Genomic DNA, 72,089 nt, shown 5'->3' with positions numbered 1-72,089 from the left:
AAAGGGAAAAAACCATGCTCCCGGTTCGTTTTTCGCCCGGTTTTTTTCGTGAAATAAAAAATTTGTTAAAACCTATTAACATGGGATCTAGTTTTAAAGATCTCAACGCGAGAAATCCAATGGTAAAAACGGTTCGAGATTTGGACGCACGGTTTAAGAGATAAAACATTTTGAATAAACGAATCTACGAAAAAAAAGGAAAACTTCCACGTTGTGACAAGTGGCGCGCTGCATGTGCGCCATTTGTCGCGACCTAAGAAAGTGGAGTGTTCTTTGCAACGAGTACTCCTTAATGAGTAATTTCGTACTAGACAAGGAAAAAAAATAGCACGCCACAACAAAATAGTGCCGACATCAGAATATAGTATTAGCGTGCTATATCGCGCTATAGCATGCTATTAGCAAGACGATGTACATCGATATATATAGCGAGACAATTTTTAATACGCTATAGCGTGCTATTTATTTCAGTGCCTACTACACATATAAAGCAACAACTAGTAGAGATGCTCCTTTGCGGGGGGCTTTATCTCCCTTATTGCGAAAAATAGCCCTGCCACGCCTCTAGTGCTCGTTACTGTGTCTCTTTAATGGGCCAGCCCAGTCAAGCGGTTTTAGAAGTTCCGGGAATAGCTTGTTCAGGGAGCAACTAGTTAACAGCGTTCTTTTGGGAGCCTCGCAACGATAAGTGCCATTTGACGCGCTCTCAGCTATTCGTCACGTGCCGCGTTTTGAACGTTCCCTCCGGATTTTGTTTTTATTTTTATTTTTCTGCATGCGTTTTAGGCTTTTTAAACGGGTTTTTCCGGATTTTTTCGACGTTTTGGTTTTCTCCTGGTCTTCCTTAGCTTTTCGATAAAAAAATCAAAAAAAAATTTGCATGAAAAAAACATGTTTTCTTTTTTTTTCCTTTCGCAAAAGTCACGTTTTTTTTTCGCAAGAGACACGGTTGTGCTTTAGCGAGAGTCACGGCCGTGCCTTTTGAAAACGAAAAAAACACGTTTTCTATTTTTTTTCTTTCGCGAGAGTCACGGTTTTGCTTCCGCTAGAGGCACGGTTGTGCTTTCGCGAGAGTCACGGCCGTGCCTCTCGGAAAGGGAAAAACGAAATGCGTTTTCTGTTTTTTTTCGCGAGAGTCACGGTTTTGATTCCACGAGAGGCACGATTGTGATTTCGTGAGAGTCACAGCCGTGCCTCTTAGAAAGGGACAAAATACGTGTTTTCTGTTTTTTTTCTTTCGTGAGAGTCACGGTTTTGCTTCCGTGAGAGGCACGGTTGTGCTTTCGCGAGAGTCACGGCCGTGCCTTTCGAAAACGAAAAAATTTCTGTTTTTTTTTCTTCCACGAGAGTCACGATTTTGCTTCCACAAGAGGCACGGGTGTGATTTCGCGAGAGGCACGGGCGTGCCTCTTTCGGAAAGGAAAAAAACCATGCTCCCGGTTCGGTTTTTTGGTTCGGTTTTTAATGGAAAAAAAAAGTTCGTCAAAACCTATCAACATGGGATCTAATTTTGAAGATCTCGACGCGAGGAATCCAATGATGAAAACGGCTCGAGATTTGGACGCACGGTCTAAAAGATAAAATGTTTTGAATAAAAAGATCTACGAAAAAAAGGAAAAGTCCCAGGTTGCGACAAGTGGCGTGCTACATGTGCGCCACTTGTCGCAACCTGGAAAAGTGGAGTGTTCTTTGCAACGAGTACTCCTTAATTAATGATTTCGGCTTGTTCATGGAACCTTTCGCCGGTTTTGGGGGGTTCCATGGTAGTTCTTTATTCTTTCCTTTTTGTCTGTTTTTAAGGTTTCCATCATTCTTTTATAATTTCTTCTTCTTCTTCTTCTGTTTTGTTCATTTTTCTCAACACATATAGAATTTGTCTAATACATGTTGTAATTTTTTTATACAGATGGATCATTTCTTGATTCATGTTGAACATTTTTTTGGGTATATGATGAATATTTTACCTAATACAAGTTTGAACTTTTTTTCATGCTAAATTGTTTTCAAATACATGATTAATATATTTTTAATTGCACCGAAAATTTATTAAAATTACATCTTAAAAACTATTTTTCAGAAAGTCATGAAGATACCAACATTTTTCTTAGTCGTAAGAAGCATTAAAAAATACGTGAACATGTTTTACATCGTATAAACATGTTAAAATTTATCACAATAATTTTTATTGAATGCTTTCAACATTGTGTAAAATTTATTCAAAGTTTTAACTTTACATTATATAAGCATTTTTTAATGTGTGGTCAATATTTTTAAATTTTATTAAGTAAATCTTTGAAATATGTATATTTTAAGAATTTTGTAAATATAAATGAAAGTGAAAAATAAAAATTAAACGAATCAGGACTTACTTAACGAATAAATCTACTCATAACTATTTACTTGGCCGACCCATTTAATGGCTCCCTTGAGGGCACACTTTGTTTGTTCTAACTACAGGCGAGACAAAGCCGTATGCTGCTCCTATTGGACACTCGTTACGTCCAATGGCGCGACGCACTGTGAAAATCCTCTACTGACCTGTCCAAATTTCTGGCGCTGCAGAACCACGCGAATACTGCAGAAACATGGTCGCTGTACCACAATGATTTCTGTAGCAGCACCCATTATTGTATCATTTCTGACTTTGTGACCAAATTTAAACATTTTTTTATTTGTGAACACATTTTGAAATGTGGGAACATTTTCTGAAATGCTGATTATTTTGAAATCGCAAACATTTTTTTGCAATTCCCAATCATTGTTTGAATTTGTGGACACATATTTAAAATGGGGGCATTTTTTGAAATTCTAAATATTTTTTGAAACGAGAACAATTTGAGAATTTGTGAAAAAAATCGTAAACTGACAAAGTTTTCTAAAATCATTACAATATCTAAAAATTTCGAACTTTTTTGAAAAATAAAAATAAACTTGAAAAAGAAAAAGAAGAAATAAAACGAAAAAAAGAGAGAAAGAAACAGAAGCAAAATCAAAAAACTATTAAAGAATGAAAAACTGTCCAGGAACCTTTTAAAAGGTTCCCAAAACCGATCAGAACAAGGTTCGCTAAACGGGGTACTGTGCAGGTTCTCTATTTTTCAAATATGGGCCGGCTCGTGTCGTTCGGTCGGTCGTTGGCCCCTCAGCGTAGCAACAACAGTTTGCCGCTGGGCCAAAGATGTACAAGATCACCTGGGCGATGCAGTATATCTCCCTGGAACTCTTTTCCCTCTCGTTAGGGTTCTTGTTCTCCCGGGGTGACTAGGTTGCCGCCGTTGAGATAGTATTCCCCTACCGCCGCGACGCCTATCCTTCTCCTGCGATCCCGTGCTGGAGGGGCTGGCGTGAGGGTGGGCTAGGGTTCCACCTGGAGAGTCCGATCGTTTTTTTTGCCGGGCTAGGGTTCAAGATGTCATCGGTCAGGGCTTCGGGATCTGCTGCGGCGGAGACCGAGGATGTGGAGAAGCTGATGAAGGAGTTGGGACTGCCGGAGAAAGATCTGGACAATGTGGTCTTTGATGAGAAAGAGGCGCCGCCGGAGGCAGCCCGGTGGGTTGCCCTAGTCAGGTTCAAACAAACAAATCTTATAGTCAATTCTGGTTCTTCAAGAACTTGCGAGCGGCGTGGGATCTTGCGCAAGAAGTAAGATTCAAACCCTTGGAGGACAATCTATACACTGCCCAATTCTCATGCTTAGTGGACTGGGAGAGAATCACTCAAGATGGCCCTTGGCACTTTAGAGGGGATGCGGTGATCATCAAGCCATATGATGGATTAGTGAAGCCTTCAACTATTTGGCTTGACACTATAGAGATCTGGATCCAAATCCACGACGTTCCAGATTTGTATGCACATCTAGTGCCAGCCCTTGCGGCGAAGGTTGGGGAGGTCCTCTTTGCTGAACCCCAGTCACATGATTTTACCGGTAACTTTTACCGTGTTTGGATAAGAATCAATGTCACGAAGCCTGTGAAGAATGCAGTTTCAATGATTCACGATGGTAAACGCCAGATCTACCGTATCAAGTACGAGAAGCTTCCTGATTGGTGTGTTGTGTGCGGTATGCTGGGTCATCTTTTCAAGGAGCATGGGACTGGAATTCACCCACCGTCAGCGCTGATATTCAAGGATCCGCGAGCAAACTGGGCAATGAGGACCGGGCGAGGACCTGGCAACGGTCGAGGCTGGGGAGGTGGATGCAGAGGAGGACGCAGTGGGGGACAAGGAAGGGATGCACAACATAGAGCACGTTCAGGTGATGAGGGAGAGGAATGGGAGAAAGGAGCAGACTCTGACGCAAACATGCAAGACGCTGATAACAACAGAAAGAGAGCGCCCGAGCCGGCGGCAAGGCAGCATGCATTACTATCAATAGAGGCAGCTATTGAGCGGGCCAACATGCTACCCCCGCCAGTCGTTCCTCTCAGCCCTAGCGGCAAGCAGGACCCAAAGAGGGCAAAGGTGATAGTGGAACAGGAGAAGAATAGCTCGGCGAAGAATAATGTGCAAGCTAAGGGAGATCCAAAGATGGCGAGCTCGGTTGACGGGCGCTGCCGACCCAAATGAGTGCCTTCTGCTAGAACTGTCGCGGCACGGGCAAAGCCGCGACAGTCCGAGAGCTTCGCGAGTTCGCGAGGATATTTGCCCCTACCCTACTATGCATCGTTGAAACACAGATAGAGGGATCTAGGGTAGAAGCATTAGCTGGTACTTTGGGTTTTGATAATTTGTATGCTGTTAGTAGCCAAGGGCGGAGCGGTGGTATTGGACTTTTTTGGAATAATGCAATAAAAGTAAAGATTCTTGGTTACTCTGTTTATCATTTTGATGTTGAGGTTGAGGAACAAACCAATGAAAAATGGAGGCTGACTTGTGTATATGGCGAGGCACAAACACACTTGCGGCATCAAACAAGGACAATACTAAAAAACATTAGCACTTTGAACTCGTTGCCATGGCTTTGTATGGGTGACTTCAACGAAGTGCTACGTCCGGATGAGCATGAGGGAGTTGGACAGCGTAGTAACGCCCAAATACAGGCGTTTCGGGACACGATTGACATTTGCATGCTGCTAGATTTGGGGTTTAAGGGCAACTTCTAGATTTTTGAAAAGAAGGTATTCGGCGATACTTACACAAGATACAGACTAGATAGAGCCTTGGTCAATGCCGGGTGGATGTCCAAGTTTCCAACATCATCTGTTACACATCTTACTGGTTCGACCTCGGACCACTCGCCGCTGTTAGTGGAGTTTGGATGCTCAGAGGAGGTGCAGCCGTCAGAACTTGCAAATATGAATTGATGTGGGAATCGCATGAAGGCTTCAGAGATTTACTTATGAATGGTTGGGATATGGTACCACCATGCTCTTTAGTGGAGGAGATGCGCCAAAAATTGAAAACCCTGTCAAGGGGGCTGAATAGCTGGAGTAGAGATACGTTTGGCAGTGTCCGCAAGGAGATAAAGCAACCGAAGAGCATTCTGGAGGAATTAAGGAATGACCCGGCCAGAACAGGACCCTCTCACTTGGAATTAAAAGTAAATCAATGGCTGGTTGAGATGTATCATAGAGAGGAAATTATGCGGCGACAAAGGGCTCGAATAGAATGACTTTCTGCAGGAGACAGGAACACCAAGTTTTTTAATCTTCGGGCAATTCTAAGAAGAAAGAAAAACATGATAAAGGCTCTACAAAACTCCCTTGGAGCGGTTGTAGTAGACCCGGCAGAGCTGAAAGCTATGGCAAATGAGTTATATCAAAATTTGTATGCTTCAGAGGGGGTGCATAACATGGAGGCTGTTTTACAGCATGTTCCCAAGAAGGTAACAAATGATATGAACGTAGCATTTTGTGCCCCATACACTAATGAGGAGGTGAAAGTTGCACTGTTTCAGATGTTCCCAACAAAGGCGCCAAGCCCAGATGGTTATCCTGCACATTTTTATCAGCGTCACTTGGACATTTGTGGAGACGAAGTCACAAGGATTGTCCTGAGGATGGTACGGGGAGAAGAGAGTCCGGATTGTATCAATGACACAGTGTTAGTACTTATCCCCAAGGTAACAAATCCTACGGTTTTGGCCCCGTTCCGACCCATCAGTCTTTGTAACGCATTATACAAGATAGCATCAAAGGTAATATCAAACAGATTAAAACTTATATTGCCTGACATAATTTCTGCGGATCAGTCGACATTTGTTCCAGGGAGGTTGATAACGGATAATATCATATGTGCATATGAGTGCCTACACTTTATGAAAAGGTCCAGGTCAAAGGCCACCTCATTTTGTGCGCTGAATCTAGACATGATGAAGGCCTATGATCGATTGAAGTGGCCATATTTGAGAGCTATCATGGCAAAACTTGGGTTTGCAGAACATTGGATAAATATTGTGATGGGCATGGTGTCATCAGTATCTTTTTCGGTGCTCTTCAATGGTGAGAAACTTGATCCATTTAGACCAACTAGAGGTATTCGGTAGGGAGACCCAATCTCCCCCTACTTATTCTTAATTGCAGCAGAAGGCCTTTCGTGCCTCCTCAAATCCAGTACCCAGTCATCGTTTGCGGGTATCCAGGTGGCCCCGACGGCGCCAGTCGTTAACCACCTTCTGTTTGTAGATGACAACCTGTTGCTTTTCAAGGCGAATGTAGAGGGATCCGGTGTGGTGTCAAATTAAACCTACTTGATACTTATTGTGGTGCATCTGGGCAGCGGATAAATAATGAAAGTCATCAATATTTTTCAGTAAGGGGTGTCCGGAGGCTGTGAGAGAGGCGGTCAAAAACACTCTTCAGGTACACAATGAATCACTGAATGAACGATATCTAGGTATGCCTACAGATGTGGGTCACTCGAAGAATGGCACGTTTAGATATTTGCGCGATCATGTTTGGGAGAAGATAAAACGCTGGATGGAGAAGCTCTTGTCATCGGCAGGTAAAGAAGTGTTGATCAAATTAGCGGCCCGACCAATTCCGGTCTTTTCTATGTCATGTTTCAGGTTGCCAAGAGGACTTTGTGAAAGTATCACTTTCATCATACGACAATTTTGGTGGGGAAGTAAGCAGGGGAAGCGGAAGCCGAGCTGGGTGGCATGGGATATATTGACTCGACCAAAACAGCTTGGTGGTCTATGTTTTCGTGATTTGGAAATTTTCAACCTCGCGCTGCTTGCTCGCCGGGGTTGGAGACTGTTGACGGATGAGTCATCATTGAGTGGAAGGATTCTGAAAGCGGTCTACTACCCAAATTGCTCATTATTAGAGGCGGAGCTGAGGGCACATCCTTCTCAGATTTGGCGGGCGATCCTTGATGGGCGCGACATCCTTGCGCAAGGAATAATCAAGAGAATCGGGGACGGTGAAACCACAAATATTTGGAGCCAAAACTGGATTCCCCGGGACAGTTTTAAGAGACCCATTACCTCTCTGGTTTCCAAATCCGCCTCAGATGATGGCCCAACTAATTGATGCTACAAGCTCATCTTGGAACGTGGATCTTGTAAGGGCGACTTTCACTCAGTTTGATGCAGCAGAAATTTTGAAGATACCCATATGTACGCGGAGGATAGATGACTTTTGGGCATGGCATGAGGAAACTAGAGGTGGATTCAGTGTATGTTCTACTTATCGTATGTGCGTACAAAACATGGCCGGGAAGCTTGGCTTAATGAACAGGGGGATCATCAAGTGCGCAGGCTGAGAGCGATCACTGGAGTAAAATTTGGCACATTGAGGTTCCCTCGAAGCTAAAGATGTTTTTATGGCGACTCGCCAGACGATCCATGCCAACGGGAGAGTTGTTAAAACACCGCAACATGTCGACTGAGGACAGTTGTCACTTGTATGGAGCGACGGATATGTGGAAACATGCCTTGTTTATCTGCCAGATGTCGTCTAGCGTATGGTCTCTTGCGCCTGATGATCCAATTTATCATTTGATGGAAAGACAGGAGGAAGGATCGAGGGAGTGGCTTTTTGCTCTTCATGACCGTCTTGATAAGGAGTCTTTTGTATGGCTGATTGTAACCATGTGCGTGATTTGGGCAGTGAGGAGAAAAGCGATTTATGAAGATATATATCAATCACGCATGCCACAAATGATTTCATCACAAGCTATCTGGCTGAAGTTAGTGCAATCAATGCAAAATTGCCAAAAACGAGTCCTGCGGCCATCCCAAGACCGAACCAATGGCAAGCACCAGTAGCGGGATGTGTTAAGATTAATGTTGATGCTGCGGATGGGACATTCTTGGGAGCTTCTGTAATGGTCCTTAATTTTATCGCTGAACCACAAGCTTTCGAGGCAATTGCACTCATAGAAGCACTAGCTCTCTCAGATGATCTCTATGAAAGGAGGATACATGTGGCCTCGGACTGCAAGGTAGTGGTGGAAGACTTGAAGAAGGGGAACTCATCCGTTTATGGAGCGATTATACAGGAGATAATATGACACTCCTCGGAGTTTGATTTTTGTAAATTTAGCCATGAATTTAGGAGCTCGAACTTCAAGCTCATAACTTAGCGAAGTATGCTTTATCTCTCCAGGGTGGCTGCCATGTTTGATTAGGACTGCCTGAAGACCTTATTTTCGTCCCTGTAAATATTGCGACGAATTAATAAAAACTTCGTGAGGTTGTCTAAAAAAACAGTTTGCCGCATAACGCGGAAAATAGGATTGCCATGTCTATCCTCAAAAAGAAGAAGAAGAAGAAGAAATTGGCATGTTCAATCTAACCGCCCTATGATTTACTTTTTGTTTTTGTCGCCTGTAATCCTGAACTGAATTTTTAGATGAAAAGGGCATTCCCCTGTTTCTGGCCTAGTGTGGACTTGGTTAACCAAGAGGGACATTCACTCTAAGCAAATTCGAAACTTTTAAGCTGAATTTGTATTTGCCCCCTGTATCGCGCCTTGGAGGGCTCGTTCTCTTCGCTGGCTGCTCCCACCGTCGGCATGGTGACCGAGAGGGTATACAGCTACAACGCAAATACGGTGAACCTTGCGGACGGGTCGGCAGCGGGGGCGTACGCGCTCTCGAGAGGGCTGTTGACCATGATGATCGTTCCGTTTGGTCTGTGCTGCCTATTCTACACCCCGCTGTACTTTGTGTTCAAGCGCGACCGCAAGAGCGCGAGGTTGGCGGCCAGCGCCAAGGATCTGGAGCTAATGTGATGCTCCACGGGTTTTCTAACAGTTTGTGGTTTCAGTTGCAGTGTTCGTTAATGTGGTTAGTTGATTTAGTTTGGGGTTTAAATGGTGCAGTTGACATAATACAGGTTTCACCTTCTTCAGATAGATGAAAAGTACACAAGTATACCTTTAGATGAAAAGAAATGTTCAGACAGATGAAAAATAAATACGCGAGTACAGACAATGATTTTTTGGGTACAATTAGAGAGGATATGTTGTACTAATACCAATACATTGTGTAGGTAAATAAGTGGCAGCGGTCATGTTCAATCTCACCGCGCCTAGGATTTTTTCTTTTCTTTTGTCGTTTGTAATCCTAAACTGAACTTTTAGATGAAAATGGCATAGCCCCTAATCCTGTGAACTTGGTCAAGCAAGAGGAACCTGAGTTTCACTCTCACCAAAGCTGACACTTTCAAACTGAATTTCATTAGGTTTGCCTCTTGTATGGAGCCTCCAGGCATTATGTGTGTGTGTGTGTGTGTGTGTGTGTGTGTGTGTGTGTAGAGAACTGTGCATCTTTTGAGTTTAGACAACCAAAACACGCATCCACCACAGCTTTGCAGTCTGCTTTCTCTTGATAGAAGAAATCCTTTTATCAAACAAAACTGCATCTTCATTAGGCATTCAGTTACCAGTGCACTTGCTCAAATCGACATTGCTTCCAGTGGTGTACCAAAGTAGAAAACCGTCCAAAATGCTACTTCAAATCACCCTCTGACGCTAAAATCATAACATATCGACGACAACCAAAACATCACATAACAAAATCAATTGTTCATGTTTACATTTCCAGCAAAAAAGATGATTCAGACTTGTAAACAATGCACGCAGTTAGCAAAGATCTGGAGCACTGATACTTGCAAGAGGCGGCACACACCCTTTAGTACCACCTCTTTCTCTGAGCATCATATGTTGCATCCTTGTTAGGATATATTACAACTAGCTTGTGTGTATGATAATGCAGCACGCCACAGCTAACGTGGTAGGTGATTTATGCAGATAATGCGACACAGGAAAGGAATGGACTTTTTTGCGATGAAAAAAGGATGGAAGTTTAATGTACAACTGTTTACGCCTAAAACAAATGCAAGATGCTCATGCCTTCAAATGGAGAATATCTGGCCATGAACTAAATCTTGAAGACTGCTTGGCACGGGTGGTAAAAAGAACTAAATCTTGGAGGCACGCATGACCAAAATATTATTTTTAAGAATATAAACTAGACAACTTTTAAACATGTTTTACTGCATTCTTAACTTTCTTCCCAACAAACAATGCCAAATTCAGTTTAGATTTCCATCTAGTTGAGAAATATGGGCCGCCACGTGTGGTGTCTGGTTCGGTTGGTCGGTCATTGGCTCCTGAGCAAAGCAACACCACTTTGCCGCATAATGCGGCAAATAGGATTGACATGTTCAATCTCACCACCCCTACGATTTACCTTTTCTTTTGTCGCCTGTAACCCTGAACTAAATTTTTAGATGAAAATGGCATTCCCTTGTTCCTGAACTAGTGTGAGCTTGGTTAACCAAGAGGAACATTCACTCTGAGCAAATTTGACACTTATAAGCTGAATTTGTATTTGCCTCCTGTATTGCGCATTGGAGGGCTCCTTCTCCTCGCTGGCTGCTCCCGCCGTCAGCATGGTGACCGAGAAGGTTTACGGCTACAACTCAAGATGGTGAATCCGGCGGACGAGTCGGTGGCAGGGGCGTTTGCGCTCTCGAGAGGGCTGCTGACCATGATGATCGTTCCGTTTGGTCTGTGCTGCCTGTTCTACACCCCGCTGTACTTTGTGCACAAGCGTGACCGCGAGAATGCAAGGTTGGCGGCCAGCGCCAAGGATCTGGAGCTCATGTGAGTGTTGCGCAGGTTTTTATCAGTTTCTTGTTTCAGTTGCAGTGTTCGTCAATCAGTTAGTTGGTTTAGTTTGGGTTTGAAATGGTGCAGCTGACAGAATACAAGTTTCACCTTCTTCAGACAGATGAGAAGTACACGAGTATACCTTGGAGGAAGGATTAAATGAAATTGGTCCAATATGACGAATTTAAAGGATTGGTAGTCTTCTTTTTGTCTCTTGAGTCAGATCTTGTAAACGGCATGAAATTAGTGAGACAAATGTAAAAATACACAAGGGTTCAGTTAGGCACATATTCAAGACATGCACATCACAGAATCGACACATGATGCAATATGATACCACCAAGAAGCCGTTTTTCTATCAAAAACAAAGCTGCAGTAGATTGTTTAGGAGAGAATTTCTTATTTGGCCCTTTCTTAAAATCTCCTTCCCTTTTTGGGCCTAAATTTTTTGTTCTTCCTTTTTTGACACTCAAACTTCATTTTGTGCCTTATGTGACACTTTCGTAAGTTTTGTCTAGTAACGATGTTAAGTCTGACCTAAGAAGACCGTTTTACCCCTAGTATGGTATGTGGCCATATTATTTACGTGCAAACACAGAGATAATGCGATATATTTTGTCGTGGTTAAATAAAAAACAGTGCTATACGATGAATCTTGTTTTTTTGCGGGGGATAAATAAATAATATGATGAGTGAAGCAATGACAACCCATTCGTACTCTACTGTACCATATAAATTTGTAGAGATTAATATTACAGGTGATAGGTTAGACCGTGACATATCAACGGGATAACAGGTGATGTGGCTGAGCTGTGTTCGCGCCTCAATTGTTGCACACGCTCATGCCATTGTGTTAATTGCAATTTGCAAGAAGCCAAGAGCACATTGACTCGTTCTGAAAAATGTGTCCATCGAGTCCAAATAATTATGTATAAACTACTTACATGAATCGAGTCACTACCCATATATACATGATTAAATTGCTGCACACGCTCATGCCATTGTCCACCTAGCAACCCGTCGACTTTGCCCTTACGAGCTGCCCTGACGTGCGTGTCATTGGCTAGTGCCAAGCTAGCTAGCTTTACGTGTGCTCCAGAATCAATCAAGGTGCATGCCTGCCTCTGCTTAGGAAGTTAGCTTTCGTACATCTACCTATGTGCACGCTTCATACGGCCAGCAAACACTCGGCTTAGCACCCGAGTCGTCGTGAGGAGGAAAAGAGGCAGGAGTGTAGATTCCGCCTCATATATTTTTTTGGTCGCTCACACCCCTTCTTTTCTTCTTTTCTGTTCATACTATCATCAGGGGAAAAATTGTCTTTCTACATACTATTTAACACCCTTGGATGGAAAAATGGATGGAAGTGTCACATAGGGAACAAAATAAACTTTGAGTGTCAAAAAAGGAAGAAAAAGGTTTTTTGGGTCAAAAAAGGAAGCATAATTTAACAAAGGGCCAAATAAGAAATTCTATCATTGTTTAGTTAGTTGCTAGCAAAAGCTCTAGCATTTCATTCATCAACCATAGGTAGAAAAATGTGTAAGAGTAGCTCACAAGACCCAGAGGGGGTTGGCAGTCAGTTGTTAGTATCAATGCAACCCAAATATAAATAAAGGGAAATGCGTTGCATTCCCTAAAGGGGTTATCTTTTCCTAATTACTCCCTCCGTAAACTAATATAAGAGTGTTTAGAATACTAAAGTAGTGATCTAAACGCTCTTATATTAGTTTACAGAGGGAGTACTTGCTTTTATGTTTTAAAACAAAAAACACACAGTGAACATTACAAAAAAAATAGATGGCCATGGTGGTCCCTCCTCTTTTTATCCGGGCTTGGGACCGGCTATGCATAGCATAGGCAGAGTTACCCACCCACCCTCCAAAGTGAGCAAAACAATCCTTAATTTTGAGAAAGAGCAAATTTGCTCTCCCCTACTAGTAAGGATTGCCTCGCACTTTTTTAAAAAAGGAGGTCAAACCCCCGGCCTCTGCATCAATCGATGCATGCAACCATCTTTTTGAAAATGATTGCCTCACCCTTGAGTAGCATTAAGCAACAAGGATTTCCCCTTGCATAGGCTTTTTGTATCAAATGAGCAAGGCAATCCTTGCTTTTGATGGAGAGCAAAATTTGCTTTCCACGACTAGCAAGAATTGCCTTGCCCCTTGAGTAGTCTCAAGTGAGCAAGATTTTCCTTGGTTTTGAGGGAGGGCCAAATGGCTCTCCTCCACTAGCAAGGATCACCTTACCCCTTGCTTACCTTTACATTTCTATTAAATGAGCAAAGATAGTCTTCAATTTTAGGAGCAACATGCTCTTATAGCTAGCAAAAATTGCTTTGCCAATTGCATAGCCTTATCTTTGTGCCAAGTGAACAACCCAATCATTGTTTTTGATGGAGAGCAAAATTTGCACTCCTCCACTAACAAGGATTGCCTAGTAGCCTTAAGTGATCAAAGATTTCCTTGATTATAAGAAAAATAAGCAAAATACCATCGCTTTTGTGGAGGGGTCAATTCTCCACAAGCGAGGATCATGCCTAGCCATGCCAGAGCAAAGTTAGAAAAAATCCATTACTTTTGGGGAGTTAATCCTCCAGAAGCAAAGATTGTCATTTGCCTAGGAAAATTTTTGTGCAATGTGCACAAGACATTTCTTGCATTCGTGGGAGGTCAACTCTTCACGAGCAAGATTGCGTTGCCCCAGTATCCTCAAGTGATCAAGGATTTTTCCTTGATTATAAGAAAATTGAGCAAAATCCTCTCGCTTTTGTGGAGGGGTCAATTCTCCACAAGCGAGGATAATGCATATCCATACTTTTGAGCAAAGTGAGAAAAACTCACTTACTTTTGGGGAGTCAATCCTCAAAGAGCAAGGATTGCCATTTGCCTAGCCAATCTTTTGTGCAATGTACAGAAGACTTTTGTTGCATATGTGGGAAGTCAACCCTCCACGAACAAGATAATTTTTCCACTTGTCTTATAGGCACCATACTTTTGGGGATAATGCCCAAGTATAATGCATCGCTGTATGAAGCATCGGTTCAACTATTGCAACATGTACACTAGTACCTGTTATCATGAAACAGTTATCGTGATAAGAATTGACATCATAGTTCATAATAAACAAAGAAAAGTGCAATTAAGTTAACTAATAAGTATGAACTATGTAAACCCTGCTATTTCACTAAAGCATGATCACCAAAACAACGTATAGATTCATTGGGGGTTATCCAGTATACATAGCAAGCAGAAATTACAAACATACAATAGAACTTCGCACTCTGAAAGATTAAAGGATCAACGCTATCAAAAAGAAGAGAGGGCTCTCTCATAAAGTAGCCAAACTACATAAACAAAGTAACACTCCTAGACATAGAAAAAAGAATGAAATGATTGCTTAATCATGACTCAGATTAATCATAACACTTATTTGTCGTAGGAAAATGGCCCAATAGTGGAGATCATAAATAAGTATAATAATTTGTGAGATCAAACGTGTATCTGTTAGCACCAACAATAAAGAAAGATGCTATTTCAGAAAGCATGTGCATAAATATTTGAAGACCACATTTGAAATGAAAAGGTTTTCATAAATGGATAGTTGCAGGTACAATCTTATGGATTCGATGATAAAACAAGGGAAAATTATGACTCGCTAAGCTCACAAAATTGACTACATATTTTGTAAATAAAGAAAGTTCAACAATGTTATATTGGTAATAATGAACTACTGTATGTAGACCCAGCTTCATTACGGCCCAGCTTAACTCTAACACTTATTTGTGGTAGGCAACCGACCCGATTAATAGTGGGGATAAACAAGTTGGATAATTTCTGTGATCAAACCTGTATCTATTATCATCAATAGTACAGAAAATTGCTATTTCAGAAAGCATGTACAGATAGGTGCAGTACAAATTAAACCTATTCAGATGGAGGGACTCCTCCCCCGGATCATTGGCTTGCTGAGGATCACCGGGGTCAAATTGTTTAGGTTTTTGATTTGATTTCCTTATTAATCGGATCACTCTCTGGTATAATGGCCACTTTGAGTAATATATTCAGATGAAGGGACTCCTCCTCTGGTGATTCTCAACAAAAAAAAAACCCTATAGACTCGACGAGCAATGATGGGAAAGAAAATCATTGGCTTGCTGAGCTCGCATATGATTCGACATTTGAGAACGAAATGAGTTCATCAGGCACTTACCACGGCTCACTGTCTGTGAAGAGAGATAGGACGAAAGCTCGCGCGCCCGGAGCGCAATGCCGGCGTCCGGATCTAGAGCCTCCCCGCGGGCAAATTAATACAGCCAAGTACCAACACCATGAGGAGTGTGGGCGAGGCGAGGTGGGGAGAGAAGCATGGAAGCTGGAGTCTGTGGAAGAGCGCGCGAGGTGAGGGACGATGAAGCAGGGGACTGGACGGCGAGGACCAGCCCGCCAATCGGCAGCACCGCCGCCGGCCGGTTTGATGCGACGAACGGTCGGCGCGGATCAGAGTTAGGTGGGTGTGATGCTTGTTCCTCTGTCTCAACTCTCAAGTACTAACCAACCCAAGTATCTTAAGTAATTTATTAGTCACAATCCAAGTCATGCTTAAGAGCCACTCTTATCTTCACAATCCTTTGCAGTGCCGCCGTTAGGATATTCAGTAAAGTGGCCCAAAAATCAAACTACTACATGCTCATATCTTCGCCAACATTCTGGATGCTTTTTTTTTCTTATTGGCGTTTCTGGATGTTTTCTGCAGAAAAGAAAACGTGATACCCACCTCGCACGCACACACGCAAAAATAATAATGAATTTTTGTATATGATATTATGATATTTCTAAGTCCCCCAAAATCGACTTGCGCAAAATCTTTGCATGGCCTGATTACTCGTTTCAGGGAGGGTTGAGATGGCTTCTATATTTCAATCTAACATTTTAGAACTTTATAATTCTTCCTTTTTCAGGTAGATAATTATTATTTTTAGATGGATAGTTCTTCGTTCTCACTAGGCGAAATTTTAACCGGCCTGAGCTTTATATAACGAGCTAAAACCATCAAGCCATGGTATTTCCATAAAAGAACCTTTCTAGTTTTAACTCTGCATTTTTTGAACATTATGATAATTTGTCAGCGCCCTTTAGCAATAGAGGAATATAGCTACGGAAAGTGTCAAATATGACGGTAGATGGTCACCGAACAATACTAGTGAGGATAGTCGATTGTGATGCCGGTGCGATGGAGATTAAGATGAAGGTCGCTCAATATCTATAATTCTCTTTAATTTACGTACGTGGTACCCTTTGTCGGCGAGCATGTTGGAGTTGGAGTAACCAGGCGGGCATCGTAAGCCAGGTCTCAGAATCTTAGAGCATCTATATCCATACATCTAGCCGGGTACATCAAATCCGACCCCTTAAACATCATGTCCACGGTCAGACACCAAACTAACATTTTCACAACCAGATATGACAATTACGATTCCTCAAATCCATACAATTACATGCAAAGTGAAACCTAATTTTAGGTAAAGACCGTCCAGCGGCTAGCTACACCCGCCCAAGTGTTGGTGCGTTGCCGGCGAGGTAGAGTAGGACATGAGACACACCGGCTCACAAGACTCAAGGCGCCACCATCTTCCATGCCCTATTCTTTCTTGTCAGAGCCCGTCGTCATCATATCGTCGGTCAAAATGAGATCGATGATGGATCCGTCGTGGTCGGAGGCCGACACATCCACCACGACGCAGTTGCGGCGCCCGAGGTTCCCGGCCATCCGTATCGCTCCACGACGGCTTTCGTCCCCTCGCTGCCGCCATCCACAACTGGTGCCAGAACATACATACAGATACAGATACAGTACGCGCGTTAGACGCAATTCAATTACAATGAAGCTTTTATCTATATATCTACTCTCTCCATCACGATGTATCTAGACAAATATAACACAACTAATTCGGGACGGAGGTAATATTTGTTTTGTTTACCGTTGCGCATGCTGTGACAGACGATGGACGAGCACCTCAGCGTGCAGCTCTCGACCTCAACGGCTGGCAAAAAGGGAAAACAAGAGAGTTGGTATTACTTGTAACTTGAAAACATGGCTGAACGTAAGTACGTAACGAGAAAAATTAACATGCATGGAGCTCGATTGGTGGTAGCTTGCTTACCGTTGCTCGTGAGAAGGTCGGAGGCGGAGCTATCCGCAAGAAAAAGTCTGGGGTCGGCCGGGGTAGGGCATTGCCTCGGGCATCTGCCGCTCGTAAGCTGCACACAGCAGCACATCTCCGCGCAGAACGGGATGGGGCCGTACTGCGTGGTGCAGGCGGCGTAGCAGTGGCTCCCTATCTTGTCCTTGCAGCAGAACTTGGCGTCCGCAGCTCCGGTGGCGGCGGCCGTCGGATCTGCCTGGGCCAGCGGCACCATGCTCCCTATGACGAGGACCGCGCCCAGGAGGAGGATCACAGCCCGGAGACCACCCTTGCCTTCCATGGCGTACGTACGTGCAGCTCAAACTTGGATGATCGGTATGTGTTGTGTGGTGATGGTGGTGAAACAAGAATCGTGTGGATCGGTCCTATTTATAGAAGATGATCGGTGGCGCATCCACCGTTCGTACATCTGATTGATTGATGAGTGTGCATGGTACTTTTTTTTTTCTCGAATACGCTAAGGAAGCGTATCATTGCATTGATAGACGGAGAGAAAAAAAAAAGGTATAGGGGTGGGAATCATAGCCTCGTGCGCAGGGCCGGGCCGGCAAAATTCGGGACCCTGTGCTAAACACTAAACTGAGGCCTACTTTCTTATAAAAATAAAACTATTGTATATTCAAGTTACCGATAAGTCCTTTATGATGTCGAATCAAATCCTCTAAATTTTTCTAAAAAATCTTATATTTCTTGTTACCAGATTCATATATTTTAGATAGATTTTTCAAGGAAATAATTTGGATCTTGAAACACATGACTTCTACACCATTTAATATAAAAGAGTATAAATGATAGGAAAACAAGACTAAAGGGATATACATCCAATCGTTACCAGCAAACTATTTGTAAAAAATTGGGACCGATGAACTCACGGTCGTCAAACTTGACCTGGTCAAACTATCCCTCGTCTCTCCTTCAGTCCATCTCGCTTCATCCAGCAGAAGAGGGAAAGTAACAACAAGCGAGATAACACCTGTTCTGAAGGATGCAGTGATGTTGATTAGTTAATTTGATTAAGTGGATTTAGCGCATCGCCGGAATACAGCCATGTGCCTGCCCTATTTACCTGCTGGTTGTTGCTGCCAGCGTTGCGGTCGCTGCCGATGCCGGCGGCCGCCGTTCCTCTGTTGCGTCGTCAGGTTGCATCTGTCGAGCAGCCACGGCGTCGTTAGGGTTAGTGCGAACGATGGGTATTCTCATATGCCATGGATTAGAGACATACGCGTGCGACGCTATCAGGGCCTTTCGGCCTGCTGGTTCGACTAGGCCTAGCTGCTGATGTGCTTCTAATTTGGGGGGCCCTGCCACTTGGAGGCCCTGTGCGGCTGCACCGGCCGCACACCCCTGGGCTCGGGCCTGCTCGCGCGCACGGATGGTGAGCCTATGAACCCGGGGGAGCAGAGGTAGGGGGTGCTCAGCCCCAACAATTACAATGTCAGGTTACAAAACGGTTCGAGGCTAGCCCTCGAGCTCCAGCAGCAGCCCAAGAACGAGCTTCGTCCTTGATGGTGGCGATCAGGGAAGAGGAAGAAGGGGTAACCTTGTCGAAGATGATCGCGTTCCGGTGTCGCCACAGGGACCAGGCAACGAGGGAGGCGATAGTGGCCAGGCCACGCCTGCGCGCAGCCGGGAGGGGAATCATGGCTGCGGAGAGCCAGGCAAAGTAGCCGGTGATGCCATCGGGCGCAACCGTTGTTGGGGAACACCACGAGAGGATCTCGTGCCATGTGATGCGCGCGAACGCGCACCCCACCAAGATGTGATGGAGTGTTTCGGGCTCCTGACAGCAAAAGACACACACGGGCTCGTGTGGTAGACCTCGCCGAGCCAGGCGATCAGCAGACCAACACCGGTTAAGGGATGCGAGCCAGATGAAGAATTTGACCGAGGTGGGGGCACTAGTTTCCCAGGTGAGGCGCCAAAACTCGGAGGCCGTGGATCCATGAAATAGGGCGATGTAGCAAGAGGAAGCAGAGTAGACGCCATTGGCAGTCCAGCGCCAGCGAAGCAGGTCCGGGCGCGGGACAAGCTCGACAGTCTGGAGGCGGCGCCAGAGCTCCACATATTCAACCGCGGCCGCCGGACCGAGGGGGCCTCGGATGTCAGAGATCCAGCAACGTCGAAAAGCGCCTGGGCCACCGTACGCGAGCGCCGGACACGGCGAGGAACCAGCGCCACCAAGGAAGGGGCGCTGTCGAGGGGGGAAAGACCGTCCAGCCACGGGTCCAACCAGAAGCGGCAGGTGTTGCCATCACCAAGGATCCACGACGTGGATGCCCGGAAAAACTGAGTCACCTCAGGGTCGCGCGGGAGCTGTAAGTGCGCCCACGGCCGAGAGTGGTCAGTAGCCTGGAGCCAAAGCCAACGCGTCCGAAGCGAGATGCCAGTACGGTGAAAGTCGCGGATGCCCAGACCCCCTAGCTCGATCGGGCGGCAAACCCGTGCCCAGCTAACTAGGCAAGAACCAGCGCGCGCGTCCTTCCTCCCATGCCAGAGGAAATCACAGAGGATACGATTGGCCTGCTTCAGGATGGCAGGGGAGAGGGCCATGGCGAGGAGCATGTGGACAGGCATAGCGCTCGGAACTTGACGAACCAAGTTGAGCCGCTCGCCGCGGTTGAGCAGAGCAGCTTTCCATGTAGCAAGCTTACGACCAAGCTTCTCGATCAGGGGAAGCAGGTGGGCGATAGGAACTTTCCTGAGCGAGAGAGGGAGGCCTAGGTAGGGAATGGGGAGGGCACCACCGGGCAGGCGAGGACGGTGGTGACGTTGCTCGCAAAGTCGTCCGGGCACTGGATGAGGGCGGCCTGGCACTTCACGAAGTTAGTGCGCAAGCCCGAGGCAGCGCCGAAGCGCTCAAGCAGAGAGTTGATAGCAGAGAGCTCAGATTCGTCGGGGTGGCAAAAGATGATCACATCGTCAGCAAAGAGAGAGACGCTAGACGGGGCATGCCTGCGCGTCAGCCGCTTGATGATGCCGGACTGAACGGCGAACTGGAGCAGCGTGTTGAGCGTGTCGATGACCAGCACGAACAGCATCGGGGAGACCGGATCCCCTTGGCGAAGGCCCTGGCCGTGCGGAATCGAGGGGCCCGGCATGCCATTGATCAGGACGCGCGTCGAGGCTGTTGAGATCAGAATGGAAATCCACTCACACCACCGCGGACCAAATCCCATGTGTTGGAGCACCTGAAGCAGGAAGGGCCAGGAGACAGAGTCGAACGCTCACGCGATATCCAGCTTGAGTAGCACACGGGGTTGCTTCAGTTGGTGCAGCTGCCTCGCGGTCTGCTGGACGAGGAGGAAGTTATCATGAACGCTCCGTCCCGAGATGAAGGCACTTTGGTTGGTGGAGATGAGTTCGCCGAGGCGTGGCGCCAAGCGGAGCGAAAGAACCTTAGCAAAGAGCTTCGCGATCAGATGGATGAGGCTGATCGGTCGATAATCAAAGAGGGAGGCGGTGTCGGGTCGCTTAGGAAGCAGAGTGATGTACGCCTCATTGAGCCGCTGGAAGGCCTGGCCATTTAGCGCATAGAGCTTGTCGAAGACGTCGCAAAGGTCGTCTTTGATTATGTGCCAACACGAGCGTAGAAACTCGGCAGTGAATCCGTCGGGGTCGGGTGCCTTTCCAGAAGGGAGCCGCTTGATAGCCTCCCAGATTTCCGCCGACGAGAACGGGCGATCCAAGGCAGAGAGGTCGAAGGAGCGCTGGCCAATGGTCGCCAGGTCGAGGGTGAACCCGCGCGCGGCAGGGGCGCTGAGAACAGAGGAGAAGTGCGTGAACGCGGCCTGGGCTAGGTCCGCCTCACCTGACACGTGCACCCCATCCACAAGGAAGCTGAGGATGCGGTTCTTATTGCTACGGTGAGACGCCTGAATCTTGGAGATGGCGGCAGCAGCTTCGCCAGCCCGAAGCCAGCGCAACCGGGCACGCTGGCGGGCGATCGACCGCTCGAGGGAGGCCAACCCGAGGTATTTATGCTTGAGCTGCCGGCGGAGCCAGGTCTCGGGGGGGGGGGGGGGAGGCGGCGAGTGTCTTGAGCCTCGGCAAGCTTGGCGATGAGCTCGCGGGCAACCCCAAGCTGAGCAGTAAGATTGGAGGCGAAGCAAGAGCTCCATCTTTGGAGGCTGCGCGTGGTGGCCCTGAGGCGAGCAAAGATGCGCCTGAACGGGTCGAGCTCCGGGGCCGTGGAATGGCCACTCTCCCCCACAACTTCACCCCCCGTCGGAGCACGCGCATTGCCAAGGCTGACCGGGGTCTTGATTCGGAATCCAAGGCCAAGCGTGTACTCCTCCTTTGCTTGGGTCTCACCAAGGACGACGAGCCACTCTCTGACGAGGTCATGGTCAAGTACAACAAGCTATTCGAGCATCCCCTAGCTGTGGATGTGGTTCGCGTGTTCGCCGAATTCTATGGATGGCAGGTGCCCCAGTCCGTCCTCGATGGCATCCTTTCGCCTCACCCCCTGCCATGCCCTTCTGCGGCATGAGTGCGACGCCCATTGTCGCCTTCCAGCCCCCCCCCCCCCCCATCTTTTCTTATGGAAGACAACCTTAGAGTTATTTTCTGGAACGTGCGCGGGCTCAATAATGCGGCCAAGCGCGCGGCTGTCCGGCCTGTTATTGCCTCGGCCTCCCCCTGTATTGTTTGTCTCCAGGAATCTAAACTCGCTTTGGTCTCGTCGGTGCTTGTTTGCGAGACCCTCGGCCCTGCCTTTGACAAATTCTTCTGGTTGCCCGCGGAGGGCACGCGCGGCGGCATCATCTTAGCGTGGAATAGTGATCGGGTCGCCCTGTCGAACCCGTCCATTGGAGATCACCACGTCTCTGCCGTAGTTACCGCCACCGCTGGTGGCGCCCACTGATGGATCACTGGCGTTTATGGCCCCCAAGGGGATGATGCTAAGCTGGCTTTCCTTACCGAGCTTCAACAGCTCCGATCTACTATGGCCGGGCCTTGGCTTTTGGATGGTGATTTTAACATGATTGCCTCGGCCAGTGACAAAAGCAATGACCGCACTAATAGGCGCACGATGAACAGATTCCGACGTTTTATCTCGGATCATGGTCTCCACGACATCTACCTCCATGGACGGCGCTACACTTGGTCCAATGAGCAGGACAACCCGACCCTGGTCCATAATGACCGTGTGCTATGTACCCCGTCATGGGATCTCGACCACGCTCACTGCCTCCTGTGTTGTCTGGCGTGCATGGGTACACAGATCTAGTCATGCCATGTCTTCATCAACATAAATGTACGTACGTGTAGGTGAACTCCTACCTACTCAGTGCACTCCGATATGTCATGTCAATGCCTCATCCGATTTGGTTGGTGCAGAATTTTTTGTCGTTAATCATCTTCATTGTCAGTTTATTGAATATCTGGGCCGTTTCAATATTAACACGCAGATCCGCTTTGCAAAAACTAATGTCTATATATTAAACGCATATTATTGCAAAATAATGTTTATGCACATAAAAATGGTCATGTTTTTTTTAAATTGCAGAATATATTTTTTGGTTTTATAAATATTCTCCAATTTTGTAAAATGTTCATGAATTTTTAGAAATGTGGATGCATTAAAAATTTCATGTGGAAGGAAGAATAAACCATGAAAAAATATGAAAACGTAAAAAACCTAAGGAAAACCGGTACACAAACAGAAAAAGAAAAACTGGTATGGGCCCATTTCGACCAAGGCGGTTTCGCTCGTTGCTGGGCCCTAGTCATTGGCCCATATCTTCACTTGGTCTGGATTGGTTAGCCACCCCGGGTCATGGCCCCGTCACTTCTCTCGACCCAAGTTGAGTCTGAACATCTAAGGCCCTGCGAAATGTGAATAAGCAATGTTAGGAATGTTCCATACCTATGCGAAAGATTGGGCATTGAGCCGCCGTCGGTATGTGTCTCCCTGCTAATGTTTCAATTAAAGCATGGTAATACGGACGAGACTTGCCTGCTCTTCCGGCGTACGCCCATCCATGCTCCCGCATACATGGCATGATTTGATTGGAACAAAATAAGGCTTGACCTCACTCCCTTAAAATTAGAGGGGAGATGATTAGATTAAAAAAAAAGAGAAAAAAAACAGCCGTAGGATGAAGTGGGAGCTTGGATGGAAGCATGAGAAGGGAGCAGGCAAGCCGGATCTTGATAACACACCCCTGAGAATCTTACATATAAGGGGATGTTTGGATTGTCGTTTCGCACAGCAGTTACACTTGTAAACAATACACGCCTCCGGCCGTCGTTTCATTTGCAGGCGGAAATGGCTACTAGCACTGTAAATTGCACCTGTAGATAAAATACCAGTGTATTTAAATACACCGATTCCAAGCGCGGCATAAAGTGTTTAACCTTACCAGGCATCCGCAACCCCCAACATGTTTCCATACATCATAAGTTGTCAGCATAAAGCGGCAAATAGGAGGGGTGCTCCAGTTATACGCTTATAACGACAAGTTGTCAGCATAACGCACAAGGATCGCAGCAATGGGCTGGCCAACTAGTGTGTGCTTGTGTGCTATTGGGAAAAAACAACATTGTTCGTTCTGAGTAAAAAAAGGGTAAATCCTTGCTCTGGAAAAAGGCTAATGTTTTAAATTTTAAAAATATCGCAAGAGAATGTTTATAAAAATTGTCATATTTTTTGTAAAAAAACAGAGAGTTTATTTTTTGGATTTTACAAATAGTTACCAATATTTATGAATTTTAGAAACGTGCATGCATCAAAAAAATTTCATGTATAGATAATATATAATTGTAAGGAGGAAGAATAAACCAGAAAAACAAAAAAGGCGAACTAAGCCTAGCTCAGATGGTTAGTTTATTTGTGGTGGAACCAGCACATCAGGGTTCAAGTCCGACACTTGACGTTGGTGCTCGTATTTTCCTAGTTTTATTTCAGAGTTTTTGGTGATGTTCGTTCATTGGGAGTGACGTTCCCGTTGAATAAGGAGACTCATGTGTTGACTTTGTCAATTTCAAGATGATGTGCTGACTCAATCTCACGAATGTGCTCGTAGGGATAATGTGTGCGTTTATAGGGATGCATGCATGAGCGTATGCGTCTATCATGTGTTTAAAAGAAAAGCAAAGATGTTACATTACACAAATGGAAAAAGAAAAACTGGTAAAACAGATTATTATTTTTAGCAAACCGGTAAAAGAGCTACACTCGCGCGCCATTCAAGAAGTGCACTACTTGGGCGGCCCATCAAGCAAGACAGCAAGGCATGTAGCCTGGTCCGTGAAAGACTGAAAGTCCGCGAAAAATGTCAATGACGGCCGAGCATCAGGTAGGCCTTTATCCTGATTGTTGGCGTTCTATGGGGATTCGAGCTTTCCCGGTATTCTAGCGCGTTATCCCCTCGTATCGCTGCACTGCAGCGTGTATTGATGCAGAAAGGAGGCTGCTTTAGCTAGGGAATCTAGCACTTGGACCAGCCCTGACAATGTTCCATTGTATTGTATACACTTGCATGTGCTGCCAGCAACCTCTCTCTCTCTCTCTCTGTCAAGCGCACTGGCCCTTCAAAAAAAACAGTTGAAGGAATCCTGTCAGGTGCTACACTTCACCATTAGTTTTGACGCCCACGTGGATGAACTCTATACACTAGCACCTAATTTTGTTACTTGGGATCCAACCATCATTAGCACCCAATTTTGTTACTTGGGATCCAACCATCATGCTCAGACAGTGTAACATCCAACAATCAACATATTTTGTGAATGTTAATGAACAAGTGGTGACATTTTATTCCTCAGCACCACCACGGACAAATTCCAGGATAGGTAATTTGTGCCAAGATTATGTTAAAGCACTATGGTCTCTTTAATCAACACCCTTTTTACATCAGACATGCCTAGTGCTCACTTACGAAACCACATGGCATCTCACTCACGCAAGCATATTGCCACTGCCGCTCATCCTTGCTAATTCCTCCTCCTCCCAAAGCTGCTCAAGAACACAAAGAACAGATTGCATCTTCATGTACGGATGCGGTTAACCAGCCAGATGGGTTAATCACTGAGTCATCTCTCTTGTCGACGTATGTTGTAGGGATTAAGCTCCATCTCCTTTTGGAGTTCCTATTAGCAATCTGAGAATAATCACATAAACACATTTGCGTGAGAAACAACCCCAGTGTTTCCAGAGAATGAAGAAAAACGCATTGACAATCTGACTAGGATATGCCATAACTATACTGCAGAAGCAAAAACTAAAACACATTTGTTATAGCATCATGCTAGATATAACACATCAATCAAAAGGTAATCAGCTAATTGTCCAAATCCAAACCAATGAAGGCACACCTGCCGACAGTTCTGCTAATTATAGCTAATTTAATTTACAAGGACTTGGCAATGGGGAAATTTATTTCTTCAGCCAGCTTAGTTATCCACCGAAATAAACATATTAATCACGGGAAACTAGCTAAACTTTTCTTTTTGTTTAATTGCACAGAAAGGCACTAACACCCTTCATGAGGTGTTCTTCAGAAAAATGTCAACAGAGTTACATGAATCAAAATAGTACAACATTCTTTCCCACTCAGATCTTTGCAATCAGTGGTACGAATTCAAACTTTACCCTACTCAAATGAAGTAATTATTAGCCTTAGATTGGCACATCAAGAACAAACCATCAAAACCATTACTAAGTTCCAGCAGGATGAAGCATCGATTATCAAAGTTAAATGGATTCCTCAAGACATCACAAAATCTCACTGGTTTATGAACATTTTTCTGTAACTGGAGTGAAGATCAAAAGGGGACACCTCAACAAAAATCAAAGACCAGCAAAAGTACTCATTGATGATCACAACTGACATTGATTTTCTCAAGAAAATTGGACATCACAGAAATAAAGAAAAAAATCATGGCCATGAAAAGCTAACCACATACTAGTGTATCCAGAGCCATACAAGATCGGAGTATTAAAGAAACAAGAATCGAAATCACAGCACCATGCTTAAAAATCCAAGAAACGAAATCACAGCACCCACGCTTAAAAAAACACTAAGAATCGCAAGGTTAGAGCTCGAGCCATAGATGACGTTGTCCCCGCTGACGAATCCGGCACCTTCCCCCTCCGCCCCACCTGCATCTTCATGCTACCGGCGCCCCCCTCCAGATCTGGCCGCACACATACCTGTGCCGGATCTGTCCCGCTCCTTCCCCGCCGGCGTTCCCTTCGTTGGAGCCTTGGAGGTGAGGGTGGGTACCTGGGTGGGGGCGATAGGAACGAGGACGACAGAGAGCGAGGGTGACGATGGCAATAATGGATGAGAGAGTAGCGCAGCATGTGCCGAACATGTATGCGTAGGTGTATCCCAGACCGCGCTCGACGTCGGCGCCGAGCTCGGCGTGCCCACCTACTTCTTCTTCACCACCTGCATCGGCAGCGTCGCGTTCGGGCTCTACCACCCGGTCATCGACGAGCGGACCACCCTCGGCTTCGGGGACATGGGCGGCGACCCCGTGCACGCCCCGGGACTGCCGCCCATACCGGCGGATCACCTCGCCGGGGCCATCCAAGATCGCGAGAGCTTGAGCAACAGGCACTTCGTGGACTTGGGCCTAAGGATGTGCGACTCCATGGGCGTCCTCGTCAACGGCTGCCGGTCCCTAGAGCCGGCCGCCGCCGACGCCATCGTGGCAGGCCTCTGCAATCCGCAGTGCCGGCCGACGCCGCCGCTGTACTGCGTGGGGCCGCTGATGAAGCACGGCGAGGAGACCGGGGCGTCAAAGCGCCACGAGTGCCTCGCGTGGCTCGACGGCCAGCCCGACGCCAGCGTGGTGTTCCTCTGCTTCGGCAGCATGGGCCGCTTCAGCGCGGAGCAGGTCAAGGAGATAGCGGCGGGCCTGGAAACAAGCGGGCAGCGGTTCCTGTGGGTCGTGCGGCGCCCGCCCCCGCCCGGCGCCGAGCGCCGGCCGCCGGCCGACGGAGACGACGACGGCGACATCGACGAGCTGTTCCCGGAAGGCTTCCTGCAGCGGACCAAGGACAGGGGGCTGGTGGTCATGTCGTGTGTAAGACAATAAGTTTTGGGGGAACCAGCACAACCCTCTAGGGGTGGCTTATCTCATTATATATAATGGATGTGTTATAATACGTACATAAGTACAGAAGCTATACATAGTCTAACACCCTCCCTCAATCTTAGCCACTTTCTAAAGAACTGAGAAGGGTAAGATTGCGCCTACAAGCCTCAAACTGTGGCAGAGGTAAAGGCTTAGTGAAGATGTCTGCAAGTTGATCCTTAGATGAGATAAACTTGATCTGGAGTTGCTTCTGTGAAACACGTTCCCGTACAAAGTGATAGTCAACTTCAATGTGTTTCGTTCGGGCATGAAATACTGGATTTGCAGAAAGGTATGTAGCACCGATGTTATCACACCAAAGAATATGAGGCTGTGGTTGAGACAAACCCAACTCCTGAAGCAAAGACTGCACCCAAATAATCTCTGCAGTAGCATTAGCCACAGCCTTGTACTCAGCTTCAGTACTGCTACGTGACACAGTAGCCTGTTTCCGAGCACTCCAGGCGATCAAATTAGGGCCAAAGAATACTGCATAACCCCCCGTGGATCGCCTGTCATCTGGGCTACCAGCCCAATCTGCATCAGAGAAGGCCGAAAGGACCCGAGAGGAAGTCGGCCGAATATGCATACCAAATGTTAGGGTGAACTGAACATAACGAAGAATGCGTTTAACAGCAGCCCAATGAGTATCTCTGGGAGCCTGAAGATACTGACAAACCCTGTTAACAGCATAAAAGATATCTGGTCTCGTGATCGTCAAGTACTGAAGTCCACCAACAATGCTCCTGTACTCTGTGGCATCCGCAGGAGACAAAAGCTCACCATCAACAGCTGTTATCTTGTCGGTAGACGACATGGGTGTGGTGGTCGGTTTGCACTTCAGCATGCCCGCTCTTTGTAACAACTCCAAGGAGTACTTCTTCTGCGTAAGGACAAGACCAGTAGCACGAGAAGTGACCTCAACTCCAAGAAAGTAGTGAAGCTTCCCAAGATCTTTGACCGCAAAATCAGCACCAAGAGAGCAGACAAGAGCATCAGCAGCATACTGAGAAGAGCTGACAAGGATAATATCATCGACATATACCAAAAGATACATAGTGACTTCTGGCTTCTGTAGAAGAAATAATGAAGTGTCAGCAGTGGACGGCACAAACCCATGAGCACGAAGGGCAGAGGCAAGGCGGGCATGCCAGGCACGAGGAGCTTGCTTCAAACCATATAGTGCTTTGGAGAGACGACAAATATAGTCAGGACGATCAGGATCAGAGAAACCAGGCGGCTGTTTCATATAAACCTCTTCCTCAAAAAATCCATGTAGAAAAGCATTCTGCACATCAAGTTGATGAAGTGACCAACCACGAGAAACAGCAATGGAGAGAAGAAGCCGAATAGTGGTAGGCTTGACGACAGGACTGAAGGTGTCCTCATAGTCAAGACCATGGCGCTGCCGAAAACCGCGAGCAACAAGTCGCGCTTTGTAACGCTCAATAGATCCATCCGAATGCTTCTTCACTTTGAATACCCATTTTGAGTCAATAACATTTACCCGTGGTGATGGAGGAACGAGAGTCCATGTCTTGTTACGAAGGAGAGCATGAAACTCTTGCTCCATAGCCTCGCGCCAATGTGGAATGCGCAGGGCAGCCTGATATGAGCGAGGCTCAGAAGATGGATCCGCAACAGCAGCAGCCAAACAAGCAGCCAACCAAGCAACCGTACCATCCTTACGTTCCTTAGGTTTGAAAATGCCACTGCGACTGCGTGTATGTGGTCGGGACACAGGAACCACCGAGGTCGACGGAGCAGCCTGCAACGGGCTGGAGGACGGTGACGTTGACGAGTCAGCCGGTGACGAGGATCCAGACACAGTAGCCTCGGGCTCGGTCGGCGAAGAAGGCCGGCCCACCGGCGAAACCGGCAGAGCAGACGAAGCAGCTGGCGACGCCGGCGTCACAGACCGGGCCGATGGCGAGCCCGGCATAGTGGGCCATGGCGCGGCCGGTGTCGCGGGCCGATCCGCGGATGAAGGCGACTTGAGGACGGCGTCGCGGACCCGAGCTGCAGGCGAAGACGGCGTGATGGGCCGAGCCGCGGGCGAAGACGGCGTGACAGGCCGAGCCGCTAAAGACTCGGCGGCCGCTGGCGAAGAGGGCCGAGCCGCTGGAGACTCGGCGGTCGCTGGCGTAGCGGACCGAGCAGTGGAGATGCTCGGCGCGACGGGCTCTTCGGGTGACCATGCATGGGCACGCGAATCGATGCCATGCAACATAGGGCGATCGACGTGCCCATCAGAAGGCGGCGATGATGATGGTGAATCCTCCAACAGCTCCAAACGAACCCACGTCCGGTTCCTGCACCATGGTTAGGTAACAGCAAAGGAGAGTATGCAACATCATCAAATTGGTCAGAAGCAACAGAGGATGAATGCAGAGATGGTGGTTCGACAGTGGACACAGGAAGTTTGGCAAGGGAAAACATCTCATCAACACGACGTCCGAGATATATAGACACGATTAGGGGACATGAGATTTGTAACCTTTATGAAGAGAGCTATAGCCAAGAAAAACACACTTCTTAGAACGAAACTCAAGCTTGCGCTTATTATATGGACGAAGATGCGGCCAGCAAGCACACCCAAATACCTTGAAAAATGTATAATCAGGTTGTTCATTAAGGAGAACCTCAATGGGAGTCTTCATGTTTAAAACACGAGTGGGAGTACGGTTGATGAGAAAGCATGCAGTGGTGAAAGCATCACTCCAAAACCGAAACGGAACAGATGCATGGGCCAAAAGAGTAAGACCAGCTTCAACAACATGACGATGCTTACGTTCGACTGAACCATTCTGCTGATGTGTATGTGGACATGCTAAACGATGAGCTATCCCAAGCGACTGAAAGAAGGAGTTGAGGTTGCGATACTCGCCCCCCCCAGTCCGACTGGACATGAACAATTTTGAGCTTGAGAAGACGTTCAACATGTTTTTGAAACTGAACAAAAATATCAAACACACCAGATTTGCGTTTAATAAGGTAAAGCCAGGTAAAGCGACTATAAGCATCAACGAAACTAATATAGTAATTATGACCACTGACAGAAGTCTGAGCAGGACCCCATACATCTGAAAACACAAGTTCTAAAGGATGTTTCACCTCACGACTGGACTCCGAAAAAGGAAGTTGATGACTCTTCCCCTGCTGACAAGCATCACACACTGCTACATCTTTATTACTAGACAAACTAGGAAGCTCATGACGACGCAAAATATGACGGACAATAGGTGTGGCCGGGTGACCAAGACGAGCATGCCACTGTGACGGAGAGACCCGAACTCCACTGAAAACACGGGCGACGCCAGGATGCTCCAGACGGTAGAGGCCCTGGCACAACCGCCCACTAAGAAGAATGTCCCTCGTGCCCCGATCCTTAATAAAAAGATCAAAAGGGTGAAATTCACAAAGCACATTATTATCACGTGTGAGTTTAGGAACTGATAGAAGATTACGGGTCACAGATGGAACTCGAAGAACATTGCGAAGCTGAAGACTCCTATTGGCATGTCTAGTGAGAAGAGATGCTAGACCAATATGAGAGATGTGCATACCTGCTCCATTGGCGGTGTGGATCTTGTCGGAGCCATGATAGGGTTCACGAGTGTGAAGCTTCCCCATCTCGCTGGTCAGATGCTCTGTCGCCCCAGAGTCCATGTACCAGTGTGGATCGATGGAGTAGGACTGAGTGTGTCCCTGTTGCTTCTGCGGCGCGGGACGATCAGCCATGGCGACCTGACGGGCATTGTTGCATGTATCTTTGCCGTCATTGCCAAGACCAAGGAAGCTTCGCTGGAAGCGCTTATGACACTTGGAGGCCCAATCCCCATCGCGGCCACAAAGCTGGCACACACGTGGACCGCCAGCCCCCGGTAAGGTCGCAGTAGGTGGGGGGCCGAGGCGGGCGACGGTGGCAGCCCCAAGGGAGACCGGGGTGATGAAGAAGAGCGGCCACCCTTGGTGGCGGCGTTGGCCGAGAGGGAGCCAGTGCCCCTGGAGCAGCGTGTCTCGACCCGTTGCTCAGTGAGAAGGAGCCGAGAGAAAACTGTTGGGGAACGTAGCAGAAATTCAAAATTTTCCTACGTGTCACCAAGATCTATCTATGGAGAGACTAGCAACGAGGGGAAGGAGAGTGCATCTACATACCCTTGTAGATCTCTAAGCGGAAGCGTTCAAGTGAACGGGGTTGATGGAGTCGTACTCGTCGTGATTCAAATCACCGATGATCTAGTGCCGAACGGACAGCACCTCCGCGTTCAACACACGTACAGCTCGACGATGTCTCCCACGCCTTGATCCAGCAAGGAGAGAGGGAGAGGTTAAGGAAGACTCCATCCAGCAGCAGCACAACGGCGTGGTGGTGATGGAGGAGCGTGGCAATCCTGCAGGGCTTCGCCAAGCACCTACGGGAGAGGAGGAGGTGTCACGGGAGGGAGGGAGGCGCCAAGGGCTCTGGTATGGATGCCCTCCCTCCCCTCCACTATATATAGGGGCAGGGGAGAGGGGGGAGGCGCAGCCTTGCCCCCTCCTCCAAGGAAGGGGTGCGGCTAAGAGGGGGGGAGGAGTCCATCCTCCCCAAGGCACCTCGGAGGTGCCTTCCCCCTTGAGGACTCTTCCCTTCTAGGGTTCCCTAGGCGCATGGGCCTCTTGGGGCTGGTGCCCTTGGCCCATGTAGGCCAAGGCGCACCCCCTACAGCCCATGTGGCCCCCGGGGCAGGTGGCCCCACCCGGTGGGCCCCCGGGACCCTTCCGGTGGTCCCGGTACAATACCGATGACCCCGAAACTTGTCCCGATGGCCGAAACAGGACTTCCTATATATAAATCTTTACCTCCGGACCATTCCGGAACTCCTCGTGACGTCCGGGATCTCATCCGGGACTCCGAACAACATTCGGTAACCACATACAAGCTTCCTTTATAACCCTAGCGTCATCGAACCTTAAGTGTGTAGACCCTACGGGTTCGGGAGACATGCAGACATGACCGAGACGTTCTCCGGTCAATAACCAACAGCGGGATCTGGATACCCATGTTGGCTCCCACATGTTCCACGATGATCTCATCGGATGAACCACGATGTCAAGGACTCAATCAATCCCGTATACAATTCCCTTTGTCTAGCGGTATGGTACTTGCCCGAGATTCGATCGTCGGTATACCGATACCTTGTTCAATCTCGTTACCGGCAAGTCTCTTTACTCGTTCCGTAACACATCATCCCGTGATCAACCCCTTGGTCACATTGTGCACATTATGATGATGTCCTACCGAGTGGGCCCAGAGATACCTCTCCGTTTACACGGAGTGACAAAATCCCAATCTCGATTCGTGCCAACCCAACAGACACTTTCAGAGATACCCGTAGTGTACCTTTATAGCCACCCAGTTACGTTGTGACGTTTGGCACACCCAAAGCACTCCTACGGTATCCGGGAGTTGCACAATCTCATGGTCTAAGGAAATGATACTTGACATTAGAAAAGCTTTAGCATACGAACTACATGATCTTGTGCTAGGCTTAGGATTGGGTCTTGTCCATCACATCATTCTCCTAATGATGTGATCCCGTTATCAACGACATCCAATGTCCATGGTCAGGAAACCGTAACCATCTATTGATTAACGAGCTAGTCAACTAGAGGCTTACTAGGGACATGGTGTTGTCTATGTATCCACACATGTATCTGAGTTTCCTATCAATACAATTCTAGCATGGATAATAAACGATTATCATGAACAAGGAAATATAATAATAATCAATTTATTATTGCCTCTAGGGCATATTTCCAACAGTCTCCCACTTGCACTAGAGTCAATAATCTAGTTCACATCGATATGTGATTAACACTCAAGGTCACATCCCCATGTGACTAACACCCAAAGAGTTTACTAGAGTCAATAATCTAGTTCACATTTACCATGTGATTAACACTCGATGAGTTCTGGGTTTGATCATGTTATGCTTGTGAGAGAGGTTATAGTCAACGGGTCTGAACCTTTCAGATCCGTGTGTGCTTTACAAATCTCTATGTCATCTCCTAGATGCAGCTACCACGTTCTATTTGGAGCTATTCCAAATAACTGTTCTACTTGGAGCTATTCTAAATTGTTGCTCCATTATACGTATCCGGTATCTCTACTCAGAGCTATCCGGATAGGTGTTAAGCTTGCATCGACGTAACCCTTTACGACGAACTCTTTTACCACCTCCATAATTGAGAAAATTCCTTAGTCCACTAGTTACTAAGGATAACTTTGACCGCTGTCCTGTGATCCATTCTTGGATCACTCTTGTACCCCTTGACTGACTCATGGTAAAGCACACTTCAGGTGCGGTACACAGCATAGCATACTGTAGAGCCTATGTCTTAAGCATAGGGGACGACCTTCGTTCCTTTCTCTCTATTCTGCCATGGTCGAGCTTTAAGTCTTAACTTCATACCTTACAACTCAGGCAAGAACTCCTTCTTTGACTGATCCATCTTGAACACCTTCAAGATCACGTCAAGGCATGTGCTCATTTGAAAGTACTATTAAGCGTTTTGATCTATCCTTATAGATCTTGATGCTCAATGTTCAAGTAGCTTAATCCAGGTTTTCCATTGAAAACACTTTCCAAATAACCCTATATGCTTTCCAGAAATTCTACGTCATTTCTGATCATTAATATGTCAACAACATATACTCATCAGAAATTCTATAGTGCTCCCACTCACTTCTTTGGAAATACAAGTTTCTCATAAACTTTGTATACACCCAAAATCTTTGATCATCATCAAAGCATACATTCCAACTCCGAGATGCTCACTCCAGTCCTCAGAAGGATTGCTGGAGCTTTGCATACTTATTAGCATATTTCAGGATAGACAAAACCTTCCGGTTGTATCACATACAACCTTTCCTCAAGAATCGTCGAGGAAACAATGTTTTGACATCCTATCTGCAAGATTTCATAAATAATGCAGTAATTGCTAATATAATTCCAACAGACTCTTAGCATCGCTACGAGTGAGAAAGTCTCATCGTAGTCAACTCCTTGAACTTGTCGAAAAACATCTTAACGACAAGTCGAGCTTTCTCAATGGTGACACTTACCATCATTGTCTGTCTTCCTTTCAAAATCCATCTACACTCAACAGCCTTACGACCATCGAGTTGTTCTGCCAAAGTCTACACTTTGTTTTCATACATGGATCCTATCTCGGATTTTATGGCTTCTAACCATTTGTCGGAATTTGGGCCCACCATCGCTTCTCCATAGCTCGTAGGTTCATTGTTGTCTAGCAACATGACTTCCAAGACAGGATTACGTACCACTCTGAAGTAGTACGTATCCTTGTCATCCCACGAGGTTTGGTAGTGACTTGATCCGAAGTTTCATGATCAATATCATAAGCTTCCACTTCAATTGGTGTAGGTGCCACAGGAACAACTTCCTGTGCCCTGCTACACACTAGTTGAAGAGATGGTTCAATAACCTCATCAAGTCTCCACCATCCTCCCACTCAATTCTTTCGAGAGAAACTTTTCCTCGAGAAAGGACCCGATTCTAGAAACAATCCTTATTGCTTTCGGATCTGAGACAGGAGGTATACCCAATTGTTTTGGGTGTCCTATGAAGATGCATTTATCCGCTTTGGGTTCGAGCTTATCAGCCTGAAACTTTTTCACATAAGCGTCGCAGCCCCAAACTTCTAAGAAATGACAGCTTAGGTTTCTCTAAACCATAGTTCATACGGTGTCATCTCATCGGAATTACGTGGTGCCCTATTTAAAGTGAATGCGGTTGTCTCTAATGCCTAACCCATAAACTATCGTGGTAATTCGATAAGAGACATCATGGTATGCATCATATCCAATAGGGTGCAGTTATGATGTTCGGACACACCATCACACTATGGTGTTCCAGGCTGTATTAGTTGTGAAACAATTTCCACAATGTCTTAATTCTGTGCCAAACTCGTAATTCAGATATTCATCTCTATGATCATATCATAGATATTTTATCCTCTTGTCACGACGATCTTTCAACTTCACCCTGAAATTACTTGAACCTTTCAATAATTCAGACTCATGATTCATCAAGTAAATGTACTCAACATCCACTCAAATTATCTGTGAAGTAAGAACATAACAATATCCACTACATGCCTCAGCACTCATTGGACTGTACACATCAAAATGTATTACTTCCAACAAGTTGCTATCTTGTTCCATCTTACTGAAAACGAGGCTTTTCAGTCATCTTGCCCATGTGGTATGATTTGCATGTCCCAAGTGATTCAAAATCAAGTGAGTCAAAACGGTCCATTTGCATGGAGTTTCTTCATGCATATACACCAATAGACATGGTTCGCATGTCTCAAACTTTTCAAAAACGAGTGAGCCCAAAGATCCATCAATATGGAGCTTCTTCATGCGTTTTATACCGATATGACTTACGTGGCAGTGCCACAAGTAGGTGGTACTATCATTACTATCTTTTGGCATGAACATGTGTATCACTACGATCGAGATTTAATAAACCATTCATTTTAGGTGTAAGACCATTGAAGGTATTATTCAAATAAACAGAGTAACCATTATTCTCCTTAAATGAATAACCGTATTGCGATAGACGTAATCCAATCATGTCTATGCTCAACGCAAACACCAAATAACAATTATTTAGGTTTAACACCAATCTCTTTGGTAGAGGGAGCGTGCGATGCTTGATCATATCAAGCTTGGAAAAACTTCCAACACATATCGCCAGCTCACCTTTAGCTAGTCTCCGTTTATTCCGTAGCCTTTTGTTTCGAGTTACTAACACTTAGCAACCGAACCGGTATCTAATACCCTGGTGCTACTAGGAGTACTAGTAAAGTACACATTAACACAATGTATATCCAATATACTTCTATCGACCTTGCCAGCCTTCTCATCTACCAAGTATCTAGGGTAATTCTGCTCTAGTGGTTGTTCCCCTTATTACAGAAGCACTTAGTCTCGGGTTTGGGTTTTACCTTGGGTTTCTTCACTAGAGCAGCAGCTGATTTGCCGTTTCATGAAGTATCCCTTCTTGCCCTTGCCCTTCTTGAAACTAGTGGTTTCACCAACCATCAACAATTGATGCTCCTTCTTGATTTCTACTTTCGCGGTGTCAAACATCGCGAGTATCTCAAGGATCATCATATATGTCCCTGATATATTATAGTTCATCACGAAGCTCTAGCAGCTTGGTGGTAATGACTTCGGAGAACCATCACTGTCTTATCTGGAAGATCAACTCCCACTCGATTCAAGCGATTGTTGTACTCAGACAATCTGAGCACAAGCACAACAATTGAGCTTTTCTCCTTAGTTTGCAGGTTAAGAAAGTCATCGGAGGTCTTATACCTCTTGACATGGGCACGAGCCTGAAATCCCAATTTCAGCCCTCAAAACATCTCATATGTTTCGCGATGTTTCAAAAATGTCTTTGGTGCCTCAATTATAAACCATTTAACTGAACTATCACGTAGTTATCAAAACGTGTATGTTCGATGTTCGAAACATCCACAAACGACGTTTGGGGTTCAGCACACTGAGAAGTGCATTAAGGACATAAGCTTTCTACTGTCCGCATAATTGCTACTATCAACTTTCAACTAAACTTTCTCGAGGAACATATCTAAACAGTAGAACTATAGCGTGAGCTACGACATAATTTGCAAAAACCTTTTGACTATGTTCAGGATAATTAAGTTCATCTTATGAACTCCCACTCAGATAGACATCCCTCTAGTCATCTAAGTGATTACATGATCCGAGTCAAACTAGGCCGCGTCCGATCATCATGTGAGATGGACTAGTCATCATCGGTGAACATCTTCATGTTGATCGTATCTTCTATACAACTCATGCTCGACCTTTCGGTCTCCGTGTTCCGAGGCCATGTCTGTACATGCTAGGCTCGTCAAGTTAACCCTAAGTGTTTCGCGTGTGTAAATCTGTCTTACACCCGTTGTATGTGAACGTTAGAATCTAACACCCGATCATCACGTGGTGCTTCGAAACACGAACTGTCGCAACGGTGCATAGTTAGGGGAGAACACTTCTTGAAATTGTTGTAAGGGATCATCTTATTTACTACCGTCGTTCTAAGCAAATAAGATGTATAAACATGATAAACATCACATGCAATCAAATAGTGACATGATATGGCCATCATCACTTTGCTCCTTTTGATCTCCATCTTCGGGGCTCCATGATCATCATCGTCACCGGCATGACACCATGATCTCCATCATCATGATCTCCATCATCGTGTCTTCATGAAGTTGCCTCGCCAACTATTACTTCTACTACTATGGCTAACGGTTAGCAATAAAGTAAAGTAATTACATGACGTTTAAGTTGACACGCAGGTCACAAATAAATAAAGACAACTCCTATGGCTCCTGCCGGTTGTCATACTCATCGACATGCAAGTCGTGATTCCTATTACAAGAACATGATCAATCTCATACATCACATATATCATTCATCACATCCTTTTGGCCATATCACATCACATAGCATACCCTGCAAAAACAAGTTAGACGTCCTCTAATTGTTGTTTGCATGTTTTACGTGGCTGCTATGGGTTTCTAGCAAGAACGTTTCTTACCTACGCATGAACCACAACGTGATATGCCAATTGCTATTTACCCTTCATAAGGACCCTTTTCATCGAATCCGATCCGACTAAAGTGGGAGAGACAGACACCCGCCAGCCACCTTATGCAACTAGTGCATGTTTGTCGGTGGAACCGGTCTCACGTAAGCGTACGTGTAAGGTTGGTCCGGGCCGCTTCATCCCACGATGCCGCCGAATCAAGATAAGACTAGTAACGGCAAGCATATTGAACAATATCGACGCCCACAACTACTTTGTGTTCTACTCGTGCAAAGAATCTACGCAATAGACCTAGCTCATGATGCCACTGTTGGGGAACGTAGCAGAAATTCAAAATTTTCCTACGTGTCACCAAGATCTATCTATGGAGAGACTAGCAACGAGGGGAAGGAGAGTGCATCTACATACCCTTGTAGATCGCTAAGCGGAAGCGTTCAAGTGAACGGGGTTGATGGAGTCGTACTCGTCGTGATTCAAATCACCGATGATCTAGTGCCGAACGGACGGCACCTCCGCGTTCAACACACGTACAGCTCGACGATGTCTCCCACGCCTTGATCCAGCAAGGAGAGAGGGAGAGGTTGAGGAAGACTCCATCCAGCAGCAGCACAACGGCGTGGTGGTGATGGAGGAGCGTGGCAATCCTGCAGGGCTTCGCCAAGCACCTACGGGAGAGGAGGAGGTGTCACGGGAGGGAGGGAGGCGCCAAGGGCTCAGGTATGGATGCCCTCCCTCCCCTCCACTATATATAGGGGCAGGGGAGAGGGGGGAGGCGCAGCCTTGCCCCTCCTCCAAGGAAGGGGTGCGGCTAAGAGGGGGGGAGGAGTCCATCCTCCCCAAGGCACCTCGGAGGTGCCTTCCCCCTTGAGGACTCTTCCCTCTAGGGTTCCCTAGGCGCATGGGCCTCTTGGGGCTGGTGCCCTTGGCCCATGTAGGCCAAGGCGCACCCCCTACAGCCCATGTGGCCCCCGGGGCAGGTGGCCCCACCCGGTGGGCCCCCGGGACCCTTCCGGTGGTCCCGGTACAATACCGATGACCCCGAAACTTGTCCCGATGGCCGAAACAGGACTTCCTATATATAAATCTTTACCTCCGGACCATTCCGGAACTCCTCGTGACGTCCGGGATCTCATCCGGGACTCCGAACAACATTCGGTAACCACATACAAGCTTCCTTTATAACCCTAGCGTCATCGAACCTTAAGTGTGTAGACCCTACGGGTTCGGGAGACATGCAGACATGACCGAGACGTTCTCCGGTCAATAACCAACAGCGGGATCTGGATACCCATGTTGGCTCCCACATGTTCCACGATGATCTCATCGGATGAACCACGATGTCAAGGACTCAATCAATCCCGTATACAATTCCCTTTGTCTAGCGGTATGGTACTTGCCCGAGATTCGATCGTCGGTATACCGATACCTTGTTCAATCTCGTTACCGGCAAGTCTCTTTACTCGTTCCGTAACACATCATCCCGTGATCAACCCCTTGGTCACATTGTGCACATTATGATGATGTCCTACCGAGTGGGCCCAGAGATACCTCTCCGTTTACACGGAGTGACAAAATCCCAATCTCGATTCGTGCCAACCCAACAGACACTTTCAGAGATACCCGTAGTGTACCTTTATAGCCACCCAGTTACGTTGTGACGTTTGGCACACCCAAAGCACTCCTACGGTATCCGGGAGTTGCACAATCTCATGGTCTAAGGAAATGATACTTGACATTAGAAAAGCTTTAGCATACGAACTACATGATCTTGTGCTAGGCTTAGGATTGGGTCTTGTCCATCACATCATTCTCCTAATGATGTGATCCCGTTATCAACGACATCCAATGTCCATGGTCAGGAAACCGTAACCATCTATTGATTAACGAGCTAGTCAACTAGAGGCTTACTAGGGACATGGTGTTGTCTATGTATCCACACATGTATCTGAGTTTCCTATCAATACAATTCTAGCATGGATAATAAACGATTATCATGAACAAGGAAATATAATAATAATCAATTTATTATTGCCTCTAGGGCATATTTCCAACAGTCTCCCACTTGCACTAGAGTCAATAATCTAGTTCACATCGATATGTGATTAACACTCAAGGTCACATCCCCATGTGACTAACACCCAAAGAGTTTACTAGAGTCAATAATCTAGTTCACATTTACCATGTGATTAACACTCGATGAGTTCTGGGTTTGATCATGTTATGCTTGTGAGAGAGGTTATAGTCAACGGGTCTGAACCTTTCAGATCCATGTGTGCTTTACAAATCTCTATGTCATCTCCTAGATGCAGCTACCACGTTCTATTTGGAGCTATTCCAAATAACTGTTCTACTTGGAGCTATTCTAAATTGTTGCTCCATTATACGTATCCGGTATCTCTACTCAGAGCTATCCGGATAGGTGTTAAGCTTGCATCGACGTAACCCTTTATGATGAACTCTTTTACCACCTCCATAATTGAGAAAATTCCTTAGTCCACTAGTTACTAAGGATAACTTTGACCGCTGTCCTGTGATCCATTCTTGGATCACTCTTGTACCCCTTGACTGACTCATGGTAAAGCACACTTCAGGTGCGGTACACAGCATAGCATACTGTAGAGCCTATGTCTTAAGCATAGGGGACGACCTTCGTTCCTTTCTCTCTATTCTGCCATGGTCGAGCTTTAAGTCTTAACTTCATACCTTACAACTTAGGCAAGAACTCCTTCTTTGACTGATCCATCTTGAACACCTTCAAGATCACGTCAAGGCATGTGCTCATTTGAAAGTACTATTAAGCGTTTTGATCTATCCTTATAGATCTTGATGCTCAATGTTCAAGCAGCTTAATCCAGGTTTTCCATTGAAAACACTTTCCAAATAACCCTATATGCTTTCCAGAAATTCTACGTCATTTCTGATCATTAATATGTCAACAACATATACTCATCAGAAATTCTATAGTGCTCCCACTCACTTCTTTGGAAATACAAGTTTCTCATAAACTTTGTATACACCCAAAATCTTTGATCATCATCAAAGCATACATTCCAACTCCGAGATGCTCACTCCAGTCCTCAGAAGGATTGCTGGAGCTTTGCATACTTATTAGCATATTTCAGGATAGACAAAACCTTCCGGTTGTATCACATACAACCTTTCCTCAAGAATCATCGACGAAACAATGTTTTGACATCCTATCTGCAAGATTTCATAAATAATGCAGTAATTGCTAATATAATTCCAACAGACTCTTAGCATCGCTACGAGTGAGAAAGTCTCATCGTAGTCAACTCCTTGAACTTGTCGAAAAACATCTTAACGACAAGTCGAGCTTTCTCAATGGTGACACTTACCATCATTGTCTGTCTTCCTTTCAAAATCCATCTACACTCAACAGCCTTACGACCATCGAGTTGTTCTGCCAAAGTCTACACTTTGTTTTCATACATGGATCCTATCTCAGATTTTATGGCTTCTAACCATTTGTCGGAATTTGGGCCCACCATCGCTTCTCCATAGCTCGTAGGTTCATTGTTGTCTAGCAACATGACTTCCAAGACAGGATCACGTACCACTCTGAAGTAGTATGCATCCTTGTCATCCCACGAGGTTTGGTAGTGACTTGATCCGAAGTTTCATGATCAATATCATAAGCTTCCACTTCAATTGGTGTAGGTGCCACAGGAACAACTTCCTGTGCCCTGCCACACACTAGTTGAAGAGACGGTTCAATAACCTCATCAAGTTTCCACCATCCTCCTACTCAATTCTTTCGAGAGAAACTTTTCCTTGAGAAAGGACCCGATTCTAGAAACAATCCTTTATTGCTTTCGGATCTGAGATAGAAGGCATACCCAATTGTTTTTGGGTTGTCCTATGAAGATGTATTTATCCGCTTTGGGTTCGAGCTTATCAGCCTGAAACTTTTTCACATAAGCGTCGCAGCCCCAAACTTCTACGAAATGACAGCTTAGGTTTCTCTAAACCATAGTTCATACGGTGTCATCTCATCGGAATTACGTGGTGCCCTATTTAAAGTGAATGCGGTTGTCTTTAACGCCTAACCCATAAACTATCGTGGTAATTCGATAAGAGACATCATGGTATGCATCATATCCAATAGGGTGCAGTTATGATGTTCGGACACACCATCACACTATGGTGTTCCGGGCTGTATTAGTTGTGAAACAATTTCCACAATGTCTTAATTCTGTGCCAAACTCGTAATTCAGATATTCATCTCTATGATCATCTCATAGATATTTTATCCTCTTGTCACGACGATCTTTCAACTTCACCCTGAAATTACTTGAACCTTTCAATAATTCAGACTCATGATTCATCAAGTAAATGTACTCAACATCCACTCAAATTATCTGTGAAGTAAGAACATAACAATATCCACTACATGCCTCAGCACTCATTGGACTATACACATCAAAATGTATTACTTCCAACAAGTTGCTATCTTGTTCCATCTTACTGAAAACGAGGCTTTTCAGTCATCTTGCCCATGTGGTATGATTTGCATGTCCCAAGTGATTCAAAATCAAGTGAGTCAAAACGGTCCATTTGCATGGAGTTTCTTCATGCATATACACCAATAGACATGGTTCGCATGTCTCAAACTTTTCAAAAACGAGTGAGCCCAAAGATCCATCAATATGGAGCTTCTTCATGCGTTTTATACCGATATGACTTACGTGGCAGTGCCACAAGTAGGTGGTACTATCATTACTATCTTTTGGCATGAACATGTGTATCACTACGATCGAGATTTAATAAACCATTCATTTTAGGTGTAAGACCATTGAAGGTATTATTCAAATAAACAGAGTAACCATTATTCTCCTTAAATGAATAACCGTATTGCGATAGACGTAATCCAATCATGTCTATGCTCAACGCAAACACCAAATAACAATTATTTAGGTTTAACACCAATCTCTTTGGTAGAGGGAGCGTGCGATGCTTGATCATATCAAGCTTGGAAAAACTTCCAACACATATCGTCAGCTCACCTTTAGCTAGTCTCCGTTTATTCCGTAGCCTTTTGTTTCGAGTTACTAACACTTAGCAACCGAACCGGTATCTAATACCCTGGTGCTACTAGGAGTACTAGTAAAGTACACATTAACACAATGTATATCCAATATACTTCTATCGACCTTGCCAGCCTTCTCATCTACCAAGTATCTAGGGTAATTCTGCTCTAGTGGTTGTTCCCCTTATTACAGAAGCACTTAGTCTCGGGTTTGGGTTTTACCTTGGGTTTCTTCACTAGAGCAGCAGCTGATTTGCCGTTTCATGAAGTATCCCTTCTTGCCCTTGCCCTTCTTGAAACTAGTGGTTTCACCAACCATCAACAATTGATGCTCCTTCTTGATTTCTACTTTCGCGGTGTCAAACATCGCGAGTATCTCAAGGATCATCATATATGTCCCTGATATATTATAGTTCATCACGAAGCTCTAGCAGCTTGGTGGTAATGACTTCGGAGAACCATCACTGTCTTATCTGGAAGATCAACTCCCACTCGATTCAAGCGATTGTTGTACTCAGACAATCTGAGCACAAGCACAACAATTGAGCTTTTCTCCTTAGTTTGCAGGTTAAGAAAGTCATCGGAGGTCTTATACCTCTTGACATGGGCACGAGCCTGAAATCCCAATTTCAGCCCTCAAAACATCTCATATGTTTCGCGATGTTTCAAAAACGTCTTTGGTGCCTCAATTATAAACCATTTAACTGAACTATCACGTAGTTATCAAAACGTGTATGTTCGATGTTCGAAACATCCACAAACGACGTTTGGGGTTCAGCACACTGAGAAGTGCATTAAGGACATAAGCTTTCTACTGTCCGCATAATTGCTACTATCAACTTTCAACTAAACTTTCTCGAGGAACATATCTAAACAGTAGAACTATAGCGTGAGCTACGACATAATTTGCAAAAACCTTTTGACTATGTTCAGGATAATTAAGTTCATCTTATGAACTCCCACTCAGATAGACATCCCTCTAGTCATCTAAGTGATTACATGATCCGAGTCAAACTAGGCCGTGTCCGATCATCACGTGAGACGGACTAGTCATCATCGGTGAACATCTTCATGTTGATCGTATCTTCTATACGACTCATGCTCGACCTTTCGGTCTCCGTGTTCCGAGGCCATGTCTGTACATGCTAGGCTCGTCAAGTTAACCCTAAGTGTTTCGCGTGTGTAAATCTGTCTTACACCCGTTGTATGTGAACGTTAGAATCTAACACCCGATCATCACGTGGTGCTTCGAAACACGAACTGTCGCAACGGTGCACAGTTAGGGGAGAACACTTCTTGAAATTGTTGTAAGGGATCATCTTATTTACTACCATCGTTCTAAGCAAATAAGATGTATAAACATGATAAACATCACATGCAATCAAATAGTGACATGATATGGCCATCATCACTTTGCTCCTTTTGATCTCCATCTTCGGGGCTCCATGATCATCATCGTCACCGGCATGACACCATGATCTCCATCATCGTGTCTTCATGAAGTTGCCTCGCCAACTATTACTTCTACTACTATGGCTAACGGTTAGCAATAAAGTAAAGTAATTACATGACGTTTAAGTTGACACGCAGGTCACAAATAAATAAAGACAACTCCTATGGCTCCTGCCGGTTGTCATACTCATCGACATGCAAGTCGTGATTCCTATTACAAGAACATGATCAATCTCATACATCACATATATCATTCATCACATCCTTTTGGGCCATATCACATATCATAGCATACCCTGCAAAAACAAGTTAGACGTCCTCTAATTGTTGTTTGCATGTTTTACGTGGCTGCTATGGGTTTCTAGCAAGAACGTTTCTTACCTACGCATGAACCACAACGTGATATGCCAATTGCTATTTACCCTTCATAAGGACCCTTTTCATCGAATCCAATCCGACTAAAGTGGGAGAGACAGACACCCGCCAGCCACCTTATGCAACTAGTGCATGTTTGTCGGTGGAACCGGTCTCACGTAAGCGTACGTGTAAGGTTGGTCCGGGCCGCTTCATCCCACGATGCCGCCGAATCAAGATAAGACTAGTAACGGCAAGCATATTGAACAATATCGACGCCCACAACTACTTTGTGTTCTACTCGTGCAAAGAATCTACGCAATAGACCTAGCTCTGATACCACTGTTGGGGAACGTAGCAGAAATTCAAAATTTTCCTACGTGTCACCAAGATCTATCTATGGAGAGACTAGCAACGAGGGGAAGGAGAGTGCATCTACATACCCTTGTAGATCGCTAAGCGGAAGCGTTCAAGTGAACGGGGTTGATGGAGTCGTACTCGTCGTGATTCAAATCACCGATGATCTAGTGCCGAACGGACAGCACCTCCGCGTTCAACACACGTACAGCTCGACGATGTCTCCCACGCCTTGATCCAGCAAGGAGAGAGGGAGAGGTTAAGGAAGACTCCATCCAGCAGCAGCACAACGGCGTGGTGGTGATGGAGGAGCGTGGCAATCCTGCAGGGCTTCGCCAAGCACCTACAGGAGAGGAGGAGGTGTCATGGGAGGGAGGGAGGCGCCAAGGGCTCAGGTATGGATGCCCTCCCTCCCCTCCACTATATATAGGGGCAGGGGAGAGGGGGGAGGCGCAGCCTTGCCCCCTCCTCCAAGGAAGGGGTGCGGCTAAGAGGGGGGGAGGAGTCCATCCTCCCCAAGGCACCTCGGAGGTGCCTTCCCCCTTGAGGACTCTTCCCTCTAGGGTTCCCTAGGCGCATGGGCCTCTTGGGGCTGGTGCCCTTGGCCCATGTAGGCCAAGGCGCACCCCCCTACAGCCCATGTGGCCCCCGGGGCAGGTGGCCCCACCCGGTGGGCCCCCGGGACCCTTCCGGTGGTCCTGGTACAATACCGATGACCCCGAAACTTGTCCCGATGGCCGAAACAGGACTTCCTATATATAAATCTTTACCTCCGGACCATTCCGGAACTCCTCGTGATGTCCGGGATCTCATCCGGGACTCCGAACAACATTCGGTAACCACATACAAGCTTCCTTTATAACCCTAGCGTCATCGAACCTTAAGTGTGTAGACCCTATGGGTTCAGGAGACATGCAGACATGACCGAGACGTTCTCCGGTCAATAACCAACAGCGGGATCTGGATACCCATGTTGGCTCCCACATGTTCCACGATGATCTCATCGGATGAACCACGATGTCAAGGACTCAATCAATCCCGTATACAATTCCCTTTGTCTAGCGGTATGGTACTTGCCCGAGATTCGATCGTCGGTATACCGATACCTTGTTCAATCTCGTTACCGGCAAGTCTCTTTACTCGTTCCGTAACACATCATCCCGTGATCAACCCCTTGGTCACATTGTGCACATTATGATGATGTCCTACCGAGTGGGCCCAGAGATACCTCTCCGTTTACACGGAGTGACAAAATCCCAATCTCGATTCGTGCCAACCCAACAGACACTTTCAGAGATACCCGTAGTGTACCTTTATAGCCACCCAGTTACGTTGTGATGTTTGGCACACCCAAAGCACTCCTACGGTATCCGGGAGTTGCACAATCTCATGGTCTAAGGAAATGATACTTGACATTAGAAAAACTTTAGCATACGAACTACATGATCTTGTGCTAGGCTTAGGATTGGGTCTTGTCCATCACATCATTCTCCTAATGATGTGATCCCGTTATCAACGACATCCAATGTCCATGGTCAGGAAACCGTAACCATCTATTGATTAACGAGCTAGTCAACTAGAGGCTTACTAGGGACATGGTGTTGTCTATGTATCCACACATGTATCTGAGTTTCCTATCAATACAATTCTAGCATGGATAATAAATGATTATCATGAACAAGGAAATATAATAATAATCAATTTATTATTGCCTCTAGGGCATATTTCCAACAAAAACCTCGTGTGCCAGGATGGGTGTCGAGTTGCCCCGCTCGTTGATGATCTCGACTAAGGCATCATACTCCTCATCAAGACCATTGACAATAAACAAGTTGAACTCGGAGTCGGTGAGGGGCTGTCCAATGGAGGCCAATGTGTCGGCGAGGCCCTTGACCTTGTTGTAGAACTCAGTGGCAGTGGAGTCAAGCTTCTGACACTCTCCAAGCTGACGACGGAGTGCAGAGACACGAGCCTGGGACTGCGCTGCAAAGGTTCTCTCAAGGATGGTCCAGGCCTCATGAGACGTCTTCGCGAAGACAACAAGTCCGGCAACTGCCGGCGAGAGCGACCCCTGGATGGAGGAGAGGTTCGCCTGGTCCTACCCCGTCCAGACGCGATGGGCCGGATTGTAGACCGGACCGTGCACGCTGTCTACCAGTGCGGGTGGGCAGGGAAGCGATCCGTCGACGTAGCCTAGCAGGTAGTGACTCCCCAAGAGCGGGAGAACCTGCGCACGCCAGAAGATGTAGTTGTCGGCGGAGAGCTTGATGGTGATGAGATGACCGAAGTGAAACGGCGGCGGCGAAGACGATCCCATCGAGGGGGCTGCCTGGGGTGCAAACACCATGGAGGCAGCCGGAGGCACCGAAGCCGATGCGGGAGGAGGCGGGACCGCAGCCAGGGCGGACGCTGCAAAGCTCGCGGCCGGGTCGGACGCCGCAAGGCCCGCGGCCGGGGTGGACGCCGCCAACCCCGCCAGCGGGGCGGTGTGATCCGCTTGCGGCAGGAGCGGCGGGACGACGCCCCCGGAGTCCGCAGCGGACGGCGGCGCCGCGGTGTGGACCACGTGGTCGCGCCCAAGCGAGGGCGCCGGCGGCGTGGAGTAGACGGAGCCGATGCTCCTGGTCCCGATCGGAGCCGGAACGGCGACGTCATCGAGCGGGAGGTTGAGCAGAGCCGCAAGAGAGGCCGGGAGGAACCCCGCAGCAGTGGAACCGGTGGCGGCGGCGCTCGACATGGCGGCGGTGAAGGCGGCGGCGGCTGCGGCGGCGGTGCGGGTATTAGGGTTTGGAAGCGGAAGCGATCGTAACCTAGCGTGATACCATGTAAGACAATAAGTTTTGGGGGAACCAGCACAACCCTCTAGGGGTGGCTTATCTCATTATATATAATGGATGTGTTACAATACGTACATAAGTATAGAAGCTATACATAGTCTAACATCCTGGGCGCCTCAGCGGCAGGTGCTGGCGCACGGAGCGGTCGGCGGCTTCGTAACGCACTGCGGCTGGAACTCGGTGCTGGAAGCTATCATGGCGGGCGTGCCGATGCTGGCGTGGCCGCTGTACGCGGAGCAGCGCATGAACAGAGTATTCCTCGTCGAGGAGATGCGGCTGGCCGTGCCCATGGAAGGGTATGACAAGAAGATGGTCGAGTCCGACGAGGTGGCGGCCAAGGTGCGGTGGCTGATCGAGTCCGACGGCGGGAGGGAGTTCCGGCAGCGGACGCGGGCGGCCATGCGGCTGGCGGAGGAGGCGGTGGGCGACAGCGGCGAGTCGAGGGCCGCGCTGGTGGATCTCGCGAGACAGTGGAAGAGCGCCGCCCATAGCTGAGCTCACCGTCGGGATTTCGGACGTCACGTACGCGAGGTGCTGCATGTGTGCACGTGTGACCTTGGATCGAGTAGTACGACTGCATCGCGTGCTGCATGATGTTGAGCAATTGCTTTTTTTAGGGAACCGAGCAATTGCTCAACTCAATAAAAAGGACCCCTTACCTGGCGAACGTTCGTCAATAGTGGGTGGCATCTTCTATATCTAAATAGCTAGCCCCCACTAATATATTTCTCTCAACATGCAAGCATGCCACATCATCAAGCAACATGCATGGCAAAAGGCCTACCACAACATGCATTCATGCACATGAAAATATCCACCTCAACATGCAAACATATCTTACACGATTTTGATTGACATTTTTAGTTGCGAGAGTGTGAAAGTTTCTTCTGTGCGACATGATAGATTCTGTCAGAGAAGGCAATTTTTTCGTTTAAAACTGCCACCGCTTGATCTTGTATTAGAACTAAAACTGCCATCAAAAGGGTTCATTTGTCACCCCTCTCCCAGCAAACGATTGCCAGATAGGATTTCCGATAAAAAATGACCCAATAATGGTCCGACGTTCGATCCCCAGGTACCTCAGTGCGAAAGAAACGTTTGCTAGGAGGAAGCCACTCGAGCGAACGAAAACGTTCGATGCGAGCGGCCCTGCCAGCGAACGAAATGCATGAGCACCTTCCAACTTTTTTTTAGATATGGGCATTGTTCAGTTGAGTGGGCCTATGCGAGGGGCTTAAGCAGCGGTTCAAGAAACAACGGCCGTGTTTGGTTCCCTGGGTACGTTCAGATTGCATTGCATGGGGGATGCGGGCTGAGTGTGGCCTGGTTGAGCCGATGCAAGAATGAACCAAGATTGGTGTTTGGTGAACCTGTACCATATAGCTGTACGAGGTGCAGATTCTTCTGAATGTCACTAAAATCAGAGAGAAACGGGGATCAATCGACGGCTCCAGACGGTGGGATCTCGCTTGCGGCGGCGCGAGGTAGCCTGACCCTGCGTGCGACGGCAGGACCTGGTGTGGGGCGGCGCAAGATGACTGGATCCGGCGTGGACGACGAACGAGGACGGTGGCGGCGGTGCTTGACCAGGACGGTGGCGGCGATGACGATTGATGGAGGCAAACAAGGCAGCGGCGCTTGACGACGACGGCGGGCGATGTGGAAGCGGAGCTCACCTCACCACACGGTGCTTGATGGGGGCCGGGCCGGCGCTTGACGAGATGCTCTGGCAGTGTCTGGGGTTTGGTACGACGTATGCCAACGGATGGCTTATCATGATGGGGGCGAGTAGAACGTCGCTGGTGCCTGGAAATGGGATGAGGCAAAGACATGCACACCGGCGAATCTTACCCAGCTTCGGGGCTCTCCGGGGAGATAATACCCCTACTGCTGCTCTGCGGGGTCTCCGCATGATCACTATGGTCAAGTGTTTACACGGTTGCTCCTTGAGCTGTGTATGGTGGTAGGAGAGGGCAAGGCTAGCTCTCTCCCTCTATCTGGTGAGGTATAGAACTACTGGGATCCAACCCTTTGCATGGGTGCCCTGGGGGGTTTATATAGGCCTACCCCCCCCCCAGGGGTACAATGGTAATGTGGCTGTGCACGGGCCCAGCCGTCAGTGTCTGCGACCTCCGACTTCTCCGCCGACTGCTGGGGCCCGCCGACTGGTCTGGTACGGAGCTGACAGGCCGCGTTCGCCGCGGGCGGGTCTTGCCGGCTACTGATTACTGTAGCCGTGCTCCTGATGATGCAAGCTTGGTCATGGGGTCGTGGCAACAGCCCCGCCGCCTGGCGGACGATCACTGTGGCCACTCCCCATCTCTTCTTGATTAATGGCGCGTGGGCCCGGGGGAGGGCTCGGCCGACTCCCCCGGGCCGACTCCCGTTGGGTCCGACTGGCGGTGCTCCTGCCGTCTCTCAAGGTCTCGCTGGCTGGTGGGCCCTGCTGCCTCCAGGCCGTACAGATAAGCCGTCGTGGGCGCAAGACCAGGTACAGTGGTGCTGATGTCAGGGCCGGCTGGGCAACAGTGCCACGCCGCGGGGAGATCTTCCCAAGTACGGCGCGCTGTAGCCATGCCTGTCCTTGGTAAGGGGCGGGGAGTGGGCTTCATTGTAGCCATACCCCTGCCCCGTCCCCCTCGATGAGGTCACGGTTTGTTGGAGTCGCCGGCCGACTCCCCAAAGCCGGCTTCTCTGGAAGTCGTCCCTGGACTCGGCCGTGAGCGGGCAGTCGGCCGCCTTGCTGTAGACTCCCCAGGAGGCGGCTCTTCGCCCTATGGTCTTGAGGGGCGCAGCCTGCCCCGATGTCTTGAAAGGTCGTGGGGCTCGGGTTGGCCTACCCGTGGCCCATTACTCCGACAGTAGTCCCCGAAGCTGGTGAGGCACCGCGGACGATCGGCCGAGAAGCCTCAGCAGTTTCTCTTTCCGGGCGCAACACATGGTCTTGATTGACTTCCGCCGGGCTGACTAGAAGGAGTCGGACTCGCCCAACTCGGACTCACTCAATTCTGACTTGCTCAGTAGTTCGAACGTCGCGGCGGGATTTCAAGTGGCGTGCTAGCTAAGCTTCCAGGCCGCCGCCCGTTCCTGGCCTGTCACACAAGGGCACGTGGCCAGGCCGTTCTGCCATCCCACGCGCGCGACGGGACAGGCCCATAGGCAGGGCCCGCCACTACCGCGCCTCGGCGCCCGAGCGGATCCGCTGCGGCCCTGGCGGGCGGTTGGGATTCCCGTGAAGTTACTGCGCGCAGTAACTTTACGTGGATCGTGGGGGTCGTGGGGCTGCGGGCGCAGTAAATCCCCACGTCCCCCCCTCAGCTTCGCAGCCCATAGGACTATAAGTAGGGGGAAGAGGGGGGCACACGCGCCCCTCCTTCCCACTACCCCTCGCTTCTTCCTCCTCGCAGCTCCTCGCTCTCCTGCTTCCTCTTCTCTTCTTCGCCTTGCCGCACGCCCAAGCTCCGGCGAACACCGCGGCGACAGCTTCGCGATGAGATCTTCCTCCGCTGCCGCGCCTCCCCCAGTGCGCTCCGGCACCTGGGACGGCTCCGAGGTCCACGAAGACCATATCGAGTTCCTCTGGCGGACCCGTCGGCTTCCAGGCGAGGATCGCGTGCAGGTGCGTCTCGCGCCGGAGGGGGAGATTTCCCCCGCCCCGCGAGAGGGCGAGCGGGTCATCTTCCGCTCGCACTGCCTACGCGGGTTGGGGCTGCCAGCGAGCAGCTTCTTCCGGTCGTTCATGGAGTTTTACGGACTCCAGCCGCACCACCTCACCCCAACACAGTGGTGCTGCTGTCCGCCTTCGTGGCTCTGTGCGAGGGCTTCCTTGGAGTCCTCCCCGCCCTCGAGCTCTGGGGGAAGTTCTTCTTCTCCAAGCTCAGCACCTAGGCTGCGGGCGTGCCGGCTCAGTGCGGCGCCATCATCGTCGTGCGAAGGACAGGAGCCGACAACCACTTCCCCTCCATCTCGCTGCTGAAGTCGGTGAAGATGTGGCAGCGGTCCTACTTCTACGTCAGGAACGTCGCCATGAGGGGCGACTGGGTTAATCTGCCGGCTTTCGAAGCCGGCCCGCCAGCTGACAAACTGCCCAACTGGTCGTATCGGGCCAGGTCGCTGACGCCTGCGGGAGCCGGCGCCATCACGCGACTCCGAGTGCTGACGCAGTCGGAGGGTCTGACTGGCCCGGACCTGCTAGACGCCTTCGTCTCACGCCGAGTTCTCCCACTCCAAGGCCGCCCTCACCTGATATGCCAGATGAGCGGGGGCCGCGACCCGAGTCGGATGTGCACCAAGGACATGCCTCACGAAGAGGTGGCCCTGATGGTGAACTACATCTCGGACAGCAGGTTCCCGGAGGACTGGCGATTCAGCAAGGAGCCATACTCCCGCGCCAACCCCCCGCCCGTGGTGAGTCGCCTTTCTTTTTCTTTAGATTGTCTTCTTCTTGCCGAGTCTTGTTCTAATCAGTCTGCTTTTTGGTTAGAATCCCCTTCTTCACCCACCAGCCGGCACCTCGGGGCCGGCCCATGAGTTCGCCGTCCATCGGGCGGAGAGCGACGTCGACGACCTTGATCTGGGGGCGGCGGCTCTAGAAGACGATGCTGAGGGAGGAGGAGGGACGACAGGTGACTTCAGGCCCTCGGCTACCTTTGCCGACTGGCCTGAAGACGACGCCGAGGGAGGAGTCGCCCCTCACCATCGGCCAGGAGCCAGCCAGCCGGGCGCGGGCTCTTCTGCCACGTCGGGCGTTCCAGGCGGCGGGAAGAAGCGCCGGGTTGCGCCGACTTTGTTTGGCAGCCGGACGAAGAAGCCCAAGGGCTCGGCTCCGGCGACCCGGCGGGACGAGGCACCACAAAGGCCATCCGCTTCCGTAAGGAAGTGAAGAAGCCGCCGTTGGTCTCTGCGTAAGTATTCTGACTTCAAAGTTTATTCTTTCTTCGTGTTTTGTTTGAGTCTCTGCTCGCCCTTCTTTCTTCAGGGCTCCCCTCTCTCTTGAGAGGGTCGCCGCCGCCTCCGTCATGGGGTCAGCGGGGACGCCCGCCACCACTCGGCGGATAAACTCCGCTGCCAACCTCTTGGAGGCGACGGAGCGGAATACGCAGGAGAAGCGCAATGAAGAAGAAGCCCTCCGCCTGGAGAAGGTGGAGGCCGACAGGGCGGAGGCCTCCGCCAAGAAAAAACTAGTGGAGGCCGAAGCCGCCGCCGCGGTGAAGCAGCAGGCTGAGGAAGCCGCATGCCGCCAGGCGGCCTTGCTTGTTACCCCGCTGAACTCTGCGCCGCCGCCGCCGGAGTTCACGGGGCAGACTGGAGGAGCCGGCGGGGAAGGGAAGGCGGCGAGCCCTCTACTCCGGGCGCGAACGTTCCGCCGCCACCTCCGCCGCCGTCTGAAGGCGTGCGAGGCGAGCAGCCAGCGGACCCTCCAGTGCCGCCGGCCGAAGAAGAGGCCGTGGCGAGGCTACTCCTCCAGGTCGGCTCGCCAGCGCGCCGTCGTCTGGAGAAGGTGACTTCAGCACCCCGCCCCTGGAGGCCGGCACCGCCAGCTCCACGGCTCCAGACGCCGAGGCGACGAGCGTCGCACCTGTTGGGTGGGTGCGGGGAGGCGGCACAGGGCCGCTGAACTGGGAGCTCCTGGACATCCAGGCGAAGCTCCGTGCTGAGGGGGACGCCCTCCAGAGCTGCACCAAGGCATTCCTGGCGTCGCAGGTGGCCATCCGGGTATGTCTTTTCTTTGGGCCTTTATTTTTCTTGTTCCTCTCTGTGGGGGCGCGCCAGTGCACCCACTAGGTGTAGTCCCCGAGTTTCGGGTCGGCTGCTGAGCAGGCGGTCCGGAACTCCAATTTGATGAACTTCTTGTTGGGTTTCGTAGTAATTTCAAAAAATTTCCTACGCTCATGCAAGATCATGTGATGCATAGCAACAAGAGGGGAGAGTGTTGTCTATGTACCCACGCAGACCGACTGCGGAAGCCTTGACGCAACGTAGAGGAAGTAGTCATACATCTTCCCGATCCGACCGATCAAGCACCGAAACTAGGGCACCTCCGAGTTCGAGCACACGTTCAGCTTGATGACGATCCCCGGATTCCGATCCAGCAAAGTGTCGGGGAAGAGTTCCTCAGCACGACGGCGTGGTGGAGATCTTGATGTACTACAGCAGCAGGGCTTTGCCTAAACTCCGCTACAGTATTATCGAGGATTATGGTGGCTGGGGGCACCGCACACGGCTAAGGAATAGATCACGTGGATCAACTTGTTGTGTCTTTGGTGCTAGCCCTGCCCCTCTATTTATATGTTGAGCCCCGGGGTCGAAACTTGGAGCAAAAGCCTCCTCAAAGTCGGTTTTGCCCGAAAGGCAAGAGTCCCACTCGGACTCCAGGACCAAACGCCACAATCCTTGGCGTCTGGCCCAGACGCCATGGGCCTCGGCGTCTAGCCCAGGGCCAGACGCCAGGGTCTCCGGCGTTTGGCCCCCTGGCCTCCGCAAAAACTCCTTTTTGCACCGACCTAAATCCTCATGGGCTTGACCCCTTGGCCTAACCATATCATCCAATATATGAATCTTTACGTCTCGGCCATTTCGAGACTCCTCGTCATGTCCCCGATCTCATCCGGGACTCCGAACTCGTTCGGTACATCAAAACATGTAAACTCATAATATAACTGTCATCGTAACCTTAAGCGTGCGGACCCTACGGGTTCGAGAACAATGTAGACATGACCGAGACACGTCTCCGGTCAATAACCAATAGCGGGACCTGGATGCCTATTACGAAGATCTTTATCGGTCAGACAGCATAACAACATACGTTGTTCCCTTTGTCATCGGTATGTTACTTGCCCGAGATTCGATCGTCGGTATTCCTATACCTAGTTCAATCTCGTTACCGGCAAGTCTCTTTACTCGTTCTGTAATACATCATCCCGCAACTAACTCATTTAGTTGCAATGCTTAAGTGATGTGCATTACCGAGAGGGCCTAGAGATACCTCTCCGACAATCGGAGTGACAAATCCTAATCTCGAAATACGCCAACCCAACATGTACCTTTGGAGACACCTGTAATGCTCCTTTATAATCACCCAGTTACGTTGTGACGTTTGGTAGCACCCAAAGTGTTCCTCCGGCAAACGGGAGTTGCATAATCTCATAGTCATAGGAACATGTATATGTCATGAAGAAAGCAATAGCAACATACTAAACGATCGGGTGCTAAACTAATGGAATGGGTCATGTCAATCAGATCATTCAACTAATGATGTGATCTCGTTAATCAAATAACAACTCTTTTGTCCATGGTTAGGAAACATAACCATCTTTGATTAACGAGCTAGTCAAGTAGAGGCATACTAGTGACACTCTGTTTGTCTATGTATTCACACATGTATTATGTTTCCGATTAATACAATTCTAGCATGAATAATAAACATTTATCATGATATAAGGAAATAAATAATAACTTTATTATTGCCTCTAGGGCATATTTCCTTCAGTCTCCCACTTGCACTAGAGTCAATAATCTAGATCACATCACCATGTGATTAACATCGATAGTTCACATCATCATGTGATCAACACCTATAGTTCACATCGTCATGTGACCAACACCCAAAGGGTTTACTAGATTCGGTAATCTAGTTCACATCGCTATGTGATTAACACCCAAAGAGTACTAAGGTGTGATCATGTTTTGCTTGTGAGAGAATCTTAGTCAACGGTCTTTCACATTCAGATCCGTTATGTATTTTGCAATTTTCTATGTCTACAATGCTCTGCACGGAGCTACTCTAGCTAATTGCTCCCACTTTCAATATGTATCTAGATCGAGACTTAGAGTCATCCAGATCCGTGTCAAAACTTGCATCGACGTAACCTTTTACGACGAACCTTTTGTCACCTCCATAATCGAGAAATATTTCCTTATTCTACTAAGGATAATCTTGACCGCTGTCCAGTGATCTACTCCTAGATCACTATTGTACTCCCTTGCCAAATCAGTGCAGGGTATACAATAGATCTGGTACACAACATGGCATACTTTATAGAACCTATGACTGAGGCATAGGGAATGACTTTCATTCTCTTTCTATCTTCTGCCGTGGTCGGGCTTTGAGTCTTACTCAACTTCACACCTTGTAATACAGGCAAGAACTTTTTCTTTGACTGCTCCATTCTTAAACTACTTCAAAATCTTGTCAAGGTATGTACTCATTGAAAAAACTTATCAAGCGTCTTGATCTATCTCTATAGATCTTGAAGCTCAATATGTAAGCAGCTTCACCGAAGTCTTTCTTTTGAAAAACTCCTTTCAAACACTCCTTTATGCTTTACAGAATAATTCTACATTATTTCCGATCAACAATATGTCATTCACATATACTTATCAGAAATGCTGTAGTGCTCCCACTCACTTTCTTGTAAATACAGTCTTCATCGCAAGTCTGTATAAAACTATATGCTTTGATCAACTTATCAAAGCGTATATTCCATCTCCGAGATGCTTTCACCAGTCCATAGATGGCTCGCTGGAGCTTGCATATTTTGTTAGCACCTTTAGGATTGACAAAACCTTCTGGTTGCATCATATACAACTCTTCTTTAATAAATCCATTAAGGAATGCAGTTTTGTTTATCCATTTGCCAGATTTCATAAAATGTGGCAATTACTAACATGATTCGGACAGACTCAAGCATAGATACGAGTGAGAAACTCTCATCATAGTCAACACCTTGAACTTGTCGAAAACCTTTTGCGACAATTCTAGCTTTATAGACAGTAACACTACTATCAGCGTCCGTCTTCCTCTTGAAGATCCATTTATTTTCAATTGCTTGCCGATCAACGGGCAAGTCAACCAAAGTCCAAACTTTGTTCTCATACATGGATCATATCTCAGATTTCATGGCCTCAAACCATTTCGCGGAATCTGGGCTCATCATCGCTTCCTCATAGTTCGCAAGTTCGTCATGGTCTAGTAACATGACTTCCAAAATAGGATTACCGTACCACTCTGGTGCGGATCTCACTCTGGTTTACCTATGAGATTCAGTAGTAACTTGATCTGAAGTTACATGATCATCATCATTAGCTTCCTCACTAATTGGTGTAGTAGTCAGAAGAACAGATTTCTGTGATGAACTACTTTTCAATAAGGGAGAAGGTACAATTACCTTATCAAGTTTTCTACTTTCCTCCCACTCACTTCTTTCGAGAGAAACTCCTTCTCTGGAAAGGATCCATTCTCAGCAACGAATTTGCCTTCGGATCTGTGATAGAAGGTGTACCCAACATTTTTCTTTTGGGTATCCTATGAAGACGCACTTCTCCGATTTGGGTTTGAGCTTATCAGGTTGAAACTTTTTCACATAAGCATTGCAACCTCAAACTTTAAGAAACGACAACTTTGGTTTCTTGCCAAACCACAGTTCATAAGGCGTTGTCTCAACGGATTTTGATGGTGCCCTATTTAACGTGAATGCAGCTGTCTCTAATGCATAATCCCAAAACGATAGTGGTAGATCGGTAAGATACATCATGGATTGCACTATATCCAATAAAGTACGGTTATGATGTTCGGACACACCATTACATTGTGGTGTTCCAGGTGGCATGAGTAGTGAAACTATTTCACATTGTTTTTAACTGAAGGCCAAACTCATAACTCAAATACTCTTCTCTACGATCATATCGTAGAAACTTTATTTTCTTGTTACGATGATTTTTCACTTCACTCTGAAATTCTTTGAACTTTTCAAATGTTTCAGACTTATGTTTCATCAAGTAGATATACTCATATCTGCTCAAATCATCTGTGAAGATCAGAAAATAATGATACTTGTCGTGAGCCTCAATATTCATCGGACCACATACATCAGTATGTATGATTTCCAACAAATCTGTTGCTCGCTCCATTGTTCCGAAGAACAGAGTCTTAGTCATCTTGACCATCAGGCATGGTTCGCAAGCATCAACTGATTCATAATCAAGTGATTCCAAAAGCCCATCAGCATGGAGTTTCTTCATGCGCTTTACACCAATATGACCTAAACGGCAGTGCCACAAATAAGTTGCACCATCATTATTAACTTTGCATCTTTTGGTTTCAATATTATGATTATGTGTATCACTACGATCGAGATCCAACGAACTATTTTCATTGGGTGTGTAACCATATAAGGTTTTATTCGTATAAATAGAACAACAATTTATTCTCTTACTTAAATGAATAATCGTATTACAATAAACATGATCAAATCATATTCATGCTCAATGCAAACACCAAATAACACTTATTTAGGTTCAACACTAATCTCGAAATTATAGGGGGTGTGCGATGATGATCATATCAATCTTGGAACCACTTCCAACACACATCGTCACTTCACCCTTAACTAGTCTCTGTTTATTCTGCAACTCCCGTTTCGAGTTACTAATCTTAGCAACTGAACTAGTATCAAATACTGAGGGTTTGCTATAAACACTAGTAAAGTACACATCAGTAACATGTATATCAAATATACTTATGTTCACTTTGCCATCCTTCTTATCCACCAATCACTTGGGGTAGTTCCACTTCCAGTGACTAGTCCCTTTGCAGTAGAAGCACTTAGTCTCAGGCTTAGGACCAGACTTGGGCTTCTTCACCTGAGCAGCAACTTGCTTGTTGTTCTTCTTGAAGTTCCCCTTCTTCCCTCTGCCCTTTTCTTGAAACTAGTGATCTTGTCAACCATCAACACTTGATGTTTTTCTTGATTTCTACCTTCATTGATTTCAGCATCACGAAGAGCTTGGGAGTTGTTTCCGTTATCCCTTGCATATTATAGTTCATCACGAAGTTCTACTAACTTGGTGATGGTGACTAGAGAATTCTGTCAATCACTATCTTATCTGGAAGATTAACTCCCACTTGATTCAAGCGATTGTAGTACCCAGACAATCTGAGCACATGCTCACTAGTTGAGCGATTCTCCTCCATCTTTTAGCTATAGAACTTGTTGGAGACTTAATATTTCTCAACTCGGGTATTTTCTTGAAATATTAACTTCAACTTCTGGAACATCTCATATGGTCCATGACGTTCAAAACGTCTTTGAAGTCCCGATTCTAAGCCGTTAAGCATGGTGCACTTAAACTATCAAGTAGTCATCATATTGAGCTAGCCAAACGTTCATAACGTCTGTATCTGCTCCTGCAATACGTCTATCACCTAGCGGTGCATCAAGGACATAATTCTTCTATGCAGCAATGAGGATAAACCTCAAATCACGGATCCAATCCGCATCATTGCTACTAACATCTTTCAACACAATTTTCTCTAGGAACATATCAAAATAAACATATGAAAGCAACAATGCGAGCTTTTGATCTACAACATAGATATGCTAATACTACCAGGACTAAGTTCATGATAAATTAAAGTTCAATTAATCATATTACTTAAGAACTCCCACTTAGATAGACATCCATCTAATCCTCTAAGTGATCACGTGATCCAAATCAACTAAACCATGTCCGATCATCACGTGAGATGGAGTAGTTTCAATGGTGAACATCGTTATGTTGATCATATCTACTATATGATTCACGCTCGACCTTTCGGTCTCCGTGTTCCGAGGCCATATCTGTATATGCTTGGCTCGTCAAGTATAACCTGAGTATTCTGCGTGTGCAACTGTTTTGGACCCGTTGTATTTGAACGTAGAACCTATCACACCCGATCATCACGTGGTGTCTCAGCACGAAGAACTTTCGCAATGGTGCATACTCAGGGAGAACACTTCTTGATAATTTAGTGAGAGATCATCTTATAATGCTACCGTCAATCAAAGCAAGATAAGATGCATAAAAGATAAACATCACATGCAATCAATATAAGTGATATGATATGGCCATCATCATCTTGTGCCTGTGATCTCCATCTCCGAAGCACCGTTATGATCACCATCGTCACCGGCGCGACACCTTGATCTCCATCGTAGCATCGTTGTCGTCTCGCCAATCTTATGCTTCCACGACTATCACTACCGCTTAGTAATAAAGTAAAGCATTACATCGCGATTGCATTGCATACAATAAAGCGACAACCATATGGCTCCTGCCAGTTGCCGATAACTCGGTTACAAAACATGATCATCTAATACAATAAAATTCAGCATCATGTCTTGACCATATCACATCACAACATGCCCTGCAAAAACAAGTTAGACGTCCTCTACTTTGTTGTTGCAAATTTTACGTGGCTGCTACGGGCTTGAGCAAGAACCAATCTCACCTACGCATCAAAACCACAACGATAGTTTGTCAAATAGACTCCGTTTTAACCTTCGCAAGGACTGGGCGTAGCCACACATGGTTCAACTAAAGTTGGAGAGACTGTCGCCCGCAAGCCACCTATGTGCAAAGCACGTCGGGGGAACCGGTCTCGCGTAAGCGTACGCGTAATGTTGGTCCGGGTCGTCTCGTCCAACAATGCCGCCGAACCAAAGTATGACATGCTGGTAGGCAGTATGACTTATATCGCCCACAACTCACTTGTGTTCTACTCGTGCATTGAACATCAACATAAATAACCTAGGCTCTGATACCACTGTTGGGTTTTGTAGTAATTTCAAAAAATTTCCTACGCTCACGCAAGATCATATGATGCATAGCAATGAGAGGGGAGAGTGCTGTCTACGTACCCACGTAGACCGACTGCGGAAGCGTTGATGCAACATAGAGGAAGTAGTCATACGTCTTCCCGATCCGACTGATCAAGCACCGAAACTACGGCACCTTCGAGTTCGAGCACACGTTCAGCTCGATGACGATCCCCGGACTCCGATCCAGCAAAGTGTCGGGGAAGAGTTCCGTCAGCACGACGGCGTGGTGACGATCTTGATGTACTACAGCAGCAGGGCTTCGCCTAAACTCCGCTACAGTATTATCGAGTATGGTGGTTGGGGGCACCGCACACGGCTAAGGAATAGATCACGTGGATCAACTTGTTGTGTCTTTGGTGCTAGCCCTGCCCCTCTATTTATATGTTGAGCCCCGGGGTCGAAACTTGGAGCAAAAGCCTCCTCAAAGTCGGTTTTGCCCGAAAGGCAAGAGTCCCACTCGGGCTCCAGGACCAAACGCCACAATCCTTGGCGTCTGGCCCAGACGCCATGGGCTTCGGCGTCTGGCCCAGGGCCAGACGCCAGGGTCTCCGGCGTTTGGCCCCTGGCCTCCGCAAAAACTCCTTTTTGCACCGACCTAAAGCCTCATGGGCTTGACCCCTTGGCCTAACCATATCATCCAATATATGAATCTTTACGTCTCGACCATTTCGAGACTCCTCATCATGTCCCCGATCTCATCCGGCACTCCGAACTCCTTCGGTACATCAAAACATGTAAACTCATAATATAACTGTCATCGTAACCTTAAGCGTGCGGACCCTACGGGTTCGAGAACAATGCAGACATGACCGAGACACGTCTCCGGTCAATAACCAATAGCGGGACCTGGATGCCCATATTGGCTCCTACATATTCTACGAAGATCTTTATCGGTCAGACCGCATAACAACATACGTTGTTCCCTTTGTCATCGGTATGTTACTTGCCCGAGATTCGATCGTCGGTATTCCTATACCTAGTTCAATCTCGTTACCGGCAAGTCTCTTTACTCGTTCTGTAATACATCATCCCGCAACTAACTCATTTAGTTGCAATGCTTGCAAGGCTTAAGTGATGTGCATTACCGAGAGGGCCCAGAGATACCTCTCCGACAATCGGAGTGACAAATCCTAATCTCGAAATACGCCAACCCAACATGTACCTTTGGAGACACCTGTAATGCTCCTTTATAATCACCCAGTTACGTTGTGACGTTTGGTAGCACCCAAAGTGTTCCTCCAGCAAACGGGAGTTGCATAATCTCATAGTCATAGGAACATGTATATGTCATGAAGAAAGCAATAGCAACATACTAAACGATCGGGTGCTAAACTAATGGAATGGATCATGTCAATCAGATCATTCAACTAATGATGTGATCTCGTTAATCAAATAACAACTCTTTTGTCCATGGTTAGGAAACATAACCATCTTTGATTAACGAGCTAGTCAAGTAGAGGCATACTAGTGACACTCTGTTTGTCTATGTATTCACACATGTATTATGTTTCCGATTAATACAATTCTAGCATGAATAATAAACATTTATCATGATATAAGGAAATAAATAATAACTTTATTATTGCCTCTAGGGCATATTTCCTTCACTTCTGGTTACTAACTTTGTCTGAAATGCTTGTTGCAGGACTACCACAACCTCCGCGTCACCGCCTTCAACCGTAATGTTGAAGAGTTGGGCAAGCGGACCGCCGACTTGGCGGAGAGCCGAAGTAAGTCCTTCTCCTTTTTCTCTTCTCCGCGGGGGCGCGCTAGCACACCCGCGGGCTGTAGTCCCCGAGATTCGGGCCAACTGCTGAGTAGTCGGGCCGGATCTCCCCGACGACCTACTTTATTGACGACTGTTGTCTTTCTTTCTTTCCTTCAGGGGCCAACGTTGCTCTTCAACAGCAGCTAAGCAAAGTCAACTCTGCCCTGCTCGCCAAAGGGGAGGAGTGCGGCAAGCTCGCCGCGGAGCGCGATCTGCTGACCACTCAGTTGGCAGAGCAGAAGGGGCTGCTCGCGAAGTCGCAGAGGGGGGCGGAGGAGACGGAGGCCGCCCTCCTGGCCGAGTTCGCGAGCGAGCGCTCTTCCTAGTCTAACAAGGAGGCGATGCTGTCCTCCGGCTTCCACGAGATCGAAGACATCGTTGATGGTGAGTCTCTTTGTTTTCTTTCTTTGAGCCGCCGACCTAGGTCGTGCCGACTCCTGGTTTTTGACTCGCTTTTTGGTTTCTTCGTGTCTTTTGCAGACTTCTTCCCTGGGCAGTCTCAGGCCGCTATCCAAGCCATCGAGGCCGATCATGCAAGTCGGAGGGCGGAGGGCGCAGAGATCGCCGCCGATGCCCCCAGAACTCTTGATGAGCACATCTTGAGTATCGAGGCTTTCCTTCGGCCGGCTCACCGGATGCTGCGCCGGCTTCAGTGCGTCCGCGTCGGGCCTTGGAGTTCGTCAAGGCGTGGTACCCGGGGCTGGATCTAGACTGGTTGGCCATGCTTCGGTCGGAGGCCCAGCCGGAGCTGGTGGCTGCGGAAGACGCCCTCGTCAAGCGTGCTGTGGCGATCGTCGAGTACACCGACACGAGCATCTTCGTCCCCAAGCGGTCTGAAGACAGCGAGGAGGTCCCTCTGGAGTGGTTTGGGATGAACTCAGACTACGGCAAAGACTCGGCGGAGGTGATCGGCTCCAGCATCAAGGAGGACGAGGCGGAGGATGAGGGCGAGGCGGAGGCACCAGAAGATAGAGCAGACGGCCAGCCTCAGCCCGACCGCGCCTCCAGCAATGAGCCGCATGCGACCGATCCGACTGCTGCCAGAGGCGATCAAGCCGAGACTAGCCGGCCGACCGCCCCGACGACTGACACTAGCACCTCCTCCGACCCCCCGACTCCGTCTGCCGCCTCCTAAGCTACCGTTGTGTCTTTTGTTTTATCTGCTTCAGTAGTCTTTTGAAGAACTTGTTAATTCGCACAATTCCACCCACGGGGTGTATTCTGAACCTCTGCTTGACAATTTGGCCAAGGGCCTGTGTTATATATATATATGTCTATCTTTTCTTGCTCATTGTTCTTTTGGTTGTTTTCCTTTACCGCTTTCTCCTAGTTGCCTGCCTTGCTAATCGGACAGCCGCTCTGCAGATTGTTGCTGGATCAAGTGCTAGGCTACTTCGGGAAAGCAAGTACTTAGCCAATTTTAAGATTGTTTGAGCAAGTTGGATAGAAAACGACAATCCGACTGTCCGAGAGTCAGTTTGCGAGAAGGGCTTGGAAGCCGTCTTGAGCTATGTTTTACGCTTTGAGTCCCTAGCCATTTTTCGTGCGACCACCCATTCTACCTTACCTCTGCCCATCGTACAGTCGCTCTGCGAGCTGCGGCTTCTGACAGAAGACGGCTTAGATGTTACACACTACTTGTCAGGCTGTAGTAAGCATTTCATAGTGCAAGGCGGCAAGTCCCCGGGCCGACTTGTCGAGCCCGGTGCCAAACGACATGACAAAGAGTAACATACTTGTAGGCATAATTTTTATCATATAGACAAGAGTGTTGGGTTTCGTAGTAATTTCAAAAAAATTCCTACGCACACGCAAGATCATGTGATGCATAGCAACGAGAGGGGAGAGTGTTTTCTACGTACCCACGCAAACCGACTGCGGAAGCGTTGACGCAACATAGAGGAAGTAGTCGTACGTCTTCCCGATCCGACCGATCAGCACCGAAACTACGGCACCTCCGAATTCGAGCACACGTTCAGCTTGATGACGATCCCCGGACTCCGATCCAGCAAAGTGTCGGGGAAGAGTTCCGTCAGCATGACGGCGTGGTGACGATCTTGATGTACTACAGCAGCAGGGCTTCGCCTAAACTCCGCTACAGTATTATCGAGGATTATGGTGGCTGGGGGCACCGCACACGGCTAAGGAATAGATCACATGGATCAACTTGTTGTTTCTTTAGTGCTAGCCCTGCCCCTCTATTTATATGTTGAGCCCCGGGGTCGAAACTTGGAGCAAAAGACTCCTTAAAGTCGGTTTTGCCCGAAAGGCAAGAGTCCCACTCGGACTCCAGGACCAAACGCCACAATCCTTGGCGTCTGGCCCAGACGCCATGGGCCTCGGCGTCTGGCCCAGGGCCAGACGCCAGGGTCTCCGCCGTTTGGCCCCCTGGCCTCCGCAAAACTCCTTTTGCACCGACCTAAAGCCTCATGGGCTTGACCCCTTGGCCTAACCATATCATCCAATATATGAATCTTTACGTCTCGACTATTTCGAGACTCCTCGTCATGTCCCCGATCTCATCCGGGACTCCCAACTCCTTCGGTACATCAAAACATGTAAACTCATAATATAACTATCGTCGTAACCTTAAGCGTGCGGACCCTACGGGTTCGAGAACAATGCAGACATGACCGAGACACATCTCTGGTCAATAACCAATAGCGGGACCTGGATGCCCATATTGGCTCCTACATATTCTACGAAGATCTTTATCGGTCAGACCGCATAACAACATACGTTGTTTCCTTTGTCATCGGTATGTTACTTGCCCGAGATTCGATCGTCGGTATCCAATACCTAGTTCAATCTCGTTACCGGCAAGTCTCTTTACTCGTTCCGTAATACATCATCTCACAAACTAACATATTAGTTGTAATGCTTGCAAGGCTTATGTGATGTGCATTACCGAGAGGGCCCAGAGATACCTCTCCGACAATCGGAGTGACAAATCCTAATCTCGAAATACGCCAACCCAACATCTCCCTTTGGAGACACCTGTAATGCTCCTTTATAATCACCCAGTTACGTTGTGACGTTTGGTAGCACCCAAAGTGTTCCTCCGGCAAACGGGAGTTGCATAATCTCATAGTCATAGGAACATGTATAAGTCATGAAGAAAGCAATAGCAACATACTAAACGATCAGGTGCTAAGCTAATGGAATGGGTCATGTCAATCAGATCATTCAACTAATGATGTGATCTCGTTAATCAAATAACAACTCTTTTGTCCATGGTTAGGAAACATAACCATCTTTGATTAACGAGCTAGTCAAGTAGAGGCATACTAGTGACACTCTGTTTGTCTATGTATTCACACATGTATTATGTTTCCGATTAATACAATTCTAGCATGAATAATAAACATTTATCATGATATAAGGAAATAAATAATAACTTTATTATTGCCTCTAGGGCATATTTCCTTCAGTCTCCCACTTGCACTAGAGTCAATAATCTAGATCACATCACCATGTGATTAACATCGATAGTTCACATCATCATGTGATTAACACCTATAGTTCACATCGTCATGTGACCAACACCCAAAAGGTTTACTAGATTCGGTAATCTAGTTCACATCGCTATGTGATTAACACCCAAAGAGTACTAAGGTGTGATCATGTTTTGCTTGTGAGAGAATCTTAGTCAACGGTCTTTCACATTCAGATCCGTTATGTATTTTGCAATTTTCTATGTCTACAATGCTCTGCACGGAGCTACTCTAGCTAATTGCTCCCACTTTCAATATGTATCTAGATCGAGACTTAGAGTCATCCAGATCCGTGTCAAAACTTGCATCGACGTAACTTTTTACGACGAACCTTTTGTCACCTCCATAATCAAGAAATATTTCTTTATTCTAGTAAGGATAATCTTGACCGCTGTCCAGTGATCTACTCCTAGATCACTATTGTACTCCCTTGCCAAATCAATGCAGGGTATACAATAGACCTGGTACACAGCATGGCATACTTTATAGAACCTATGACTGAGGCATAGGGAATGACTTTCATTCTCTTTCTATCTTCTGCCGTGGTCGGGCTTTGAGTCTTACTCAACTTCACACCTTGTAATACATGCAAGAACTTTTTCTTTGATTGCTCCATTCTTGAACTACTTCAAAATCTTGTCAAGGTATGTACTCATTGAAAAAACTTATCAAGCGTCTTGATCTATCTCTATAGATCTTGAAGCTCAATATGTAAGCAGCTTCATCGAGGTCTTTCTTGGAAAAACTCCTTTCAAACACTCCTTTATGCTTTGCAGAATAATTATTTCCGATCAACAATATGTCAATCACATATACTTATCAGAAATGTTGTAGTGCTCCCACTCACTTTCTTGTAAATAGAGGCTTCACCGCAAGTCTGTATAAAACTTATATGCTTTGATCAACTTATCAAAGCGTATATTCCAACTCCGAGATGCTTGCACCAGTCCATAGATGGATCGCTGGAGCTTGCATATTTTGTTAGCACCTTTAGGATTGACAAAACCTTCTGGTTGTATCATATACAACTCTTCTTTAATAAATCTATTAAGGAATGCAGTTTTGTTTATCCATTTGCCAGATTTTATAAAATGCGGCAATTGCTAACATGATTCGAACAGATTTAAGCGTAGATACGAGTGAGAAAATCTCATCGTAGTCAACACCTTGAACTTGTCGAAAACCTTTTGCGACAATTCTATCTTTGTAGATAGTAACACTACTATCAGCGTCCGTCTTCCTCTTGAAGATCCATTTATTTTCTATGGCTTACCGATCATTGGGCAAATTCATCAATCATACTTTGTTCTCATACATGGATCATATCTCAGATTTCATGGCCTCAAACCATTTCGCGGAATCTGGGCTCATCATCGCTTCCTCATAGTTCGCAAGTTCGTCATGGCCTAGTAACATGACTTCCAGAACAGGATTACCGTACCACTCTGGTGCGGATCTCACTCTGGTTTACCTACGAGATTTGGTAGTAACTTGATCTGAAGTTACATGATCATTATCATTAACTTCCTCACTAATTGGTGTAGTAGTCACAGGAACAGATTTCTGTGATGAACTACTTTCCAATAAGGGAGAAGGTACAATTACCTTATCAAGTATTCTACTTTCCTCCCACTCACTTCTTTCGAGAGAAACTCCTTCTCTGGAAAGGATCCATTCTTGGCAACGAATTTGCCTTCGGATCTGTGATAGAAGGTGTACCCAACAGTTTCCTTTGGGTATCCTATGAAGACATATTTCTCCGATTTGGTTTTGAGCTTATCAGGATAAAACCTTTTCATATAAGCATCACAATCCCAAACTTTAAGAAACGACAACTTTGGTTTCTTGCCAAACCACAGTTCAGATTGTGTCATCTCAACGGACTTAGATGGTGCCCTTTTAAACGTGAATGCAGCTGTCTTTAATACATAACCCCAAAACAATAGTGGTAAATCGGTAAGAAACATCATAGGTCGCACCATATCTAATAAAGTACGGTTATGACGTTCGGACACACCATTACATTGTGGTGTTCTAGGTGGTGTGAGTAGTGAAACTATTTCACATTGTTTTTAACTGAAGACCAAACTCGTAACTCAAATATTTGTCTCCGCGATTAGATCGTAGAAACTTTATTTTCTTGTCATGATGATTTTCCACTTCACTCTGAAATTCTTTGAACTTTTCAAATGTTTCAGACTTATGTTTCATCAAGTAGATATACCCATATCTGCTCAAATCATCTGTGAAGTTCAGAAAATAATGATACTTGCCGTGAGCCTTAACACTCATCGGACCGTATACATCAATATGTATTATTTCCAATAAGTCAGTTGCTCGCTCCGGAGAACGGAGTCTTAGTCATCTTGCCCATGAGGCATGGTTCGCAAGCATCAAGTGATTCATAATCAAGTGATTCCAAAATCCCATCAGCATGGAGTTTCTTCATGCGCATTACACCAATATGACCTAAACGGCAGTGCTACAAACAAGTTGCACTATCGTTATTAACTTTGCATCTTTTGGTTTCAATATTATGATTATGTGTATCACTATGATCGAGATCCAATGAACTATTTTCATTGGGTGTGTAACCATATAAGGTTTTATTCATGTAAACAGAACAACAATTTATTCTCTTACTTAAATGAATAACCGTATTACAATAAACATGATCAAATCATATTCATGCTTAACGCAAACACCAAATAACACTTATTCAGGTTCAACACTAATCCCGAAAGTATAGGGAGTGTGCGATGATGATCATATCAATCTTGGAACCACTTCCAACACACATCATCACTTCACCCTTAACTAGTCTCTATTTATTCTGCAACTCCTGTTTCGAGTTACTAATCTTAGCAACTGATCCAGTATCAAATACTGAGGGGTTGCTATAAACACTAGTAAAGTACACATCAATAACATGTATATCAAATATACTTATGTTTACTTTGCCATCCTTCTTATCTGCCAATCACTTGGGGTAGTTCCGCTTCCAGTGACCAGTCCCTTTGTAGTAGAAACACTTAGTCTCAGGCTTAGGACCAGACTTGGGCTTCTTCACTTGAGCAGCAACTTGCTTGCTATTCTTCTTGAAGTTCCCCTTCTTCCCTCTGCCCTTTTCTTGAAACTAGTGGTCTTGTCTACCATCAACACTTGATGTTTTTCTCGATTTCTACCTTCGTCAATTTCTGCATTACGAAGAGCTTTGGGAATCATTTCCGTTATCTCTTGCATATCATAGTTCATCACGAAGTTCTACTAACTCGGTGATGGTGACTAGAGAATTCTGTCAATCACTATCTTATCTGGAAGATTAACTCCCACTTGATTCAAGCGATTGTTGTACTCAGACAATCTGGGCACATGCTCACTAGTTGAGCGATTCTCCTCCATCTTTTAGCTATAGAACTTGTTGGAGACTACATATCTCTCAACTCGGGTATTTGCTTGAAATATTAACTTCAACTCCTGGAACATCTTATATGCTCCATGACGTTCAAAACATCTCTGAAGTCCCGATTCTAAGCCATTAAGCATGGTGAACTAAACTATCAAGTAGTCATCATATTGAGCTAGCCAAACGTTCATAACGTCTGCATCTACTCCTGCAATAGGTCCGTCACCTAGCGGTGCATCAAGGACATAATTTTTCTGTGCAGCAATGAGGATAAACCTCAGATCACGGATCCAATCCGCATCATTGCTACTAACATCTTTCAACACAATTTTCTCTAGGAACATATCAAAATAAACACATGAAAGCAATAACGCGAGCTATTGATCTACAACATAATTTGCAAAATACTACCAGGACTAAGTTCATGATAAATTTAAGTTCAATTAATCATATTACTTAAGAACTCCCACTTAGATAGACATCCCTCTAATCCTCTAAGTGATTACGTGATCCAAATCAACTAAACCATAACCGATCATCACGTGAGATGGAGTAGTTTTCAACGGTAAACATCGTTATGTTGATCATATGTACTATATGATTCACGCTCGACCTTTCGGTCTCTGTGTTCTGAGGCCATATCTGCATATGCTAGGCTCGTCAAGTTTAACCTGAGTATTCTGCGTGCGCAAAACTGGCTTGCACCCGTTGTAGATGGACGTAGAGCTTATCACACCCGATCATCACGTGGTGTCTGGGCACGACGAACTTTGGCAACGGTGCATACTCAGGGAGAACACTTCTTGATAATTTAGTGAGAGATCATCTTATAATGCTACCGTCAACAAAGCAAGATAAGATGCATAAAAGGATAAACATCTCATGCAATCAATATAAGTGATATGATATGGCCATTATCATCTTGTGCTTGTGATCTCCATCTCCGAAGCACCGTCGTGATCACCATCGTCACCGGCACGACACCTTGATCTCCATCGTAGCATCATTGTCATCTCGCCAATCTTATGCTTCCACGACTATCACTACCATTTAGTAATAAAGTAAAGCATTACATCGCGATTGCATTGCATACATTAAAATGACAACCATAAGGCTCCTGCCAGTTGCCGATAACTTGGTTACAAAACATGATCATCTCATACAATAAAATTTATCATCATGCCTTGACCATATCACTTCACAACATGCCCTGCAAAAACAAGTTAGACGTCCTCTACTTTGTTGTTGCAAGTTTTACGTGGCTGCTACGGGCTTAAGCAAGAACCAATCTCACCTACGCATCAAAACCACAACGATAGTTTGTCAAATAGACTCCGTTTTAACCTTCGCAAGGACCGGCCGTAGCCATACTTGGTTCAACTAAAGTTGGAGAGACAGTCGCCCGCAAGCCACCTATGTGCAAAGCACGTCGGGGGAACCGGTCTCGCGTAAGCGTACGCGTAATGTTGGTCCGGGTCGTCTCATCCAACAATGCCACCGAACCAAAGTATGACATGCTGGTAGGCAGTATGACTTATATCGCCCACAACTCACTTGTGTTCTACTCGTGCATATAACATCAACATAAATAACCTAGCCTGATACCACGGTTGGGTTTCGTAGTAATTTCAAAAAATTTCCTACGCACACGCAAGATCATGTGATGCATAGCAACGAGAGGGGAGAGTGTTGTCTACATACCCACACAGACCGACTGCGGAAGCGTTGACGCAACATAGAGGAAGTAGTCGTACGTCTTCCCGATTTGACCGATCAAGCACCGAAACTACGGCACCTCCGAGTTCGAGCACACGTTCAGCTCGATGACGATCCCCGGACTCCGATCTAGCAAAGTGTCGGGGAAGAGTTCCGTCAGCACGACGGCGTGGTGACGATCTTGATGTACTACAGCAGCAGGGCTTCGCCTAAACTCCGCTACAGTATTATTGAGGATTATGGTGGCTGGGGGCACCGCACATGGCTAAGGAATAGATCACGTGGATCAACTTGTTGTTTCTTTGGTGCTAGCCCTGCCCCTCTATTTATATGTTGAGCCCCGGGGTCGAAACTTGGAGCAAAAGCCTCCTCAAAGTCGGTTTTGCCCGAAAGGCAAGAGTCCCACTCGGACTCCAGGAACAAACGCCACAATCCTTGGCGTCTGGCCCAGACGCCATGGGCCTCGGCATCTGGCCCAGGGCCAGACGCCAGGGTCTCCGGCGTTTGGCCCCCTGGCCTCCGCAAAACTCCTTTTGCACCGACCTAAAGCCTCATGGGCTTAACCCCTTGGCCTAACCATATCATCCAATATATAAATCTTTACGTCTCGACCATTTCGAGACTCCTTGTCATGTCCCCGATCTCATCCGGGACTCCAAACTCCTTCGGTACATCAAAACATGTAAACTCATAATATAACTGTCATCGTAACCTTAAGCGTGCGGACCCTACGGGTTCGAGAACAATGTAGACATGACCGAGACACGTCTCTGGTCAATAACCAATAGCGGGACCTGGATGCCCATATTGGCTCCTAGATATTCTACGAAGATCTTTATTGGTCAGACCGCATAACAACATACGTTGTTCCCTTTGTCATCGATATGTTACTTGCCCGAGATTCGATCGTCGGTATCCAATACCTAGTTCAATCTCGTTACCGGCAAGTCTCTTTACTCGTTCCGTAATACATCATCTCACAAACTAACATATTAGTTGTAATGCTTG

At 47.0% G+C, this 72,089-nt stretch overlaps 1 protein-coding gene across 1 annotated transcript; it reads left to right on the top strand.

Moving 5' to 3' along the window:
• The first annotated feature begins 21,463 nt into the window (after nt 1-21,463).
• On the top strand, nt 21,464-48,554 carry LOC123101698 (UDP-glycosyltransferase 88F5-like). Its single transcript, XM_044523035.1, has 4 exons — nt 21,464-21,694; nt 21,929-22,102; nt 26,614-27,305; nt 48,158-48,554. Exons 1-4 carry the CDS (start codon nt 21,464-21,466, stop codon nt 48,552-48,554), a joined length of 1,494 nt encoding a protein of 497 aa, XP_044378970.1.
• The last annotated feature ends 23,535 nt before the right edge of the window (nt 48,555-72,089 follow it).

The sequence above is a fragment of the Triticum aestivum genome, chromosome 5A (genome assembly GCF_018294505.1).
Source record: "Triticum aestivum cultivar Chinese Spring chromosome 5A, IWGSC CS RefSeq v2.1, whole genome shotgun sequence".
Classification (NCBI taxonomy): domain Eukaryota; kingdom Viridiplantae; phylum Streptophyta; class Magnoliopsida; order Poales; family Poaceae; genus Triticum; species Triticum aestivum.
The sequence above is the reverse complement of the archived record's forward strand: the minus strand, read 5'-3'. Positions and strand labels throughout refer to the sequence as shown.

What these genes read in the sequence shown, in the direction of transcription:
- LOC123101698 (XM_044523035.1), top strand. Translation starts at nt 21,464, where the DNA reads ATGGCCACTCTCCCCCACAACTTCACCCCCCGTCGGAGCACGCGCATT. An exon ending in GAGATCACCACGTCTCTGCC is followed by an intron (nt 22,103 to 26,613) that starts GTAGTTACCGCC and finishes GGTGTATCCCAG; the next exon opens with ACCGCGCTCGACGTCGGCGC. An exon ending in AGGGGGCTGGTGGTCATGTC is followed by an intron (nt 27,306 to 48,157) that starts GTGTGTAAGACA and finishes AGCTATACATAG; the next exon opens with TCTAACATCCTGGGCGCCTC.